The sequence below is a fragment of the Pongo pygmaeus genome, chromosome 1, assembly GCF_028885625.2.
Source record: "Pongo pygmaeus isolate AG05252 chromosome 1, NHGRI_mPonPyg2-v2.0_pri, whole genome shotgun sequence".
Taxonomy (NCBI): domain Eukaryota; kingdom Metazoa; phylum Chordata; class Mammalia; order Primates; family Hominidae; genus Pongo; species Pongo pygmaeus.
In genome coordinates this window covers 119,302,264-119,363,211 of record NC_072373.2, presented here as the reverse complement: position 1 = coordinate 119,363,211, position 60,948 = coordinate 119,302,264, and the positions used below count along the sequence as shown (strand labels likewise).

Sequence of the window (60,948 nt, the reverse complement as noted above, 5' to 3'; positions counted from 1 at the left end):
TAAAAATGACATTTCTTTTTTTTTTTAAGTCAGAAAACCAGTTTTCTTTTTTCTTTTGCTTTAGTCAGAAAGCCATAAAAACCATATTTAAATAGGATCAACTACTGTTTTTTAACATAACTGGGATTTGAACCGAGATTAATTTGGTTCCAAAGCTTATGCTAGGCCTTGGAGAATACAAAGATGAATGAAACCCCATTCATCTTGTTGATCTTGCAGACTAATGGAAAGGGTTGACATGTGAGTTCATTTAGTACTCTGTTAAAAGTTAGATAGGATTCCAGATGAGAATGACAATGCTGGGGAAGATTTTTCCAAAGGATGTAGCCTTTGAGTGAGTCAGATAGTGAAAAGTGAAATGGTGCCTGGTAGAGAAGGCATACATAGGCAGTGACAGGGTATGGAGCTAAAACCAGTCTTCTAGAGTTTTTCTCTGTGAGGAATTAATAGACATTTTAAAGCAGAGAAGAATGGAAGAGTGGAATAACGATGATGGTAATAGTTTAAGAAGCATTTTGGACCAGGAGTGGAGGCTCACGCCTGTAATCCCACCACTTCGGGAGGCCGAAGCGGGTGGATCACTTGAGGTCAGGAGTTTGAGACCAGTCTGGCCAAGATGGTGAAACCCTGTCTCTATTAAAAATAACAAAAATTAGCAGGGCATGGTGGCCGATGCCGGTGATCCCAGCTGCTTGGGAGGCTGAGGCAGGAGAATAGCTTGAACCCTGGAGGCGGAGTTTGCAGTGAGCCGAGATCATACCACTGCACTCCAGCCTGGGCAACAGAGTGAGACCCTGTCTCAAAAAAAAAAAAAAAAAAAAAAAAGGCATTCAGAAGGAGATGCTAAGGGAGGTTGGTGGTATAAGAAACATCTTTTAATTTAAACATATTTCCCATTAAGACCACCTATTCAACTTTCATGTAAATCTTGTAGTTGTAAAGAGACGTTTCAATATTTAGTGTGAATATTTTGTTAATTAGATGTAGCAGAAAAATAACGCTTTGATGGGCAAAATTGCTGTTCAGATGATCTTGAAATAAAGAAGTTTTTAAAGCAATTTTTATATACTTTTTATTATTTAGCAATACATATTTATCATAGCAATTTAAGAACCTAAGTAATACAAAGAAAGTAAGGATTACCTTTTATTAAGAACCTAAGTAATACAAAGAAAGTAAGGATTACCTTTAATCAATAAACAAACTTTTAGAGGGAGCATATACCATTCCAGTCACTAAGTAAGGTTTTAATATTCAGATTCCAGAATTCTGATCAATCAATGGCTATGTTTCACACTTCTTTAAATTAAGAAAAATTTTCTATCTTTACATATTTTAGTGACTGAATTACCGTGGCGTAATTGAGAGTTTGGATTTATTATGGTACATTCCAGTTTCTATTTAATACATAAGGTACCTGATTAAAATTTTAGCCTATTTGATTAAATACTAACAATACAGGTTGCTATTACTCTTGTCTTACTACCAATTAGACATTTCTCAGAATGCTAAAACAAGAAAGAACCTTAAAAACTTATCCGGTTGGCCACGCCCAGTGGCTTATGCCTGTAATCCGAGCACTTTGGAGGACAAGGCAGGTGGATCACCAGGTCAGGAGATGGAGACCATCCTGGCTAACATGGTGAAACCCCGTCTCTACTAAAAATACAGAAAATTAGCTGGGTGTGGTGGCGTGTGCCTGTAGTCCCAGCTACTTGGGAGGCTGAGGCAGGAGAATCGCTTGAACCCAGGAGGCGGAGATTGCAGTGAGCCAAGATTGCGCCACTGCACTCCAGCCTGGGCGAAAGAGCGAGACTCCGTCTCAAAAAAAAAAAAAAAATTGTTTTCCTTCTCATGTTACAAATGTAGATGCGTTTCTTTCAAGCCTTTGTTTCCAGTGACATATTAGTTTAGATTTTCTTTCATTAAGCTCTCACTTGATTGCAGCCTTCTTTCATGTCAGACTGTTTTTCCATCTTTCAGCCAATGGTACAAAAAAAAAGGAAACTGAAGAGAGGAGATAGCATATGCCAGAGAAGTAGAAAGAGCCATTGTATGTCTGGGTATAATCATATAACCAGCCTGGAAGGAAGGAATGATTTCTGTTAGGGAAGGAAATTTTGCCATTAGTAATTCTCAGCCACGAATAGCTCCTCAAAGCAAGGAGTCTCCTGTATTGTGACCCATTTGAACTTAGTGAAGCTTCTTAGCTGCCCTATTTTTCACTGATGAAGTTGAATCAGCTCCACCTGAATTAGGGACTTACACCATCTCCAATCTTACTGTGGAAGTTGGAGAAAATTAGGAACACATACCATTTTATTTTACCATGAATTTTATTAGAAGACCACTATTATGAAGAAAATAATCATAAATTATTGTTTTCCAAAGAAAAAAAGAAAAGTGATAATAATGAGTTTTCTTTTTTTTCCTTTACTAAAGAAAGACTTGAGTACTTACTATATTCCTGTTAATATTGCTGGGTGTTGAGGACACAGTAGTGAGCCAAAACAGATACAGTCCCTGCCCTCACAGAACTTTAGCGGGGAGATAGGTACCAACCACATAAATAAATAATATTGTGATAAGTGCTATGAAGGGAAGGTGCGGGGGGCTGTGAGAATATATGCGAAGGAACTGACTGCTTGATCACGTGGGTTAAACAATGACAAGTTCCCCCCTGAAATCTAAATGCTTTTTTTTTTTTTTTTTTTTTTTTTTTTTTTGAGACAGAGCCTTGCTTTGTCACCCAGGTTGGAGTGGTGCAGTGGCACGATCTCTGCTTTGCTTACTGCAACCTCCACCTCCTGGGTTCAAGCAGTTCTCCTGCCTCAGCCTCCCAAGTAGCTGGGATTACAGGTGCCCGCCACCACACCTGGCTAATTTTTGTATTTTTAGTAGAGACGGAGTTTCGCCATGTTGGCCAGGATGGTCTTGAACTCCTGGCCTCCAGTGATCCGCCCACCTCGGCCTCCCAAAGTGCTGGGATTATAAGCGTGAGCCACTGCACCTGGTCCTAAGTGCTTTTTAAAAGCATAAGTTGGAGGGTCCTCAAAGCCTTTTGGCTAATGGCACATACTAAAACTTAAGCGAAACACTTTTTTTTTTTTTTTTTTAAACTAAGTAGGTGATAGCAAAGAATATTTATGCTAAGGCACATCATTGCAAAAGTCAACACTGAAAAAGGCAAATAATGTCCTTAGTATTATCATGACAATAATTTTGGCCTCCTGGACTTCCTAAAGGGTCTCAGGGATCTCTGGGGGTCTGTTGACCTCACTTTGAGAAGTTCTTTTCTAAAGTATAGTATGTATATTATATCTGATCATTTATTCAGGAAATTTCAGTGCTGTATGGCAGCACAGGTCTGGGTTTCAGGGATATACCCCTGAACAAAATAGATGAAAATATCTGCCCTCATGGAGCTTACATTGTGTCTTTGATTTTTCCCTTCTTAGATCATGATGCCTCACTGGATATGTAGAGTATACCCTCCCCAACTTTTTTCTTCTGGTCTGCTTGTCTCATCTCCTCTTTGTTCTCTTATGGACAAAGAGGAGATGAGACAAGCAGACCAGAAAAAAATTGACTTAATTTATTTTTGTTTTATAGCTCTGTGTTTCCTATTGTTAATGTAAAAAATAAGTGAATAGAATGTTTTATAGCCTCTTACGTTCAACTAACTTTAAGTTGCTTTCTACTTACTGACTCCTGTTTGATCAGTGACCTCTATTAAATGTTTCTTGGAGTTACTAGAGTGAAAACAACTAGGACAAGTCTTTGTGTTATGTTGATTGTTATTGACCTATAGATCTCTAAGAAATAGGTGACTAGTTTCTGAACTCTTGTAGACATTTCTAGAAAGGAAGGAGTATAGAAGGTAGCAGTCCTTACCCTCCCAGTCCCTTGTCATTCTTGCCTTAGTCCCGCCAACACAGCAAATGTATTAGAGTGTATGTGTCTGTGTATGTATATGTGTATATATAAAACTGTGAATTATAAAATAGTGGTCTCGGAAGTAACACCCTGGGGAAAGACTAGGAATTCTTGGACAAAAAGGTAGACAGTGCTACTAAAATCTCAGGTAGGCACAGCTAAAAATAGTAAAAATGGATTGAAGAGAGAAACTGTTTATAAGCCTTTTCTTTCTTTCTTTTCTTTTCTTTTTTTAAAATTTCTTGTAGAGACTGGGTGTAAGTTACCCACACTAGTCTCAAATTCTTGGCCTCAAGTCATCCTCCTGCATTGGCCTCCCAAAGTGCTAGGATTACAGGTGTGAGCCATCATGCCGACCAAGCCTTTCATTTTACACACACACACACACTCTCTCTCTCTCTCTCTCTCTCTCCCCCTCTCTCTCTCTCTCTCTCTGTCTCACTCACTCACTTTTTTTTTTGTTTTTTGAGACGGAGCCTCGCTCTGTCACCCAGGCTGGAGTGAGTTGCGCAATCTCGGCTCACTACAACCTCTGACTCCCAGGTTCAAGTGATGCTCTTGCCTCAGCCTCCTGAGTTGCTGGGATTATAGGCGCCTACCACCACACCCGGCTAATTTTTTTGTATTTTTAGTAGAGACGGGGTTTCGCCATGTTGGCCACGTTGGTCTCAAACTCCTGATCTCAGGTGATCCGCCTGCCTCAGCCTTCTAAAGTGCTGGGATTTCACTCACTCTTAGAATGCTGTTTCTGAAACATTAAGTATTAAAATATAGTCATGTGGCACATAACAGGACAAACCTCATGAGGTTATGATATGCATTTTTACTGTATCTATGTTTAGATACATGAGTACTTTGAGTATCTTTCTATGTTTAGATACGGTTGCCTACAGTACTCAGCACAGTAACATGCTGTATAGATTTGTAGCCTAGGAGCAATAGGCTCTACCATATAGCCTAGGTGTGTGTAGGTATACTGTTCATATGACAACAAAATCATCTAACAACACATTTCTCAGAATGTATCCCGTTAAGTAACTCATGACTATATTTAATATATTTTCTTACTAGGGCAGGGAATTGTTTAGCATGTTTTATAATTATTTCTATGTATTTCCATGCAAAATTAGGTGAAATAAAACCTAGATGAAATAATTGTTGTAAATCTGTTTCTCCCGGTCTATTTGATCATTGAGATGTTTGTATTTTTTAGATTCTAAATTAAGATCCAATTGCCATTCAATAGGATAATAGTATACAGTTGAGTATTTAGTTTTAGGATGCTGTTTATACTAGCAAATATGAGGTAAAATGTAGGATGCAGAAATATACATGTGACTGATTATTTTATGAAAGTATTAGTTGTTATAATCAAGCTTATATTTAAGTGGCTACTAGGTAAGTTAAATTTTAAAGCTTCATTGGTATTGAAACATCTACTTTATTTGATTGGAATAACTAGCCATTCTCTACTGCTGAAAGTAAAAGGATTGGCCAGGCACAGTGGCTCATGCCTGTAATCCTAGCACTTTGGAAGGCCAAGGCAGGCAGATCACTTGAGCCCAAGAGTTCAAGGCCAGACTGGGCAATGTGGTGAGACCCTATCTCTACAAAAAAGAAGTAATAAATTAGCTGGGTGTTGGCCAGGTGTGATGGCTCATGCCTATAATCTTAGCACTTTGGGAGGCCAAGGTAGAAGGATCACTTGAGCTTAGGAGTTCAAGACCAGCCTGGGCAACACAGTCAGACCTTGTCCCTATTCTATCAAAAATTAAAATTAAATTTAGAAAAATATTGGAAAAGAATAAAGAAAAAGTTAAAGAAAAAAAAAGCCAGGTGTCATGGCACATGCCTGTAGTCCCAGCTACTCAGGAGGCTGAGTTGGGAGGATCACTTGAGCCCAGGAGGTTGAGGCTACAGTGAGCTGTGATTGTGTCACTGCCCTCCAGCCTGGGCAACAGAGGGACAGCCTGTCTCAAAAATTAAAAAAAAAAAAAAATTTATATAGATATATATATGTATATACATATATAGAGAGAGAATGAGTGTCCGATTTTATTAGATCTCTGTATTTTTTTGGTAACAGTATGAAAAATCTGTTCAGATGCACTTCGGACCCTGAACGGTTTGATGCTTCTAAGTAAATTTTTTTTTTTTTTTTTTTTTTTTGAGAGGAGTCTCACTCTGTTGCCCAGGCTGGAGTGCAGTGGCACAATCTCCACTCACTCCCAGCTCCGCCTCCCGCATTCACACCATTCTCCTGCCTCAGCCTCCCGAGTAGCTGGGACCACAGGCGTCCGCCACCGCGCCCGCTAATTTTTTGTATTTTTAGTAGAGACAGGGTTTCACCATGTTAGCCAGGATGGTCTTGATCTCCTGACCTCATGATCCGCCCGCCTCGGCCTCCCAAAGTGCTGGGATTACAGGCGTGAGCCACTGCGCCCAGCCAAGTAAATATTTTTAAAAGAAAGTATTGTTGATAGTTCAGAAGCCACTGTATTCTCACCATTTTAAATGGAAGCACACACATAAGTTGACATTCAAAAGACTAGATTCCTTTGTGGTCATAGCATAAGCATTGTGAACGTCAGAGAAAGACAAGATTACATACCAGTTATAATCTAGGATAATGTGCATGTATCTGAATGTTCACTCTATGCCTGGTATTATTGTATGTAGCCAGCACTCTGAGGAATAAACTGGCAGCTGATGCAGAATTATTAAGCTGAAGACCTCTGTAAGCATTTCCTTGGTGTCTACAGGCTACCTGGGTCAGATATACCTGAGATGCATGTTAATAATGCAGATTCATTGGATTCTGTCAAGCATAACTCCATCCTGGGTGGCACTCAGTTGATTCTTATGCCCAGTAAAATTATTATTTAACAATAATAATTATTGTATTTGAAGTTACTAGTCCAGACTCTTTTCTTATATCTATGGCTATACGACTTGTTTTAGGCAGAAATGTCTAATAATGTTTCCTGTGATAATTTAAAACAAATAGGAAGATTGGGCTGACATTCTTTAAACACTTGTGCAAACCAGTTTTTTTACAGTCAGTTAAAAAGGAGTAAGAATAATCATTCAAGTTAGATATTTAATATAGGATTCTGAATTCATTTTTTAAGTGTTAATATTTTAAAACTATTCCATATCATTTTATGTGTTAGGCCATACATGTTTCAAAAGGAATTTAGCATCCTGTCTAAAAAGTATTCATACCTCCAGACATCTCAGAACTTGATTGTTAAGCTAAGTTATGAATCTTTTTTTTTTTTTTTTTTTTTTTTTTTTGAGATGGAGTCTCACCCTGTTGCCCAGGCTGGAATGCAGTGGTGCGATCTTGGCTCACTGCAACCTCCGCCTCCTGGGTTCAAGCGATTCTCCCGCCCCAACCTCCCAAGTAGCTGGGATTACAGGCGCACACCACTAAGCCCAGCTAATTTTTGTATTTTTAGTAGAGACAGGGTTTCACTATGTTGGTCAGGCTGGTCTTGAACTCTTGACCTCGTGATCCACCCGCCTTGGCCTCCCAAAGTGCTGGGATTACAGGCATGAGCCACCGCGCCCAGCCATGAATCATTTTTATTAGGATTACTATGTAAGTTTACTATTGGTCATCTTATTGAAACGTAACATGGCCGGGTGCAGTGGCTCACACCTGTAATCCCAGCACTTTGGGAGGCCGAGGTGGGCGGATTGCTTGAGCTCAGTAGTTCGAGACCAGACTGGGCAACATGGTGAATCCCATCTCTACTAAAAATAGAAAAAATTAGCCAGGCATGGTGACATACACCTGTAGTCCCAGCTACTCAGGAGGCTGAGGTGGGAGAATCACTTGAACCTGGATAAGTGAGCCAAGATTGCACCACTGCACTCTAGCCTGAGTGACAGAGGGAGACTCCATCTCAAAACAAAAAACAAACAAAAAACTTAGAAGGTCCTTAATTCCAAAGTTTCTTGGTGCTAGTTCTAAAGTGGTTGAAAATTCTGCAGGTGACTGGTCAGAGCTGAATCAGAACTCCTGTGGTTGGGTTGTAGCATAGTGGCAAATTTCCAAGGTGTGCAAAGACAATTTTCCTCTCATCCCTGGGGCCACTGGAGCTACCAGCTGGCTATTGGCAATCTTGTTCTTTTACTTTGGGTGTATTGTGCAAATATTTTCTATATGTGCCATGATCGGAAAAATCTTGGGAAACTTGGCTTAGCAAATTTAAATTTCAGGGCCTTTTAAGATGGGAACTCAGTAAAGTTTCCTTGATAGAAATTTGCAATAAGATTTACTAGGAATGCTTCAAGTATTAGCTCTGTGCTGTAAGTTTTATTAAAAGGATTGTGGTGTCTATTAGGATGTGGAAGCTGGATTCTTTGGCCTTGCAAAGTGTGTTATATAAGGGAAGAACTCCTCTTCTTAAACCACAATAGAGAGCTATTTGGAATTTATTTTTGATGCTTTGTAGGTATTCATCAATCTTAGGAAAACTGAATCAAAGTAAAAATCTGTAAGGCTTTGTAGTTTATGGGGAAAATAATCACTAGATACATAAAATATTTACTTTTTTTTAGTCTTTTCTTTCCCCACAGAACGTATAGAGGACAGGGCTTTGCTCTGCCTTCTCACTTTCTCCCCACTCACCCCCAACCTCCAGAGTGTGTTTTCCAAGTAAAATTTTAGGCCATAGAGAAATTCGCAATTGATAGGCCAAGGTGACTGATAAAACTCTAGAGGTCAGGATTGGTAATAGTGGAGCGAGGACCAGATGGAATTTTTGTTTAATACTGTATCTGAAATTGAGGATGGGATAGATAGGAAGTGACCTATCATTGCATGAGGAGATGACTTTTCTGTGATAATGAGACAGAGATGAGCTTAGATGGATGAATATATATTTTAGCACTTACCTTTTTCCATAAAACACAAATAGACGTGGTGCAAAATTACCAGTCTCACTCCATGGTATTTCTGATGAGATCGGTAAATAATAGAGACATACTTCTTTAGGAGCTAGTTGACTTTAACGTATGCTGGAGTACAATTGACTTACAACCATTTGGCATTAGAAATGATTTTTCTAGGGCTTTGTCGGGGGAAAAACACTCGTGAAATACCTGCTTGACTTAAACTTCAACATATTTTAAAGTCATTTTATTATCCCACAGCTCAGAATGTCTTCAATTAAAGGTAAGAAAACAAGGTGATGGGCTACAGTGGCTTAATCAGGTGTTCAGTTAATGAAGTAGAAAAAAGATACAGATTCTAATAATTCACAGTTGTAGAGGTTCTAGACTGTTCTTAGTATGAAGTCCTGGCAGGGTATGTGGCAGAGTGAATACTGTTTCACGACCTGGTAAGTCATGTGAGGACTGTGAGTAACTTTTATCTTCTGTGTGTCCCACATGGCGTATAACAGTACTATGCTAGTGATTTGCTTGACAGTTATTGAATGAATGCTAAGTTTCAAATATTTATTTGATAGTTACTTGATTACCAAGTAATCAAATAATTACTTATAGTGTTTTAGGGAGTTTTCAGAAGATATTTGTGATTAATTTAAATAAATGATTATATATGTATATTAGCATACTGTATGCATTTGTCAGTTGGGAAAGGGGAATATGGAGAAGTGGGGAACTGCATTCAGTTTTTATTTTATAGGCAACTAATATGGTCCCTTGGTTTTATTTTAAAATGAAACTGAGCCTTGAGCATTTTGAGCTTTCACGTCAAATGCCTTGAATGGAAGAGTAGGAATTTCATTTAAGTAGCTTACATCTGCCCTATATGTTGGAGAATGTGATTAGATATACTTGCTTTTCTGCCCAAGGCACTATTTTTGTATTTATATTGCTTTTTGCAGGTTTACTTTTGTTAACAGGGGTCTGTGAGAAATAAGGCTTAAAATATCAATACTTCTCATTTTTCCACAGCCTTCCAAGGCTTCCATCTTTGTGCCGGTGTGTAGTTCTGGGTGCCATCTAACCCCAAAAGCAGCAGTTGGGTTTGGATGAGCTGTGTGACATTTGGCCTACACTTAGGTCTACTCACCACCCTGATCAGGGAACCTGGAACAATCCTAAAACTCACCTACTCTAATGCAGGCCATATTTTTTAATTAAAATTGAAATTGTCACTGAGTATTGGAATAAGAAGGGACTTTGGGGTGGAGTGGGTGGGCAGGGCATTGTCTTACAGAAGAGGTGTGGGGACCGGTAAGTTTTAACTTTCATCCTTTCAATCTCTCAGTTTCAGCAAAGATCTTATAAAGAATTTTGTTGCTACCATTATTTCTTAAATTCATGAAAGAAATGTAAGAAATTGAGGTGTGTAATTTTCTTGCCCATATTCTCTATATTAAAAAAAAATAAGAATATGGTTCTATGAATTTCTTGTGCTATTTTTGCTTTCCTTGAATTATTAAAATATGTTGCATAGAACTAATATTGTTTTCTTTTTTATTTTTATACAGGAAGGAGAGAAATATTGTTCATGTAATGTGTTACCTTTTTTTGTCTGTGTGATCTACAAGAGCATGGCTGAAATGTTACCATTTTTAACTAGTGTTTTGACTGAAGATTATTATGAAAAGTTTTACTTTTGTTAGATTCCTAATTAAAAATGCCTATACTCTTTTATAGGAGTTTCAACTTTTGCAATTTGGTAATAACAGATTTAGGTAAGTAAAAAATGAGAATCTCATACAGTTCTGAAGATCTAAGTTTGGTTGAGAATTTAATGCTTCATCACCAGTAAACCTTTTGATTCAATTAAAGACTCAGTTCTGCCTACACCTGCAAGAACTGAGTTGATCTGTACATCAACATTTCTGATGTTTCTTTGGTAGTTGCTGCTGGAGTCAGAAGTTAGGAACAAATCTAATGGCCTTTGTAATGTCCTCTGTCATTTCATGGAGGAATGACTTAGAGGAACAAAGCTTTCCTGTAATTTATTTCTTCAACAGATGGCTAATGGCACAGCATTGCAGTTAGAATCTTGTTTAAGATACTAGGAGCACGTCCTGGACTAAAAATTTCTACATAAGCTTTAGCAACAACCTTATAGCTTCCTTTGACTTTTTTGTAGAGCTTACAGAATGTATGGCTGCCTAAGTAATACTCTCTGAATTAATGGGTAAAAAATATATTATGAGTTTTTTATCCTCACGTTTGGTGCTAGGATATACTCGATTTGGGCTAACAAAAGCTTGTTAACTTTTTTTTATCTCATTGACAGAAGTATTTTATATCTCATATTTTACATTACATAGGTGTGTGTGTGTGTGTATGAAATAAAAGTTTGAAAATAAAGTGATATACTCTTTTTTAATCTGCTCTGTGGCAGTCTTGTCTTTTTTCATAAAAACAATGAGATCATGACCCAACAAATTTATTTCAGAACTCACATATATACCTGTAGCTTTTTCTTTTCAGGTAATGGTCTTCAGAAAACTTGACTTGTCTTCTCGAGTATTGAACTATTTAAACATTTTAAGAAGTCTACAAAGACATGTAGGACATTAAACATGTTATAGTTTTGTTGCTTGTCTTTTTCATTTGAGTAAGATATTCTATGCCCTTGTATTTGTTACTTCCTTGTACTTTTGGCCCAGTAGGCTTGAAAAATTCCAAGGCACTACTGGGACAGCCAATGAAGAAGGATCAAGATTGAAAAAATGCATCAGCAAACTGTGTTTGAGCTCTGTTTTCTGTATCTCACTGTCCTGGGTACTAGCCATAGAGTAGTTGTGCAAGGTACTTCTGGTATTTGGCCTCCTTTTACTAGTCCCTGTATAACAATTCTGGGCTTTACTTTATAATTCTAGCCTACTTTCCAGGTATGAAACGTAGGCTAAGTGTTAGATAGCATGGGAAGGGGTGTGTTCATAAATGCAAATAAGAGAGTTGGTTGCATATTTATGTAAATTTTTTCTTCAGAATAAGTATGCCTTAATTGAACCTCAGCTATTGACATATTCTTTGTTCCCAGTAATAATTTTTTTTTTTTTTGAGACAGGGTCTCACTCTGTCACCCAGGCTAGAGTGCAGTGGCATGATCAAGGCTCACTGCACTCATTCCTGGGCTCAAGCAATCCTCCTGCCTCAGCCTCCCGTGTAGCTGGGACTACAGGTATGCGCCATCACACCTGGCTGATTTTTAAAATTTTTTTGTAGAGATGGTGCTTCACTATCTTGTCCAGGCTGGTCTGGAACTCCTGGACTCACACAGTCCTCCTACCTTGGCCTCCCTAAGTACTGGGATTATAGGCGTGAGCTCCTATGCCAGACCCTCTCAGTAACAATTCTTGTTATCCTTAGTTTATAGTCTCCTTCTTTTAATATTTACTTTTTCCGAGTCTTTTTTTGAGATGAAGTCTCGCTCTGTTGCCGAGGCTGGAGTGAAGTGGTGCAAAGTGAAGTCGGCTTACTGCAACCTCTGTCCCCCGGGTTCAAGCAATTCTCCTGCCTCAGCCTCCCAAGTTAGCTGGGATTATAGGCATCTGCCACTACACTCGGCTAATTTTTGTATTTTTAGTAGAGACCGGGTTTCACCCTGGTGGCCAGGCTGGTCTCGAACTTCTGACCTCAGGTGATCCACCCACTTCGACCTCCTAAAGTGTTGGGATTACAGGCGTGAGCCACTGCACCTGGCCCCTTTCTCAGTCTTAAGAGGTATAAACTTAACATCATTGTGAAACTTAATTTTTAAAAAAATGAGAGTGGAACAAGATCAACTCCCTTCTGTCTTACTTCAGGACTAAAAGAAGCAAAAGTAAGTTTTAGGCTAAGTTCCTTTTTGTGGATGATTAGAAATGTCATAGTAATTTGTACATTGAAATACATTGAGAACCTGTGGTGTGTGAGAAACTGAAGTTTAGGTCTGTTCCCTAGAAATATTTCTGTGTGAGTATTCAAGTTTGTAATAGTATTAGATTAAATGTTCAGCAAGTACAGAATGTCCAATTAGGTAAAAAGTGAATGTAAAACTACAATTTGAATCTTAAAGTTAACTTACATATCAGAACTCCCCAAATGTTTACTGTACTTGTATATAATAATTTCCAATGGCCCCCAATATCCTCTCCATAGAGATGGGGCCTTTAGGCCAAGTATCCTCCCATCCTTGGTACGGACAATTTGAAGGGCCTCTTTTCAAAGAGAGATACTTAACAGATAACAGGCAACCTTGGACATCCATATGGCACATCAGAAGAACAAAAGTGTCAAGCCTATACCTTTCAAGCTCTATAAAAGTGACTCATGTTTAGATACAAGATGCTAGTTGTTCATTGTTTTTTTGTTTTGTTTTTTATTTTATAGAGACAAGGTCTGTCTGTTGCCTAGGCTGGTCTTGAACCCCTCCGCTCAAGTGATACCCCCACCTTGGCCTCCCAGAGTACTAGAATTACAGGCGTGAGCAATTGCTCCCAGCCTTTTTTTTTTTTTTTTTTTTTTAAGCATCATGGGTCTTTGAGGCTCTGAAAAAACTCTGGATTGTCTCCCCAGACAAGTAGACATAGATCCAGTGTCTGCCCTACAATTCCCAAGAATATAAGAATCTGCTTAAGGCACATCTTAAGATAATACAAGAATCGGAGCCTTCAGATCTTCCTGCATTGGTGGTGGAGTGAGTAGATATAGGAAAAGCAGAAATAATCTGTTTCTTTTAACCTGATACTGTCATTACATGTTACCATTAATCCTGGATCAGTTTTTCCCTTTTATTGCTATTGAAATTTGTTCAGAATGTGGTGAAGGTGTTACCTGCTATAGGTGGTCCAGAAAGGACAGCCATCCCAGCAAAGAAACTGGCAAGTCCCAAAAACCTGTTTACTGTAGAATTCCTACACAGATCAACCTGTAGGAATTAGAATTCAGTGTTAGCCATATTAAGGGTGAAATTCTATAGAGACCTATGCCTAAAAGGGACAAATACTATTTATATCATCTCAAGCTATGAACAGTGTGACTTCTGGGGTGAGTTGGTTGGCTTTTTGCCCCCAATATTGTGAAAGAGCTGAGGACTAATAGCGAACAGTAAATGCTAGGCAGGCAGTGTTTTCAGTTTATTAGTAAGAACACAAGTTTTTATTTTCATTTTAATTTTTTAGGTGGTTCATGGGTACTTTTTCTTCCCCAAACCTTGCTGCTTTTCTCTTATTAGGAAATGATATTTACAATATGAATTAATAGTGATAATCTTTTTTTTTTTTTTTTTTTTTGAGACAGGGTTTCACTCTGTCACCCAGAGTGGAGTGCAGTGGTGTGATCTTGGCTCACTGCAACCTCCACCTCCCAGGCTCAAGCGATCCTCCCAGCTACTTCCAAGTAGCTGGGACCACAGGTGCGTGCCACCACACTTGGCTAATTTTTTTATTTTTCGTAGAGACGGAGTTTCACCATGTTGCCCAGGCTGGTCTGCAACCTTGAGCTCAAGCGATCCACCCGCCTCTGCCTCCCAAAGTGCTGGGATTACAGGTGTGAGCCACCACGCCTGGCCAGACGGTGATATTCTCGAATCCCCTAAGGCTAAGTATCAACCATTGGTTTGTAAGTAATCAGATATCACAAGGAGTTAATTTCAGCTTTAGGAAGCTTGATTTTTGCCTGTGCTTCATATAATATCCTGTAGCACTTAACGCTAATATTGATAGAACAGAAGTTTTCTAGGAAATCTGTTCCAGCATGTTTAGGACCTGGTTCTAAGGAGAACCCATGAGATTCCCAGGGGTTCCCAGAACACTGAAGTGTTTGTATAAGTATTTTGGTTCCATCTGGGTCGAGGACTTTGAGTCAGTTTAGGGTAAAAATGGAAAGGAAGTATAAAACAATGGCCCTGTGAAAGTACACAGGACCAAGGCAGTAACTTCAAGAGAGAAACCACACTGGTCAGGAAATCCGTTTTTCTCTTGAAGTGTTCTCAGGGATCTTTTCTTTAAGATTGTGTCTTAAAAGGAGCCAAACAAGCTTCTGGAGCTGAAGGAGAGAAGTGAACACAAGCCTAATCTAGGAGACTGATAAGTAAAAAGGAATCCTGCTGATCCCTTTTTTGCTTTAATTTTATTCCTGTCCCATGTGGATAGTCCTCTCACCATCTCTCCCCCCTCACACACAAGATGAGTAACTGGACAGGATATAGCTGCAGAGTTTCTAAGGTCTTTGAAATGATTTTTTAAGTTACAAAATTAATACAAAATACGTATTTTGGGGAGATTGTTACTGATACTTGCTTTTACTAAATGGTTTAACAATGTTAATGAGTGTGTCTACTCACCAGTACAGGCAGTATCAATGCCAGGTAACCACCAGCAAAGATGGCAAAGCAGATGGTGTAGGTCATAAGTAGCGGAAATGTGGTGGCTAAAGGAGCAAGCAGGTTAGTGATGCCGCAGAGGATGAGGTAAGACTTGTGGTAATGATACTTCTTAATCCAGTTTTGATCAGCAACCCATCCAGAAATAATCTGACTGACCGTCTCAAGGATACCTGGAACAATATTGAAATCTTTTTACTTTCCTGGCCCCTTTGAAAAATGTGAATGCATACGGCATCATTTCCCAAGTAATATGATCTCATCCTGAGGCCAGGATATGTGAGGAAAAAAATGATTTCATTTGTGTACCAGTAAGCTCTATTATTTACTTACCTATTCCAAATACATTTAATAAAATAGCAAAAAAGTCTCCACTAGAGTTGTGTAGAAGACCCATGTAGTTAGTGTTTTTTTCTGATTGTGTTTGGAAAGCTTACATCACTACAGTGGTAATCCCTGGTTACAGAGGACCCTGGGCACAGAAGGCCATGGAGTCTCTTCGTCTAAGAGGTCCTACAAGTGAGAAAATGAAGTTTCTAAAAGACAAATAGACCTTCAGGTCAGTGTCTTGGGGAAGTCATATTGTAGAAGATTGGAGTATAAATAAGTCTCCTGTTAAAAAAGGAGATGTTGGGACTCATAATTGCATATGAAGTTTTAGGAATTAAGTCCTCCAAAGTTTATACTTAATTTGAAAATATGTAGGAAGTTTGGAAATGGGAGATTGTATTTTGGACCACTGCACCTGGCCAAATCCCTCTCTTCTAGATCAAGCATTCTGTCTTTAAACAGTTTTATGAGTAGTCAACTAAAATCGTTGTTTTTATTTATTTATTTATTTTTATTTTATGATTATTTTTTGAAACGGAGTCATACTCTGTTGTCCAGGCTGGAGTGCAGTGGCACATTCTCGGCTCACTGCAAGCTCCGCCTCCCGAGTTCACGCCATTCTGCTGCCTCAGCCTCCCGAATAGCTGCTACTACAGGCACCCGCCACCACGCCTGGCTAATTTTTTGTATTTTTAGTAGAGATAGGGTTTCACCGCGTTAGCCAGGGTGGTCTTGATCTCCTGGCCTCATGATCCACCTGCCTTGGCCTCCCAAAGTGCTGGGATTACAGGCGTGAGCCACCACGCCCGGTCAGTTGTTTTTATTTTTAATTTACATTTTAACTTATTTTAAATATCAGACAATCCATAAATGACTAGCCTTAAAAGTCATTTTTATCTGTTTTACTATGAGTTCAAGGGGAAAATTCCTTAGCTACAAATAATAAAACATTATTGAATGCTTACTACAGGCCAGGCACTATTCTAAACTCTACATGCATTGCTTTTTTCATCCTGACAATCTTATGAGGGTAGATACTATTATCCCTATATTACAGATGAGGAAATGAAGGCACCATGAAGCAAAGTAACTTGCTGAAGTTCCCACAGTTAAGAAATACAGAGCAGGAGGTTGAGCCAGGGAAGTCTTGCTCCAGAACCAATCCTTGAGCCACTGCACTGTGCTGTCTACCTGGGGTTTTCTGTTCCTTATAGTGGCTATTGCCACTGAGCATCAGCTTTTTGAAATTTCTGCATTTATCTAATAAATAATGTCTACTGTGTCAAACACTGTTATATGAAGATGAATAAGACTTGATTTAGGGTCCACTGTCTAGTAGGGGAGCCTGTGTGGAGTGACAGAGATCTCTTCTGGGGAAATGCCCAGGTGCCCCATCTAGCCTCAAAAATTTTACTTTCTCTGGCCCTTCTACAATTCCTCTTTCGTTTTTCTTTAGCTTTTTATTAAAATGTAATAAACTTGTAAAATTAAGTTGGTATTTCCTTTTGGGTAGGAGGCTGATGTAGGCTTTCTTACCTGCTACAGAAACAAGGTAAGAGGCATCCATGATGTCAATCCCCAGTGTTTTGGCTCTGGCTACCAGGTGAAAGGTAGGGATGAAGTATGCTAACTGACTGAGGAGAAAAGACCAAGTAAATATGTAGAAGAAAGGATTTCTAAAGAGAGAAATATCAAAGAGTTGTTTGCAGCTCCACGAAATAACCTTATCACTTTCTTCATCACTTTTTAATAACAGTCTGTTCCTGTTAGGCCCATTGTAGAACTCTTCACTTTGATTTTGTGAGACTATTAAATTTTTGCTAGGTAGTCCAGCCTTCTGCATAGTACTGTCCTTGATGGTAGACTCTTCTGTCTCATGGCAGTGTGTTTCTGTTGCACGTGCCTCTGGACCATGTGCAGACAAACTGCTGCCTTTATCTTTAATACCAGAATTGTTCTCACTTTTGATATGGATGGGTCTTAAGAGCATACTAGAAGGCACCAAATTCAATGCGATAGCTCCAAATAATATAAGGGCACCTAAATAGGAGGGAGAGATTGAGCAATTAAAAATAGCCTTTCAGTTCACAATACTGCTTTGTGTTCATAGGCTCAGAAGAGGCCCCACTGGCATAGCCCATTAATTCTTGAAAACATTACTTTGTCTCCGATTTGACTTATTAGTCATATACACTGCTGTATCCATGTAATAATGTAGTGCTTTGGAGATAGAAAACCAGAAAGCTGCACCAATAGATGGGATAAAAGGAGAGATGGTGGTTATTTGTGTTAAGGGGGGTAGAGGGGGCAAGTTTTTGGAAGGAGAGGAGAGTGTTTCAAATGCTAAAAAATTAAATAGAAAATTTAAATATCCTGAAGTGAGGGTACAGAAAAAATAGAGTAAGATGAAAGAAATCATTTGGAAACAGCCTTAGAAGAGGGGACAGCTGGCCAGGTGCTATGGCTCATGCCTGTAGTCCTAGCATTTTGGGAGGCTGAGGCAGGCAGATCACTTGAGCCCAGGAGTTCAGGACCAGCCTGGGCAACATGGTGAAAACCTGTCTCTACAAAAAATACAAATAAATTAACCTGACATGGTGGTGTGCACCTGTAGTCCCAGTTACTTGGGAGGCTGAGGTGGGAGGATCGCTTAGCCTGGGAGGTGGAGGTTGCAGAGAGCCGGTATCATGCCACAGCACTCCAGCCTGAATGACAAAGCGAGAGAGCCTGTCTCAAAAAAAAAGAAAAGAAGGGGGAGGGAGGAAGGCATGGATAGCCTTTCATCCCATGACATTTTTTAGATCTTCCTTAAAAGATGACAGATGCTAATCTTGCCTTTGGAGCTGAATAGTTGCTTGCATTCAGCATGTCCTGATCAAAGCTATGACTTGTATGGTGCTTCTAAAGATAGAATGGGCTATAGGTTCTGCTATCCTATCATGGATTTGTCAGCTGGTCCCATTCACCATGAGACTACTGAATAGTTAGGAAAGATTCAACGAAACTGCCATGTACATAGCAATAGGCATATGAATACACACATATACATATATTTTTTTCCTGTAGTTTAGGATTATTTTAATCCAGATGTCTTAGTTACAAAGAAAATTGTGAGATGAATCTTTTTTATTCATTTGTGAAAATTTATAGTTGACATTATATAAACTATTAAGGAACATACTCTTTTTACCAAAGTATTTTTTTTTTTCATCTATTTCAGTGAGTCTGATGGGGGAGGTGTTTTTTTAAATGCAGATTCTTGTCTTAAAGGGAAAATGGGAAAAGTGAGTGTTTTTGATGGGGCGGCGGTGGGGGGTGGGGGAAGGGGGAAGCCTTATTTCCCCAGAAGTATTGCTTTTACTGCAAGCTGTTTTCAGCTGCACGGAATGCCCTCCATCTCCTCAGACATTGAGCCCTATGGTGAATTCTGAGTTGCTTGTGTGAGCTGGCAAAGCCTGCAAGTATTTCAAGATCTCTTTTGCATATGTATTCTCCAGGGAAGAGAAGCATGTTTACTTTAGAAATTATGCTCATTTCCTCTCTTGCAATACCTTGTGAAATCGATTGCTCTGAAAGTCTTAACTTCCAGTTCTCAAAGGGAGAAAGCTGAACGCTAAATCTTGCACAGTTGATAGTAAATAAACTTAGAATGACGTACCTGTCCAGTCATACAGATCTATCAGGAATTTTGTAAAGGGTGCCAAAAGAAAAGTCAGTCCCATCCCAGAACGGGCAATAGCTGTAGAAAGAGCCAATCGTTTTTTGAAGTATTTGGTAGTTACCACAGCCGCCACTTGGTATAAGAAAGCAGAACCCAAACCTAAAAGAAAAACATAATAGTTTAGAATCACTCTCACATTAAGTGGCTTGGTACCAGAAAAGATAATCTCCTGGATCCAAATAATACAACTAGGCCTTTTGGACCCAGGAACAGTAGAAGGGAAGAGTCCTGTTCCATCTTCTATCTTCTATGGATGGATGCATATATATACACACACACACACACACATTTTGAGACAGGGTCTCACTTTGTCACCCAGACTGGAGTGCAGTGGTGCAATCTCGGCTCACTACAGCCTCAGCTTCCTAGGCTCAAGCAATCCTCCCGCCTCAGCCTCCCAAATAGCTGGGACTACAGGCATGTGCCACCACTGGCCTGGCTAATTTTTGTATTTTTAGTAGAGACGGGGTTTCACCATGTTGCCCAGGCTGGTTTCGAACTCTTGGACTCAAGCGATCCACCCACTTTGGCCTCCCAAAGTGCTAGGATTACAAGTGTGAGCCACCACTCCTGGCCTTCTGTGGTCACATAATTACAATGGACTCACCAGGTAGAAGTCCCATAGTCACACAAAGAAAAGGAATACTTGTGGCCCAGCTGCTGATCAGATATCCACCAGTAACAAGGAAAGCCCCAAGAATGGAGGTAGTTTTCTCTCCAAGTATGTCACAAATAATAGCAACCAGGGGACCTTAAGAGAACAAAGAAAAGCAATTATTAGGTAAATAATGATCTGGCATCCCTTATCCTCTGATGGCGATTTAAATGAATGACAAGGAAAGCAAGAGGACTGTTTACTTTGAAGTATTATGTATTCTTCAGAAAAGATTTTCGTATCGGGTTTCTTAATATCACTAGTCCCACACTATTTTAGTTTTTGGAAGGGGAGTTTAAAAGGAAATGTTGATTGTAAATAAGGTTTGGAGGGGAGGTGTTTTGAAATGCATTATAGAACCTCCACAAAAAGATTGCGTCTAGTGGTCAATGACTAGAATAAGGTTGAATCACTTATCTGCTCTTCCACCCTGTTACAGCTCCAAATAAAAGGAGGAGAAATTGGTTCTATAATTTGTTTTGAGGCTGGACGCCATGGCTCTTTAATCCCATACTTTGGGAGGCCAAGGTGGGCAGATCACCTGAGGTCTGGAGTTTGAGACCAGCCTGGCCAACATGGTGAGACCCCATCTCTACTAAAAATACAAAAATTAGCCAGGCATGGTGGTGGGCGCCTGTAATCCCAGCTACTTGGGACGCTGAGGCAGGAGAGTCACTTGAACCTGGGAGGCAGAGGTTGCAGTGAGCCGAGATTGCACCACTGCACTCCAACCTGGGCAAGAGAGTGAGACTGTGTCTCAAAAAATAAATACATAAATAAAATTGTTTTGAATATACTTAGATAACTAGAACTTCATGGCCTAACTTCCAGGTTGAGGGCCTTACTCATTGAACCTATATTAAGGCATTAACAGACTGGAAAGGCAATGCATGAAATACTGAATCATGGCATTTAATAATTCTTCAGCTTTCTTTCTTTGAATGCTGATTCTCCCAACTATGTTACTAAGTCAAGTGGCAGCTAAATATTGCAATTCCTTACTTTCTCAGCGTTACATATCAGTAAATGAACCTTAATTTTAGAAACGCTTCAGTCTTGAATAGGAATCTTGGAATTGCACTTTGTGGTTCTCCTTAGACAGCAAGCTTATTGCCAGCCTTATACCTGCACAAAAACGAAGAGATGACATGATGGATCCAATCCAACCAATTTGCTCTGAGGTGCCTTCAAACTCTTCTTGAAAGACCACAAAGAAAATTGCAAAAGTCTTGGTCATCCCCATCACAAACACATTCACCTAAATCAAAGCAGACCAGAGTCCAACTCAGGTGATAAGTGAGCCATTACAGAGGCAATTATGGCTACTAGAAGTTATGATTCCCTCAGCTTACTACTATTTACTAGTTTGCCTTATTGGTTGAGCATCATTATACATCTTATATTTTATGGGGGAAGTCATTCCTTTTAAAGTAGCTAAGCATTTTAAATGGAAACATCTCATTTAATCCTCATTTCTTGGCTTTGGAATAGGCATGCCAATGTTGTATACCAAATAATTTATACCAAATAAACCACCTAATGGGTTCACCTTGCCTGCTGCCTAGATACAGCTGATTTATCAAGACAGGAATTGCAATAGAAAAAGTTATTCCCACAGAGCCCATTGTGCAAGAGACTGGAGTTTATTAGGCCAATCAGTTTCCCCGAGCTTTAGGGGATCAGAGTTTTTAAGGATAATTTGGTGGGTGGGGGGCCAGTGAGTTGGGAGTGCTGATTGGTTGGGTCAGAGATGAAATTCTATCAAAACTGCCCTTTTGCGCAGAGTCACTTCTGGTGGAAGGGTGGAGGGGGACCCACGACCAGATGAGCCAGTTTATTAATCTGGGTGGTGCCAGCTGATCCATCAAGTGCAGGGTCTGCAAATTATCTCAAGCACTGATCTTAGGTTTCACAATAGTGATGTTATTCCCCGAGCAATTTGGGGAGGGTCAGTCTTGTAGCCTCCACCTGTATGACTCCTAAACCATAATTTCTAATCTTATGGTGGCTAATGTGTTAGTCCTACAAAGGCAATCTAGTCCCCAGGCAGGAAGGAGGTTTTTTTTTTTTTTGGGAAGGGCTGTTAAAAGGAGGTTTTTTTTGTTTTTTGTTTTTTTTGTTTTTTTTTTTTTTGGAAAGGGTTGTTAGTTTCTCTTTCAAAGTTAAGCTATCAACTAAGTTTCCCCCAAAGTTAGTTAGTTCAGCCTACGCATGGGAATGAACAAGGACAGCTTGGAAGTTAGAAGCAAGATGGAGTTGGTTAGGTCAGATCTCTGTCACTGTAATAATTTTCTCAGTTATAACTTTGCAACAGCAGTTCCAAGATCAGGAAATTGAAGTTTAGAGAGGTAAAAAGTTGCTTAAAATAGGGGTACTGGAACTGAGATTTGAACCCAGATTAGACTGACTCTAGACCCGGCACTCTTTTACTGCCCTCAGTAGCATCTGTTAAAGACAGCTAATTCCAGTTACCTTTGTGGGAGAAAAGTGTTTGTCCAAAAGAGGAATAATTATTCCTGTCAGTTCTTAAATTAGTTTTGATTTAACTCTGCTGCTGAGCTGAGTACCTTCCTTGATATTTAAATAGGTTGACCATAAAATGTATCATCCAAATTGAGACACTCAAGAGTGAAAAGGGGTGCTTAATTTTGGATTAACTGGAATGTGTGGCCGTCTTAAGGTTGGGACAGGTGCCCCATCCTTTTCTTTCTGCCCCACCTAATCTTCCTTACCTGTACTCCACTAGAACTGCTGCTTTGGAGATGAGGTTTTCTTTCTGTAGAGTATTAACTTTTATTTGGCAGAATTCTAGTTAGCCGGGGGGCTGTTAAGTGCTATTCCTTCTTTCCGTTTTTAAGTAACAGTCATGCTTTATCCCACAGGGGTCTAGAGGGAAACCTAGCCAGGGTTTGCATTCACTCTTTAAGCCCAGGTGTACTCTCTGTCTCCAGGGGTTTCCTGGCTTCCCCTTTTCCTTTCCTTGTTTCAGTAGCATTGGCTTTTCAAGGCCACTTCTGCTTTCAACCTGGCCGTGCATTGCTTATGAACCACAAAACCAGCTGGGCATGGAGGCTCCTGCCTATAATCCTAGTACTTTGGGAGGCCGAGGTGGGTGGATCACTTGAGCCCAGGAGTTCAAGACCAGCCTGGGCAACATGGCAAAACCCCATCTCTACAAAAAGTAGAAAAAATTAGCTGGGCATAGTGGTATAACACCTGTAGTCCCAGCTACCTGGGAGAGTGAGGTGGGAGGATCACCTGAACCTGGGAGGTCGAGGGTACAGTGAGTTGCGATCACACTACTGCACTCCAGCCTGGGCGACAGTGAGACCTTGTCTCAAAATTAATAATAATAAAAGAACCACAAAGCCTTAGGTTCCCCTTCATTAATTCCACTTTCTCGGCCCACCTGTTACAGTTCTATACTCATCTCACTTAATACCTGCTCCCTGGACAATCATTCACTCTCAAGGTTTTAATTACCACCTGCATACTTATGGTGGTGTAGCTGAATAGGGTTCTGCAATCAGTTTGCCTTAACTTGCATCCAGGCTGTGCTTCCTACTGGGGTGTGACCTTGGGCAAACCTCTTCGCACGTCACATGGGTTAAGCTTCCTCTTTTATGATGGGGGAGGTGGCGTTGGGGATGAAAATATTACCTAGCTCATAAGACTGTGAAGATTAATTGAGAAAATTCTGATAAAGTGCTTAATATTTGGCACTTAGCACTCAAACAATTAACTGTGGTTTCCATTCTGCTTTCACGAGAGCTTCAGACTCCTAATTGTCTACCATATCTTTATAACTTCTGGTCAACTTGTCCAAACATAAACTCACATTTCCCTTATCCTATGCCTACTCTTTTCAGTTTTTTCTATTGGTACCATTCACCCATTCATTTGAGTGACAGATGTGCTTTCTCTTAGACACCTCCCTCCCTCAGCCCCGGCTTTTAAATAGTGGTCAAGACCTGCCCCCTTTTCACCCCATCACTACCGGCGATGCTCAGAAATTGCAAAAGTGGTAGTGGTGAAGAAGAAGTCTCTTAATATACTTTTTCCCATTCTGATTTGATAAAAGGAACAAAACTTATTTGGAATGAACAGTGCTATAAACGCCAGGACTATATATTCAGAAGTTAAAAAGACATTTTATCAGGCCCCCATTTAGGCAATTTATAACCATAATTTTCCTCTAAGGCACTTCTGTCAGGCTAGAAATTAGGTTAGAAAATATACACAGGTCTCAAATTACTTAGACTTTCTTCTCTCAGTTCATAATAATGTGATGATTGTGTCCTCTCATGAGCAAGGAATAATACAGTGCATCATTCTGTAAAATAAACTTCCTTTTGTTCTATGGACGTGGGTTCTGTGCTGGTGTTTACAGGATGTTGACCTCTATATTCTTAGCTACCTAAATTTAGCTAGCTACTGGTCCCCCAGTTCAGAGCTTTTCATCTCTGGTCTGTCCTTGGTGTCTGCGTGTAGCAGCAGTGAATGGTTAGGACTTGTTTCTAATAACTGGGTCCATGTCCACTGTGTATCAACAAGACCAAGGGCAGAGCCTTTGCATCTACCATGCTTCCCATCCCTTAACTTGAAGTCTTCCAACTTTGTTTCAGTTTTGACTCAAAGATATTAAAAATCTCTCCCAAGGTCTAGGTTTTTCCTTAGTTAATTTAGCAGACTACATAAATCTGCATTATTCTACATAATCCCATGTCTTAGACCAAGCTTGGTGGGTTTCAGTTCTGTTACCAGAGTCCACATCATACATTGTAAATGGCTCACTCCAAAATAAAGCAAAAACCCTAGAACTTCTCCAGTCCCCTCATTTTCTTTTTGTCTTTAAGAGCAGTTAAGTGGGTTGAACCTGGCAGGAACACCCCACCTCCAATAAGAGCTTTCTCACTAGATCATTTTAATTATTGTCTTGGGAAAGGAGTTGGATCAGCCTCAGTGACTTATTTTCAATACAGGCACCAGGCTTTGCCAGAGTTAGTTTTATCTAATAACAACTTCTTACCCTGCGTCCCTTTCTAGTATCACCCTAGCTCCTCCTGACCTTCACAGGCAAGCTTCTGTAAAAAATAGTCTATTAGGTATCTCCACTTTCTGTCATTCCGCTACTCCACTGAAAACTAAAGTTCACTACCTTTGGCCCCCACTGCTCCACTGTACTAGCTCTTATCAAGGTTATTAGGACTTCTTTGTTGCTAAGCCAATAGACTCTTGTTATTTCTCTCCCATTTGACCTCTCAGTAGCATCTGCTCATCACATTTCTCTGAAATGCAAGTCTATCACATCCCTGCTTAATTTTTCTCATTAGCTTCTCAGCCTCAAGAGCCATTCTCATCTCTTCAGTTTCATCAACTATCCCCTTCATCCTTATTTGTTTATTCATAAATGTGTGCAGCTATCAATTCATCCATCCATCTATCCATCTACCAACAGTATTTTACTGAGTACCTACTATGTTCCAGGCTGTATACTGGCACTGGGCTTACAGTAATGAGCATATACTCATGAGCAATGCAGACATAGACCCTGCCCCCACAGAACATTCAGTCTAGTAAAACAGACTGAATACAGAAAACAGTCATACAAACATATAAAGTGTGGTAAGTTGGTTAGAATGAATCTCTCTCTCTCTTTTTTTTTAAGTAGGAAGCTCCCAAAGTACATTGTTATTTTTCACTTACTAGGAGCTCATCTGTTATAGAAAAGAACAGTTGTAAGTCATACAGAAACAAAAGCACAGTCATTCAAGTATCCACATTACAACTGTGGGGGATTAGCTCCTGAATTTATTGTTAACATTTTGAGGATCCAGTGCATTTTTTGTGCTTAGTAAGCAGTACCACACCCTAAAAGTGGGACAGTGTTTATTAATCTGGTTATTAGATGGCTTTTCCTATCAGCAACTAAATTGATCAAAAACCATTCTATCCTCAGAGGATAATGTAGAAAAAGTCAGGGTGGTTACTGGGGAGAAAGGCAGGAGAATTAGAGAGTCTCACCAACAGTGCCCATTCTGCAAAGCCTATGATTTAGGGAGGTGGCCCAGCCACAGGAAGGGCTCTCAGACTTAGGGCATCCTTTAGTTTCCCTATTAGTAACATTTCTGGGGGGAAAATGAGATTCCACATTGTTTAGTACTGAAGCTAATGTTTAGCAAGTACTACTATTATGTGTTAGGAGTTTTGTATTACATAAATCCTGGCTGGGGACCTCTGCCCCTATCTTCTCTAGCACTAGGGAGGAGGCCTGATGTTTCCCACCATCCTATTTGTAGAGTTCTTGGTTATCTGTATGTGAACTATAGGATTAGAAGGCACCAGGACCTGTGCTACCCTTCCCAGTGAGCTGCTTACTGCAGGGTGAGTAGGGGGGAAGTGTCGGCAAGAAAAGGGTGTTTTTTTGAGTGCATCTCCAAGTTAATAGAACTCTGGAAACACTTTAGAATTGTGCAGCTGGTGCCACTCTGGAGAGCTGTGTGGGGCATAGCTGGGGTTCACCGACATTCTGGAATGGGCATGCTGATGATGCAGATCACCACTGTCACACCTCAACCCCTGGGAGGGTGAGGGAAAGAAGTTAATTTAAAAAATGGAATGCCTTGTCTAGTTGCTTATGGGTAAAGGAGAAAAATCAGGCTCCCCCTTCAAAATCCATGTCCTCCCTTTCCAAACACATCGGAAATATAGATAGCATAAACTATAGTTAGTGGGGATGGATTGAGAAGTAGACAGCAGGCCAAACAGAGGAAACGTCCCCACCCCTTATCAGTGGAAGAGGCTGTGCCGGCAGTGTTCTACCTATGCTGGGCTGAACTGGGGAGATCACCCCCAGAGCACTTTTTAGCACCTCCCAGTGCTACTTTTGGGATGGTTAAAAGTATGATTGTCCCCAAACCCTAACTGCCATGCAGCCAGTACAGAACTGCTGATTGTGACTGAGCATTCTCAGGTTTAAGAGGTGGTAGATGGGAAGAGTAGATGACTGGATTCAGGAACACTTCTGTTTGTTTTGAGAGAGTCTCTCATGGTTGCCTAGGCTGTGGTGCAGTGGCACGATCTTGGCTCACTTCAATCTCCGCCTCCTGATTTCAAGCAATTCTCCTGCCTCAGCCTCCCAAGTAGCTGGGACTACAGGTGCATGCCACTGCACTCAGCTAATTTTTGTATTTTCGTAGTGATCAGGTTTCACCATGTTAGCTAGGCTGGTCTTGAACTCCTGACTTCAAGTGATCCACCCACCTAGGCCTCCCAAAGTGCTGGGATTATAGGCGTGAGCCCCCACACCCAGCCCAGGAACATTTCTGCTTTTGCTCTAGGGGCATTTTCAGCTTTCTCCTGGGTTCGGCATGGGCCTCTGACGTTAGCAGTTTTTGGCAGCTCCTGGCCTTGTTCCTGCCCGCCCCTCCACTCAGATGCCACAGATTTCCTAAGTGATCTTATCTGTAGGCAGCTCTGAGCCTTTCTCCAGAAAGCCTGCTTTTAGGCAATAGGAAAGGGGGAAAAAAGCGAATTCTTACCAGGAAAAAATGAATCACAATCATCCATCCCCATCCTCCATCCAGGGTTTTAGTGTAAGGTTGGACCATCCCCTCCCTCTTCAGCATGATGCCTCTTCTATTTTAAATGCAGAAGATCCCTGTGATAAATCCAAGACAGTTGATTCAGTGGACCAGAAACTAATCTAAACTTTTAAACTTTTTATCTGAAAGGGAACGTTCATGCATTGTTGGTGGGAATGCAAATTAGTTCAGCCGCTGTGCAAAGCAGTTTGGAGATTTCTGAAAGAACTACAAATTGAACTACCATTTGACCCAGTAATCCCATTCCTGGGTATATACCCAAAGGAAGATAAATTGTTCTACCAAAAAGCCACATGCACTTTTATGTTCACTGCAGCATTATTCACAATAGCAAAGACATGGAATCAACCTACGTGTTCATCAACAGTGGGTTGGATAAAGAAAATGTGATACGTAGACATCATGGAATACTACACAGCCACCATAAAAAAGAACAAAATCATATCCTTTGCAGCAATATGGATGCAGCTGGAGACCATTATCTTGAGCAAATTGATGCAGAAACAACCAAATACTGCATGTTCTCACTTATAAGTGGGAGCTAAACATTGGGTACATATGGACATAAAGAGGGGAACCACAGACACTGGGGACTACAAGATAGGGAGGGAGGAGGGTTGAAAAACTCCCTATTGGGTGCTATGCTCATTACCAGGGTGAGGGGTTCAATTATACTCCAAATCTCAGCATCACACAATATACCTTTGTAACAAACCTACACATGTACCCCCTGAATCTAAAATAAAAGTTGAAATTTAAAACAAAACAGCAAAAAAACCTTTTTCCCTATGATATAAAACCACTCGTAATTTTTTTTTAAACCCCTCAGTTACAGATGAAGTCTGCCTGATGCAACAAAGGACTTAGTTACCTGGAAAGCCTGACCTCAGTGACTGTGGGGTGGCCAATCCTAGAACTGTACTCAGTGTCCCTCCCCCCAGGTCTGCAAGCCAGTTTCTTGGAGAAGCTGTGCATTACCCTGCTGGTCCTCTGGGTGAACTCTTAAGAGAAATAGAAAGGGAAGGGGAGCCTTGAGTTTAGGAATTCTCCTTAGAAAACACTTGCTAAATGTAAATATTTTTGGAGCTAAACAGACATGACAACGAAATGCGATACCCGCTTATTGAATATATCCTAGATCAGAAAAAAAAGTTGTAAAAGTTTGTGGGGACAATTGGGGAAATTTGAATATGAACTGTATACTACAGAATACTGTACCAAGGTTAACCTCTTGGATATGATGGTGATCTTGTGGTTCTACAAGAGAATATTCTTAGGAGATACATGCTAAAGTATTCAGGAGTAACCTGACACTATGCTACCTTCTCCCAATCGGTTCCGTAAAATAAACAAGTATATATAAAGAATGATAGCAAAAAGAAAATGTAAATGTTCTGAGGAAGGGGGAACAGTACTCATTATTTCCCGTGTCGGGTTGAAGGCTGACTGTTTCTAACTGGAAAGGAAAGTCAGCTGGCAGGGTGTGCGGAATGGCCATCTGGTGGGCAGGCTGGGTGGGGAGAGATGCCAGTCATCGTTAGAAAACCAACACAGCACACAGTCCCATTCCCATCTTACCTTTGATGTGGTGTTCAGCAAGGAAATCCTCCACAGATGGGGCAATTAAGGAAGAAAAATAAATTACACCATTTTCTGGAATGTTACTCTTTTTCTAAGGCATTTCATTTTGCTGCACTGTGAAAACAAGTGCGCTAAGGAGGGCTCAGACGATTTAGGTCCTCCTGCTAGTGGACTTTACTTCCTGAGGGGAGGAGGAAAGACTGTGATTTGATGTCATCTCAGGCCCTCCCTCCACCCACAGTAACTCAGAAGGTAGAATTTTTTGCCGCAGGCTCAAAAGCAAGCATGAAGTAAACTAAGTGGAAAGTCCTTTTGGCGACTATGCTCAGGGCAGGGGGATGGGGCTCCAGAGCTCTCATACACTTGTCTTCAAAGTTCCTCAGGGAACTTCTCATGACATGCTTATTTTACAGGAGAATATAAAACTCTGGGCCACAAACAGTAATCTTCAGTAAGCTCAACCCATTCGTGTGGCCTTTTGTATATTGACTAAAGATTCTGGTTACTAATTTGGGGTTTCAGACCCCATTTTAATTGCATTTTTGAGATCTGATTACCTCAGCCACCTCCTGCAAAAGACGTATGCTTGTAGTAATTTTAATGAGATTGTTTTTTATTATATTTTGGAAATGGTTAAGGTTGAGACCCCTAGAAAATTACTGGGATAATTCAACTTTCTCTTCCCATTTCCTCCCTCTACTCTACCCTCCACATAAAACAAAACAAACAAGTCAAATGGGAAATTGTCTTTCGTCTCCCACACCAATATTCCAGATTTTAAACCAGAGTATATTTTAGACGAAAGGATGTGTTTTTAGTTTTATCTGGAAAATCTGCACATATTTATGCATGTTTCTTTTTAAGAAGCAAGAGACTTCTTAAAATCAAACTCTATAATACTTTTTGATTGAAGTGCTTGCAGAAGGGCGGCTTAGTGGTTTGGGAGGTGCCCTGTGAGTGTAACCATGGAAGGATTATGCAGTTACATGATGCTGGTGGCAAGGATCAAATAAACATTCAGCAGAAGGAGCAAACCCAAAGAGAGAAGGCAAATAAATGCTTTTCAGAGAGCTGTTTGTAATTATGAATACACTCTAGACAACTTTTTTTTTTTTTTTTTTTTTTTTTTTTGAGACAGAGTCTCACTGTCGCCCAGGCTGGAGTGCAGTGGTGCAGTTTCGGTTCACTGCAACCTCTGCCTCCCATGTTCAAGTGATTCTCCTGCCTCAGTCTCCCAAGTAGCTGGGACTACAGGCACACACCACCACGCCCAGCTAATTTTTTGTATTTTAGTAGAGACGGGGTTTCACCGTGTTGCCCGGGCTGGTCTCAAACTCCTGAGCTCAGGCAATCTGCCTGCCTTAGCCTCCCAAAGTGCTGGGATTACAGACATAAGCCACCGTGGCCAGCCTGAAAACATTTTTTAGTAAACAAGACTGATTTATTTATTTTTTTGGTGGCACGCTTGTTTCTCTTTTAAAGCAGGGCTATCTGTGATTTCTTTTTTTCTTGAGACAGGGTCTGCTCTATTGCCCAGGCTGGAGTCAGTGGCATAATCATGGCTTACTGCAGCCTTGACCTCCCCAGCTCAAGCAATCCTCCTACCTCAGCCTCCTGAGTAGCTGGGATTACAGGCATGTGCCACCATGCTCAGCTAATTAAATTTTTTTTTTTTTTTTTTTTTTTTTTTTAGAGATGGGGGTTTCACTCTGTTGCCCAGGCTGTTTGCAATCTCCTGGGATCAAGCGATCCTCCCATCTTGACCTCCCAAAGTATTAGGATTACAGGTATAAACCACTGTAATGGGCCAGCTATCTATAATTCTGATCACAGGATGAAATGATGCTAGGCTATATATAGATTTTTCTTACACACACACACAGAGGAATATATATATATATATACACATATATACATATAGGAACATATACAACTGGGAACTTAGATTTCAGGAGGGTTCCTACCATTCCTTAAATGATAATAGTGAATCATTGTGCCTAACCTATGTAAACAATACATATATGTGTGTATATATATATTCCTGTTCATCTTTGTCTTATAATAGGCTTTATATTGATAGAGAACTCTGATGCTAATGCCTGGGGTCAGATTTGAAATGCAGCAGAACAGGAAGTCATTCATAGAGGCCAAGAACGCAGCAAAGTAATCAGAGATGAACTCCTTCAAACATATGTTTCATAGAGGCACATGAACAGAAATGCAGGCTTGGTGATAATCTCAATTTTGTCATTTTTTAAGCCCGTAGACTCTGGGCAATTTACTCTCTTTGAGTCTGTTTCTAAAACTCTAAAGTGTAGCTAATATTTTGCAAGGTTGTTGTGAGGATTAACAATATATAATGTAAGATGACTGCATGTTGGACCTACTATTGGTACTTGGTTCATGAAAAATAATTTTTGTTAGTCAAATGAGGCCTAATAGCAAGAAGAAAGAATTCTTAAGCCACCTTTGGGATATTAGTTAACATTTTGGCATCTGTACCCAATTGCCTTAATAAAGCTTGTAGGGTCTGTAATGAAACATAAACAATTCCCTCAACTTCTAACCTTTTAACTCTTGGCCCTAAAGCTATTCAGCAAGAATCCAGCATGATTTGGCAATCACCACTATTACCCTCATCCCACTGTCAAACATAGCCAGCCCAGGAATAATTTTTAACACTTATGGATTTAGACTTTAATAAGCTTTACCAACTAGAATTAAGATACTTTATTTTTAGTTGACTCTCTCCTTGTCCTCATTCAATCCTTGTGCAGAAAAGAGTTAACATCGCTGGCCTGAGATTCCTATTCTTTGAAAGGCCTGTTTACATGGTTGGCCTCTGGCTGGAAACTGGGAACTTGGATTTCAGAAGGGTTCCTACCATTCCTTAAATGATAATAGTGAATCATTGTGCCTAAACTATGTAAACAATACAATTTTTATGCTGAACATTTGCTTTCTTTCCGGGAGCCTGGGATTTTGATATGTGCTAGGCAGAGAGGGTACTTTGGTGACCAGCCCCCTTGGGCACTGAGTCTCTACTAAGCTTTCTGGATTGGCAACATTTCACACATGTTGTTACAACTCATTGCTGGAGGAATTAACTGCATCCTGTGTATCTTCACTGACAGAAGGATTCTTGCAAGCTTCTGCCTGGTTTCTTCTGGACTTTGCCCCATCCTCCTTTTGCCTTTGTTGAGTCAGCTTTGTATCCTTTCACTTTAATAAACCATGTAAATACAACAACTAAATGCTCAGTCCTGTGAGTCATCCTAGTGAATTATCAAACCTGAGGGGTTGAATGAGTCTGGGTTCTCGAGAAAGAATAGAATATTCTCCAGAGCAAGAACCCGTGATGGGGGAGGAGATATTGAGGTTGATTTACTATGAGAATTGACTCACATGATTATGGAGACTGAAAAGCCTGCACTCTGGTCAGCAAGCGGGACACTCAAGAGAGTTGATGGTGTAGTTCCAGTCTGAGTCCAGAAGCCTGAAAACCAGAAGTGCTGATGGTGTAAGTTTTAGTCTGAGAGGGCCTGAGAACCAGGAGAGCCATTTGTGTAAGTTCCATTCTGAGTTTGAGTCCAAAGGAGAAGACTGATGTCCCGACTCCAAGACAGTCAGGCAGTGAGAAATTCTTTCTTAGCCTTTTATTCTATTCAGGCCTTTAATGGATTGCATGAGTTCCACCCACATTGGGGAGGGCAGTCTTCTTCAGTCTGCTGATTCAAATGCTGATCTCATCCAGAAACACCTTCACAGTTACACCCCAAAATAATATCTAGCCAAATACCTGAGCATCCCATAGCCCGGCCAAGCTGACACATAAAATTAACTATTATAGAAGTGTCCTGGGACTCCCTCATACAAGCATACTTCAGTTTTGGCTCTGTACAGACTAGAAAATGAGACTTTTCCAGCCTCAAGCTCTTTCTAGCACGTCTTATGCTTCATTGATAAATTGGATACATTATATCCTACCTCAAAGGGTGCTGTGAAGAATAAATGAGAATGTATGTTCATTTATTTCATTCAATAAAAACAGTTGCTTCCTGTGTGCCAGACGGAGGGGGATATGTGGTAGACACAGGGTGGCATGGGATGTGGCCCAAGGGGTTAGCAGGGGCTAAATCATGCAGGGTTGGGAGGTCACGGTTAGAACTTAATTTTTTTTTTTTTTTTTTTTGAGACAGGGTCTCGCTCAGTCACAGCCCAGGCTGGAGCGCAATGGCACAATCTCATCTCACTGCAACCTCCGCCTCCTGGGTTCAAGTGATTCTTGTGCCTCATCCTCCTGAGTAGCTGGGATTATGTGCACCACCACACCCAGCTGATTTTTTTGGATTTTTAGTAGAAATGGGGTTTCACCATATTGGCCAGGCTGGTCTTCAACTCCTGACCTCAAGTGATCTGCCCATCTCGGCCTCCCAGAGTGCTAGGATTACAGGCGTGAACCACTGTGCCCAGCCATAACTTTTTAATTCTAAATGCAATGGGAGGTTGTTCGTGGTGGCTCACACCTGTAATCCCGGTGTGGCCGGAATTGGTGTGTTCTTGGTCTCACTGACTTCAAGAATGAAGCCGCGGACCCTCGCCATGAGTGTTACAGTTCTTAAAGGTGGCGTGTCTGGAGTTTGTTCCTTCTGATGTTCAGATGTGTTCGGAGTTTCTTCCTTCTGGTGGGTTCGTGGTCTCGCTGGCTCAGGAGTGAAGCTGCAGACCTTCGCCGTGTTACAGCTCATAAAGACAGTGTAGACCCAGAGAGTGAGCAGTAGCAAGATTTATTGCAAAGAGTGAAAGAACAACGCTTCCACAGTGTGGAAAGGGACCAGAGCAGTCTGCCACTCACTGCTGGCTCAGGCAGCCCACTTTTACTCTATTATCTGGTCTCACCCACATCTGCTGATTGGTCCATTTTACAGACAGCTGATTGGTCTGTTTTACAGAGAGGTGATTGGTCAGTTTTGACAGGGTGCTGATTGGTGCGTTTACAATCCCTTAGCTAGACACAAAAGTTCTCCACATCCCCCCTAGATTAGCTAGATAGAGAGTGTCCATTGGTGTATTTATAAACCCTGAGCTAGACACAGAGTGCTGATTGGTGCATTTACAAACCTTGAGCTAGACACAGAGTGCCCATTGGTGCATTCACAATCCCTTAGCTAGACATAAAGATTCTCCAAGTCCCCACCAGATTAGCTAGATACAGAGTGCCAATTGGTGCCCACAAACCCTGAGCTAGACACAAGGTGCTGATTGGTGTGTTCATAAACCTTGAGCTAGACACAGAGTGCTGATTGGTGCACTCACAATCCCTTAGCTGGACACAAAGGTTCTCCAAGTCCCCACTAGACTCAGAAGGCCAGCTGGCCTCACCCAGTGGATCTCACACTGGGGCCGCAGGTGGAGCTGCCCGCCAGTCCCGTGCAGTACGTGCACTCCTCAGCCCTTGGGCTGTGGATGGGACCGGGCGCCATGGAGTAGGGGGCGGCGCTCATCGGGGAGGTTCAGGCCGTGCAGGAGCCCATGGCCGGCGGTGGGGGGAGACTCAGACATGGCGGGCTGCAGGTTCCCAGCCCTGCCCCGCGGGGAGGCAGCTAAGGCCTGGTGAGAAATCGAGCACAGCGCCAGTGGGCCAGCACTGCTGGGGGACCCCGCACACCCTCCGCAGCTGCTCGCCTAGGTGCTAAGCCCCGCACTGCCCGGCCGGCGGGCCGCTCCTAGTGCGGGGCCGCCAAGCCCACGCCCACCTGGAACTCTAGCTGGCCCGCAAGCGCCGAGCACAGCTCCGATTCCCACCCGTGCCTCTCCCCTCAAGCCGAGGGGGCCGGCTCCAGCCTCGGCCAGCCCCAGAGAAGGGCTCCCACGGTGCAGCGGCGGGCTGAAGGGCTCCTCAAGCACTGCCAGAATGGGCGCTGAGGCCGAGGAGGCACCCAGAGCGAGCGAGGGCTGCGAGGGCTGCCAGCACGCTGTCACCTCTCACGGGCACTTTGAGAGGCCAAGGTGGGTGGATCAGTTGAGGCCAGGAGTTTGAAACCAACCTGGCCAACATGGTGAAACCCTGTCTCTATGCAAAAATTAGCCAGGTGTTGTGGTTGCATGCCTGTAATCCCAGCTACTTGGGACGCTGAGGCACAAGAAGCGCTTCAACCTGGGAGGAAGAGGGTTGCAGAGAGCCAAGATGGTGCCACTACGCCCCAGCCTGGGTGACGGAGTGACACTCTGTTTCAAATAAATAGATAAATAAATAAATAAATAAAATGTAAATGCAATGAGAGGCTCCTTAGGGGAGGTTTAGCATTGTGCATGGTAAACAGCAAGCACTCAATACATGCTTGCTATTAAGGATCACCACCAAGATGCCCTGTCAACATCTAAAATCAAACCCAGTCATCTTTTCGCTGTTATTGAGTTCACTGCTTTTTTTCTAAGGCACCCAGTTCTATCACCTAGACTAGAAAATTCAATCATCTTTAATTCTTCATTCTCCTTTATTCCCTTTCTGCCAAATTTTTTTATTTTATTTTATTTTTTTTTGAGATCGCGTTTTGCTTTTGTTGCCCAGGCTGGAGTGCAATGGTGCGATCTCGCTGCAACCTCCCCCTCCTGGGTTCAAGCGATTCTCCTGCCTCAGCCTCCCAAGTAGCTGGGATTACAGGCATGCGCCACCATGCCCAGCTAATTTTGTATTTTTAGTAGAGATGGGGTTTCTCCATGTTGGTCAGACTGGTCTTGAATTCCCGACCTCAGGTGATCCACCCACCTCAGCCTCCCAAAATGCTGGGATTACAGGCATGAGCCACCGCGCCTGGCCTAATTTGCTTTTTTTGTCTCTTACATTTGATCCTGAGCTAATGATCTTGTGGGGCCTATTTCTTCTCTAAAATGGGGATAATACCTTGTAAGATTGAGGATCAAATGAGGTAAATAAATGTAAATTGCTTAGCATGTGGCAAAAACTCACTAAAGTCGCTGTTATTACTTTGGGCTAGGAACTGGAGATACATAGATGAACAAAAGGAAGCTCACCTTGAAAAAAATGAGCTCTTTCTTTTGTTTTTCTTTGAGATGGAGTCTCACTCTGTCACCCAGGCTGGAGTGCAGTGGTGCAATCTTGGCTCACTACAACCTCCGCCTCCCGGGCTCAAGTGATTCTCCTGCCTCAGCCTCTCAAAGTAGCTGGGATTGTAGGTGCTTGCCACCACACCCAGCTGATTTTTATATTTTTGGTAGAGATGGGGTTTCACCATGTTGACCAGGCTGGTCTTGAACTCCTGACCTCAGGTGATCCATCCGCCTCGGCCTCTCAAAGTGCTGGGATTATAGGTGCGAGCTATGGCACCTGGCCACTACAAATTAATCTTAAAGCTCCACCTTTACTCTCACCTGCTCAAAATCCAATCTGCTAATAAGATAAAGCCTAGATTTCTTAAAAAGCAGATATTCAGGTTCCTTGATTGCCCTTTCAGCTTTTTCACCTCCTACCTCACAGACCAAACTAAGGCATTTGCTATTACATGTTCCTTTTGGTTTATCCACTCTTTACACTGCCATTTCCTCTTCCTGGAAACCCCATATTCCTTTTACTGCAAACATCCATTCAGTCTTTGGAGGCTCAGTTCATACTACAAAACTCTTTTGTGGGGCCAGGCATGGTTGCTCACACCTGTTAATTCCAGCACTTTGGGAGGCCGAGGCGGGAGGATTGCTTGAGGTCAGGAGTTCAAGACCAGCCTGGGCAACATGGCAAAACCCTGTCTCTACTAAAAGTACAAAAATTAGCCAGACATGGTGGTGTGCGCCTGTAGCCCCAGCTACTCGGGAGGCTGAGGCACAAGAATTGCTTGCACCTGGGAAAGCAGAGGTTGCAGTGAGTCAAGATTGTGTCACTGCACTCCAGCCTGGGCGATAGAGCAGGACCGTCTCAAAAACAAAAAAATAAAGAAAACCTCTTGTACTAGTTATATACTCATCTATTCAGCAATTATTCAGTGCCTACGCTGTTCTAGGAACTATTCTAGGTGCTTAAGATATATATGTAAATAAGACAAAGGGGCTGGGTGCGGTGGCTCACGCCTGAAATCCTAGCACTTGGGAGGCTGAGGCAGGTGGATTGTTTGAGGCCAAGAGTTTGAGACCAGCTGGCCCAACATGGCAAAACACTGTCTCTACTAAAAATACAAAAATTAGCTGGGCGTGGTGGCGTGTACCTGTAGTCCCAGCTACTTGGGAGGCTGAGGCACAACAATCACTTGAACCCGGGAGGCGGAGGTTGCAGTGAGCTGAGATTGTGCCACTGCACTTCAGCCTGGGTCACAGAGTGAGACTGTCTCAAAAAAAAAAAGAAAAAAAAAAAGACAAAGCTTGTGCCCTCAAAGTGTGTACATTATTGGGGAAATCAGACATAAAACAACATGTATGTCAGGTATTAATAAGTATGGTGAAGACCATACATATATATCCCATCTATTAAAGTACAAGCTCAAGGGCTGGAGCTATGTCTTACTAAAAATCTTTGCTGTTCTCACATGGCACCTTATATTTGTAGATGCTTAATATTTTTGGATAAATAATATCCTGGAGGTTTTTATACTGTCAAATGTTAAATTGCTAGAGCAACAGAACTACATTCAAGTTCAACAAATCAGTCTTTTGTGCCTGCTTGTGCACAATTCCATTGTTGAGAACTATAAAGGTTGAAGTGAACCTTTTTTTTTTTTGAGACAGTGGCTTGCTCTCTCACCCAGGCTAGGGTGCAGTGGCACATCATCAACGTCAACCTTCTGGGCTCAAGTGATCCTCCTGCCTCAGCCTCCCAAGTAGCTGGGACTACAGGCCCATGCCACCATGCCTGGTTAATTAAAAAAAACTTTTTTTGTAGAGATGGGGTCACACTATGTTGCCCAGGCTGGTCTCGGCTTAAGCCATCCTCCTGCCTTGACCTCCCAAAGTATTGGGATTACAGGCATGAGTCACTGTGCCCAGCTAGACCTGTACTTTTCGAATGTAAAAATTTATTTTCTAGCCAACATGTCCTATTTGGTGGTCTGGGTGTTAAGAGTACAGACTCAGTGGGCGCGGTGGCTCACGCCTATAATCCCAGCACTTTGGGAGGCTGAGGTGGGCGGATCATGAGTTCAGGAGATTGAGACCATCCTGGCTAACACAGTGAAACTCCATCTCTACTAAAAGACAAAAAATTAGCCGCGTGTGGTGGCGGGCGCCTGTAGTCCCAGCTGCTAGGGAGGCTAAGGCAGGAGAATGGCATGAACCCAGGAGGCGGAGCTTGCAGTGAGCTGAGATCGTGCCTCTGCACTCCAGCCTGGGCAACAGAGCGAAACTCCGTCTCAAAAAAAAAAAAAAAAGAGTACAGACTCTGAATTGGAGTCCTGAGTCCAAATGATGACTCTGGTAATTTCATAGCCTTAGTTACACAAACCTAAGATAGGGTAAGTAAGAGTACCTACTGTATAGGGTTGTTAAGGATAATTATATGAATTCCTGACATATAGTATACTTGATCCTTGAACAACACGGGTCCACTTACACATGAATTTTCTTTCACCTCTGCCACCCCTGAGACAGTGAGACAAACCCTCCTTTTCAGCCTACTCAATGTGAAGATGACAAATATAAAGACCTTTATAATGATCCACTTCTACTTAATGAATATTGAATATATTTTATCTTCCTTATAGTTTTAATAACATTTTCTCTAGCTTACTTTACTGTAAGAATATAGTATATAATACATAAAACAGCCGGGTGCGGTGGCTCATTGCCTGTAATCCCAGCACTTTGGGAGGCCGAGGCAGGTGGATCACGAGGTCAGGAGATCGAGACGATCCTGGCCAACATGGCGAAACCCCGTCTCTACTAAAAATACAAAAATCAGCCAGGTGTGGTGTCGTGCGCCTGTAGTCCCAGCTACTCTGGAGGCTGAGGCAGGAGAATCGCCTGAACCCGGGAGGCGGAGCTTGCAGTGAGCCAAGATCGCACCGCTGCACTCCAGCCTGGCGACAGAGCAGGACTCTGTCTACTGAAAAAAAACCAAAAAACAAAAAAAACAAAAACGTAAAACACAGAAAACTAGTGTTACTGTTGAAGTCAGTAGGCTACTGAGGGGTCAAAAGTTATATGTAGATTTCTGACTGCACAGGGGTGGGATCCATGAACGTACCCGTGAGAATATAGGTATTTCAGGAAGCTTCTTAAACAAAAATAATTTAGAACAAAGACCTTTTAAAAAAATTACAATTTGATAACTGAACAAAAAGAACATTTGGTTAATTTTAAAGAATCTAGAAAAGATCCATTTTCCTCCAAACAGATTTATTGAATATAGCAAAATTCTATATACAAAGTAACCTGGACCTGCTGCTTCAAAACATGATCCTTTCTTACTAATACCTTGATAGTCGGTCCATAGAGCATTAGAAATCAATTGACTCTTAAATAAATAGAAAAGTGCTCAATGCACATTAAATGAATGGCCTAACTACTGGAACTTTAGTAGTTCTATAAGGTAATCAACATAGGTAGGATCCAGTTCCTATGACAGGCTGCTGAAGAACAGATATGAGGCATCAAGAGGCCATTTTGTGCACTGCCACTGTGATGCCATCATGTTTCTGGATCATAATGTTCCTGAAATGCAAGGAAGAAAATATTCAGTAAAACGTTATCAGTGGGGCTTCACTGTAAGATTAAAGATGTTGTTTGGTTTAGGATACAATATATAAAATAATGTAATTGTTTCTATGTATAAAAGCAATATTTAAACATAACAAAACATTTGGGAAATACATAAACATATAGCATATGAACATGAAATGAATCCTTAATCCTACTAAACACAGACAACCACTGTTAATATTTCGCTGGTTCTTTGTTTCGGTTTTTTTAGGCACTGTCTTGCTATGTTGCCCAGGCTGGCCTCAAACTCCTGGGCTCAAGCAATCCTCCTGCTTCAGCCACCTCAGCAGCTGGAACTACAAAAAAAAGGCTTTCCTGGTCCTTGTTTTCTTTGCATGTATATGATACAATCATGTGCTACATAACAATGCTTCAGTCAACAGTGGACCCTACATATGATGGTGGTCCCGTAAGATTATAATGGAACTGAAAAATTCCTATTGCCTAGTGACCTTTTAACCGTCCCAGCATCACACAGCACAACACACTACTCACATGTTTGTGGTAATGCTGGTGTAAACAAATTGTGCTGCCAGTCATAAAAAGTATAGCACATACAATTACGTACAGTACATAACACTTGATAATAATAAATGACTATGCTATGGTTTATGTATTTACTATACTTCTTTTTTTTGAGACGGAGTCTTGCTCTGTTGCCCAGGCTGGAGTGTAGTGGCATGATCTCAGCTCACTGCAACCTCTGCCTCCCGGGTTCAAGCAATTCTCCTGCCTCAGCCTCCTGAGTAGCTAGGATTACAGGTGCCTGCCACCATGCCTAATTTTCATATTTTTAGTAGAGACAGGGTTTCACCATGTTGGTTAGGCTGGTCTCACACTCCTTACCTCAAGTGATCTGCCTGCCTTGACCTCCCAAAGTGCTGGGATTACAAGTGTGAGCCACCGTGCCGGGCCTACTTTTTATCATTATATTTTAGAGTATACTACTCCTACTTATTAAGACAAGGTTAACTATAAAACAGCCTCAGACAGGTCCTTTAGGAGGTATTCCAGAAGGTATCATCATTACAGGAGATGACAACTCCATGCATGTTACTGCCCTGGATGACCTTCCAGTGGGAGAAGATGTGGAGGTAGAAGACAGTGATATTGATGATCCTGACCCTGTGCAGGCCTAGGCTAATGTGTGTTTCTTCTTTGCTTTTAACAAAAAAGTCTAAAAAGTAAAAAAAAAAAAAAAAAAAAAAAAGTTTAAAAAAAGAATTTTTGTACAGCTGTATAATTGTTTTAAGTGTTATTATAAAGGTCAAAAAGTTTTATTGACTCACTCAGAGCAACTTCCAGTCTTGTAAGCTCCATTCATGGTAAGTGCCCTATTCAGATATACCTTTTAAAAAATTTCTCTATACCATACTTTTACTGTATCTTCTCTATGTTTAGATACATAAATACCACTGTTATAACTGCCTACATTATTTAGGCTACAAATCTTTGTAGTCTAAGAGCAATACAGCCTAGGTGTGTAATAGGGTATACCACCTAGGTTTAAGTACACTCTATGATGTTCATACAACAAAATTGCCTGACGCATTTCTCAGAACATATCCCCATTGTTAAGCAATGCATGACTGTATGTTTTTTCTTTTTACAAGGCTGTGATAGTAGCAGTTGTGTATATATACTTTTTTTCGCATATTATTCTGAGGACCATCACTTGGAATATCTTTAGTAATTTTATTACTTTAGAAGTAATTTTTGGCTGGGTGCAGTGACTCATTCCTGTAATCCCAGCACTTTGGGAGGCTGAGGCAGGCAAATTACTGGAGCCCAGGAGTTCGAGACCAGCCTGGGAAACATGGTGAAACCTCATCTCTACAAAAAAATACAAAAATTAGCTGGGTGTGGTAGTGCACACCTGTAGTCTCAGCTACAACTCGGGAGGCTGAGTTGGGTGAATCGCTTGAGCCCGGTGGGGTTGCGGTCACAGTGACCCATGATCACACCACTGTACACCAGCCTGGTGCCAGAGCAACACCCTGCCTCAAAAAGAAAAAAAAAAAAAAGTAATTTTTATTCTCTGATTAGTTTTCCTTTGTGCTATTACTTCCTTTTTGTTGGTAAACTGATAGCTTCTGCCAATTCTTATTCTTCATTTAAATAGCATTGTGGCCTGAGAGCACATTAGCTTTAGGGATCAACTTGTCTGTTCCTGTGGTCCAAAAGATTAAGAACTTTTCCCAAAGTAGTCTGAATAAGGAATCACTGATGAACACAGGGCCGGCCCCCACCAATTTTACCAGGAATTTTTCTGAACAAAAAGGAAAGGATCTGCTGAAATCTACTCACCCATTATCTGATTCTAGACACACCACAGGAATATCAGTGGGGTCAGAGGTTAGCTTAGCTGCTTGCTGGGCTAGAACAGATATCACTCCAGCATGCTCATCTGACAGGGTCCCACGGCCTGGAAAATAGAGATGATATATGTCACCTGATTGCTCATAGAGTATTTCTGCTAGAATACGCTAGCTGGCTGTTTTAAAATGTCAACAGAATTGTCTTTTTATTAATGTTTGTATTAGTCTGTATATATTATAGTAACTAAATCTCGGGTACAAAAGTACCTATAAATTCTAGGTACGAAAATTAATTACTAAGTGTACTTTACAATATATTTCTGTATATAAAGGCAACACAAAGTTAACTGTACCTGAAACCAAATCAGGTAATAGACATGCCACTATGGCAGAGCATATGGATGTACTATTACTATACAAAACATTTTGACCAGGTCCGATGCCGACGTTTGGGCCTTGAAGGTTTCTTGAAGGAACTCATTTAGTTTTAGATTTCCATACCTGAATTTCAGTCTTTCCATTAGTGAGACTGGCAAATGCTTCCAAAAATTTACCCTTTTCCTCCCAAATGACTGATCTGCATGTTAAACATAACTGAGTTACACAGATTACCTCTTTCAGTTACCCTTCCAGCAAAAATTCAGAGCTTTAAACATTTCTGCATTAGGAGCAACAAGTCTTGGGTTTACTAGTTGTCACTAATTAACTGAATGCTTTACTTATTTACCTTTCCAAACTTATTTCCTCATCTGTAATTGCTACCATTTATTAAGTATTATGTCTCAGTTCTATGTTAAGCATTTTATACATATTATATAACCTTAAAATATCGTGATTAGGCCGGGTGTAGTGGCTCATTCCTGTAATCCCAGAACTTTGGGAGGCGGAGGTGGGTGGATCACCTAAGATAAGGAGTTCGAGACCAGCCTGGCCAACATGGTGAAACCCTGTATCTACTAAAAATACAAAAATTATCTGGGCGTGGTGGCAGGCGCCTATAATCCCAGCTACTCAGGAGGCTGAGGCAGGAGAATTGCTTGAACCTGGGAAGCAGAGGTTGCAGTGAGCCAAGATCGTGCCACTGCACTCTAGCCTGGGCGACAGAGCAAGACTTCGCCTCAAAAAAAAAAAAAAAATGGATTAAGAGGCCTCAGGGCCAGACAAAAATCCTAGCTTAACGACTTACTAGCTGTATGACCTCAGGCAAGTTATTTAACCTCTGTGTCTCAGTTTCTTTTTTTATTTTTTGAGACAGGGTCTCACTCTTGTCGTCCAGGCTGGAGTGCAATGGTGCAATCTCGGCTCACTGCAACCTCTGCCTCCCAGGTTCAAGCGATTCTCCTGCCTCAGCCTCCCGAGTAGCTGGGATTACTAGCAGTTGCTACCATGCCTGGCTAATTTTTTTTGCATTTTTAGTAGAGATGTGGTTTCGCCATGTTGGCCAGGCTAGTCTCGAACTCCTGACCTCAGGTGATCCACCCGCCTCCGCCTCCCAAAGGGCTGGGATTACAGGGGTGAGCCACCGCATCTGGCCTCTTTTTTTAAATTTTAAAAACACACATATATATATGTTTGTTTATTTTAAAAATAGAGATGGCGGGGGGGGGGGTCTCACTGTGTTGCACAGGCTGGTCTTGAACTCCTGGGCTCAAGTCATCTGCCCGCCTTGGCCTCCCAAAGTGCTGGGATTACAGGTGTGAGACACTGCACCTGGCCCCTCAATTTCTTTTTCTACTTCACTGGGTTGTTATGAGGAATAAAAGAGTATATGTAAAGCACTTACAATGGTGCTTGGCACATAACAGCTCAATAAATATAATTCTATGATTATTACCATTATTAAATAACAACCCAGTGAAGAAAATGAAGCCCTAAAAGGTAGTTTTTTGGTCCACGTTCACACTACTAACAAATGAACGAGCAAGGGGTTGAGACCAGGTATGTCCAACACTGAAATCTCATTTTACTGCCTATTCACTTCTTGTTTAGTATAGTTGAGCTTCAAAATTGTACACCACCCACCTTGCCGGGTTGTTGTGAAAATTAAAGATAATGTATTTAGAGCCTAGCAGTCTCAGCATATGGCATACATTCAATAAATGGTTAACAGCTGTCATTATCTGAAGTCCTTTCTAGACTCAGTTTAAAATGATTCAAATATTATTTTTAGTAGAGACAACTATTTATTGCTATAGGACTGCCAGGAACATCTTCCTTCATAAATACCAACTGAAAGGTTTCAATTTTCTGATACTGTTATTTGGAGATAATCTCTACTCTCAAACTCAGAAAGAACTGGTAAGGTAACAGGAAATAAAAGCTAGAAAATAATAGCACGCTAGGCTCCAAGTCAACATCAGATGCTATGCAATTCATCAAATAGTTGGTATGAGAGATACTTACAACCCAGATTAAGTCCTTGTGAATCTGTGCACAGGACTCCAACAATGGAAGGATTCTTCATTCTAATTCCAGGAACACAAGAGAGTTGAAGTACATAATGGGAGAAAAAGGATTTAAATAAGTACAAACATACAGGTGTTCTATGTACCAGGCATTGTTTAAGTGCTTTAAATCAATGTTTCTCAACCTTTTTTCATTGTCGCACCCTAAGAAAAAAATTAAGTTCTAGGGCCGGACGCGATGGCTCATGCCTGTAATCCCAGCACTTTGGGAGGCCGAGGTGGGCGGATCACCTGAGCTCGGGAGTTCGAGACCAGCCTGACCAACATGGAGAAACCCCGTCTCTACTAAAAATACAAAATTAGCCGGGCGTGGTGGCGCATGACTGTAATCCCAGCTACTCGGGAGGCTGAGGCAAGAGAATCGCTTGAACCCGGGAGGCGGAGATTGCAGTGAGCCGAGATCACGCCATTGCACTCCAGCCTGGGAGACAAGAGCGAAACTCCGTCTCAAAAAAAAAAAAAAAGAAAAAAAGAAAAAAAAATTAAGTTCTAATTAATTAATTGAAATAAACCAGTTTCTGATGAGAGAAAAAAATGTGCTAAGTACTGCTGAGTTTTGGAGGGCCACAAACACTGCGTGAAAAACATCTAGAATGTTTTCACTCTTGTTAAAAACGCATGTTTTAGTACTAACTCATTTAAAACAACTGTTGAAAAACTTAAGTTACCTCCTGGAGGGTAAGTGGAAGCTGAGGGACATCGGTGGGAGGCAGCTGTCTCTCTGTACCTTTTATACTTTTCAAGTTTTGAATTTTACATAGATACCGCTTGTTCGAAAAATTTAAAGAATGATTTTTATCTACTTAAGCACCAAGTAACTGACAGGTTACACACAGGAGATACGTGTTTGTTTACACTGCAGGGCTCGACTCTGCACAACTGGCACAATCTTCCCAAAAGTCAACCCGTTTCCTAAAACTTCCGCAGAACCACCCTGACCGTAAAGACGATTTCAACAACGAGATAGGCAGTTTTGGCCCGTGGCCTGGGCCCGGGAGACTCGTTCAAGAGGGAATGTGCGCTGCCCCGCAGAATTTTAATTCCGGGTCACCCGCCCCACCCTGCGGCCTTGGGTAGGGCTCAACCCCCTCATCCCGTGTCCCGGGGGTCGCGCGACGTCCCCGAGACGCCCTGCCCGGTACTCGCAGCTCGCGCCTTTCGTTCCGCTCAAGTTCCTCCGCCGCGAACTCAGGACAGGCCGAAGAGGCGCGCACTACTCACGTGTCTTCCAAGTGCTGCTCCAAGGTCGCCTCCATCCCACCCACCGACCACCCCGGCTCAGAACCCAGCGGCACGACACGTCCTTCTCCACCACAGGCCTCAGTCACTTGACGCGAGCGGGGCGTGGACCGTAACGGCGCCTCCAAAGGGACAAAATTGATCACGGTGCAACGTCCGCGTTCTTTACTGGAAAACATTACTGCGCTGCCGCCGCACAGAGCCTGGCGAAGGCTTGGGCTGCCCGCGCGGTGACCGTCGAGGTGACCCGCACCTGGCTCCATGGCGGAACCGGCCGGCATGGATTATTCCCCTCTCGGGAGAGAGGTCTGCAGCCGGGCCTCAGTGCTTCAGTTCGTGGCCTGGCATTTTGTGTCAGTGTTTTTTAACCTTTGGACCTTAGTTCAACCGACTCCGAGACCTAGGGGACAGATCTTAAGTTTTACAATAACCCAGGGGTCAGACAGGGTCTGATCTAGCCTGTGGGGCAAGTACGGGGAAGACACGGGACCTCTGGGAGGGGGTCAATAGACTTGTAGGGGGACAGACGCACACAGGGACTAAAGGACGAGATGGAGCAAGGTTCAACTCCCTAGCTGAGTGTTGGCAGTGTCGGGATTTTAACGAAGATATTGGTGCTTATTATGGTGAGGGGACTCAGGACAGTTTAGGGGAAGAGAGTGGCATCTGAGTCCTAACTTGTAAGGAAGACTGGGTAGGACTACTTGAAAATAACTTTTAAAAATTAATTATAAAGCTGGTAAAAATAGGAAAACATCTATGGCCCCACTGTCCAAAGATGACTTTTAACTTCTTGGAGAATATCCTTTCAGATAGTTGTCTTTGCAAATGTATACTTTTAATGTTTTTTCGTTTGCCTTTTTAAAATAATTTTTTTGGGGGACAGGGTCTTTCTCTGTCACCCAGGCTGTAGTGCAGTAGAACGATTATTAGTTCATTGCAACCCCGACGTCCTGGGTTCAAGCTATCCTCACCTCTCAGCCTCTAGACTGGCTATGACCACAGCCTCGAGCCATCATGCCTGGCTAATTTTTGCATTTTTTGTAGAGATGGGGGTCTCACAGTGTTGTCCAGGCTGGTCTTAAACTCCTTGCTTCAATAGATCCTCACACTCCAGCCTCCCAAAATGTGATTACAGGCTGAGTCACCACGCCCAGCATGGTTTGTTTTTTTTTTTTTGTAAGCAAAATTGACGTACATACTGGAGGTACAATTCTGTAGCTGGCCTTCTTTACAGAGTTTAGAATAAATGTCTTTCCATGTCAAGTTTTCATTTACATCCTTTGTAATAGTTGCAAAATATTCCATTTTATAGCTGTATCTTAATTGTGGATTAAGGTTGGAGTGCAGTGGCACTATCATGGCTTAGTCCAGCCTCAGCCTTCTAGGTTCAAGTAATCTTCCCACCTCAGCCTCCCAAGAAGCTAGGACTACAGGGACCCACCACCACACCTAGCTAATTAAAAAAAAAAATTGTAGAGATGGAGTCTCAGTGTGTAGCCCAGTCTCAAGTGACCCTCCCTCCTTGGCCTCCCAAAGAGATTGCTGAGATTGCTGGTGAGCCACTATACTTGGACTTTTTTTTTTTTTTTTGCTTTTGTTTGTTTTTTGTTTTTTGTTTTAGCTATTACAGTGCTGGTTGAATATCCTCATAGCTAAATATTTGTGCAGTTTTAAAATTTCCTTATAAGTTACTAGAAATGGAATGACTGGGTTAAAGGAGATGGTCATTTTTTAAGACTCTTGATACATACTTACAAATTGCCTCCCGAAAAAGTGGTGCTAATTTACATTCAAATTGGTAAGACTCACCCCCTCTGTGGATCATTCCTTGCGCTAAGTTTTTTCCGACTCTCTCACCTCCAGCTTTTTACTCACAGCCTACCTTCCAATCTGGGGCCCAGCTCCCAGATCAGAAGATACCAGACTTTGGTATTGAACCAGAGTCCAATACCCTGCACTGGCATTCAGAGTCCCTTTTTATTCCGCAGCTGTCATAGTGAAGCTTGCAGCTTCCTTGAAATTCCAGTTTATTTATTTTTTTATTTTTTTGAGACGGAGTCTTGCTCTATCGCCCAGGCTGGAGTGCAGTGGCGCCATCTCAGCTCACTGCAACCTCTGCCTCCTGGTTCAAGCGATTCTTCTGCCTCAGCCTCCCGAGTAGCTGGGATTACATGCATGCACCACCACACGTGGCTAATTTTTGTACTTTTAGTAGAGATGGGGTTTCACCATGTTGGCCAGGCTGGTCTCAAACTCCTGACCTCAAGTGATCCGCCCACCTCGGATATAGTCTAGTGGCCACATTAAAAAAAAGTAAAACAGCCGGGCGCGGTGGCTCACGCCTGTAATCCCAGCACTTTGGGAGGCTGAGGCGAGTGGATCACGAGGTCAGGAGATTGAGACCATCCTGGCTAACGGTGAAACCCCGTCTCCACTAAAAATACAAAAAATTCTCTGGGCGTGGTGGTGGGTGCCTGTAGTCCCAGCTACTCAGGAGGCTGAGGCAGGAGAATGGCGTGAGCCCGGGAGGTGGAGCTTGCAGTGAGCGGAGATCGCGCCACTGCTCTCCAGCCTGGGCAACAGAGCGAGACTCCCTCTCAAAAAAAAAAAAAAAAAAAAAAAGTAAAACAGGGCAGGATGCAGTGGCTCACGCCTGTAATCCTAGCACTTTGGGAGGCCGAGGTGGGCGGATCACTTGAGGTCAGGAGTTTGAGACCAGCCTGGCCAACATGGCGAAACCCCATCTCTACTAAAAATACAAAAATTAGCTGGGTGTGATGGTGCGTACCTGTAGTCCCAGCTACTCAGGAGGCTGAGGCAGGAGGATCGTTTGAACTCAGGAGGTGGAGGTTGCAGTGAGCCGAGATTGAGCCACAGCGCTCCAGGCTGTGCAACAGTGTGAGACTCTGTCTCAAAAAAAAGTAAAACGGATGAAATTAATTTTAATAACATTTTATTTATTCAAACAATATATTCAAAATATTATTATTTCAACTTGTGATTGATAAAATACTAATGAGATATTTTACATTTTTTCTCCAGTACTGTCTTCAAAATCCAGGGTATATTTTTCAGTTAGCAGCACATTTCAATTCAGATCAGCAGCATTTCAAGTGCTCAGTAGCCACCTGTGGCTAGTGGCCACAGTATTGGCCCGTGTAGCCCCAGGATATCTCAAATTATCTTAAAGCTAGATCAGTGATTAAAGGATTCTCAGGCCAGGCATGGTAGTTTTCAGGCCTGGTATGGTGGTTTACGCCTGTAATCCCCGCACTTTGGGAGGCCTAGGTGGGCGGATGGCTTGAGCCCGGGAGTTTGAGACCAGCCTAGCCAACATGGGGAGACCCTGTCTTTACAAAAGCACAAAAATTAGCTGGGCATGGTGATGCGCAACTGTGGTCTCAAGTACGTTGTGTGAGGTGGGAGGATCACTTGAGCCCGGGAGGTCGAGGCTGCAGTGAGCTGAGATTGCACAACTGCACTCCAGCCTGGGTGACAGAATGAGACCCTGTCTCAAAAAAAAAAAAAAAGGATTCTCAGAAAGGCTGGCGATTACTTTTTAAGCTATAAGGAAGGCCTTTGAAGGGAAATCAAATAGGAAGAGGATGATAGCTGGCTCACATGTCCTTGCCACATGGGAGGTGAGAGAGCAGGCTACTCCTTACCACCCCCTCTTTCTCTGCCCTGCTGCTGTCTTGCCCCTGTGCAAGTAGGCAATGGGAGAGGAATAGCATATATAAATTGGGCAAGTGCTAGGGGCTGGAGTGATGGTTGGAGAAAGTATCTGACCCTTAATTGTTTTCCACTTTCTTTAGCTTGTGGGGTATTTAAAAATTCTTTGTTCTTAGTTTTGAGTGCCGGCAACCATTTCTGGGGTGATAGGAAAAGTTCCATGACATCCGTATTAGAGCATTTGTTTCATTATATTGTAATTTGTTATGTTTACTTTTGAAAAAGTTCATTCTTTTCTCTTTTTAATTCTTATTCTTTTTTTTTCTTTTCTTTTTTAGGCAGGGTCTTACTCTATCACCCAGGCTGGAGTGCAGTGGCACAATCTTGGCTCACTGCAACCTCTGCCTCCTGAGCTCGTGATTCAGCCTCTTGAGTAGCTGGGACTACAGGTGTACACTACCATGTATGGCTAATTTTTTTTGTATTTTTTGTAGAGATGGGGTTTTGCCATGTTGCCAGGCTGGTCTCGAACTCCTGCAGTTTGCTCTCCTTGGCCTCACAAAATGCTGGGATTACAGGCATGAGCTACAGCACCCAGCCCTTATGTTTACTTTTCGTAGACAGGAAGAGTGTCTTCATCTCTGCATCCCTAGTGCAACAGAGCATGATAAAAATTCAATAAATATTTATTGCAGAGTCTTGATGTCTTTTGGGAAAGGAACTCTATGGTTACCTTTACTCTAAGGTAAAGAAATTTAGGTCCTGAACTTTAACCACCTTCTCCTCTTCTTTCTTCCCTCTTTCATAAATGAGCTCTTGGAAAATTAAAATGCCAGGAGGGTCCAGCAGAGAATACCCAAGCCCACATGTCCTGATGGGAAGTGGGGAATAAGTAGAGAGGGAAACACAGACTCTGTGTGCCATCTCACTGCTGCTGGCCCAGGGGACCCTAACTCCTTTTGTTGACTCATCAGAAGTAGAATCCTCCTGAGGGTCTGTTTAAGAAGCACAGCTCTGGTAGAAAGGCTAGCTTTCCTCTGGGTACGGAGGGCTCTGCTACCCCAGGGCTATCCACACTGGCCTGTGAATCACTCTCAAATGCTTAGGGTCACAGGCTTTCAGTGGAATGAGCCCTTGTGCCACCAGGGGGCACCAAGGCCACAGAAAACCCTATTCAGAAGGTTCTGGGGTGAGGGAAAGGAATCCACGGGTTTGTGGAGCTGGCAGAGCATGGGTGAGGACAGCATTATGCTAGGTTGGTGGCCTTGAAGTCAGATGTAAATTGGGATCCTGGCCTGGCCACTGACTATCCGTGGGAACTTTGAACCTCAGGGGGCTCACTGGTGATGTGGGGGTACCATTATCTTCCTCATCAGGTTGTGGGGAGGATTATATGAGATACTTATGTAAGAGGGGCTGGTGCATTGTGGAAGTCAATAAATAAGTTTTGTTAAATCTGAGTAAGAAGACCCGTTTGTTTCCTCAAATTGCTTATAATCTAGGTGAGGACACATCTGAGAGAATAACTAATAGTTCAGTGAAGGTAAGAGCCAAATGATTGGCACAGACCTCAAGTGGTCTGGCATTTACAGGAGTGGGGGATTGTGAAACAGGAATTAAAAGAAATTTAAAAATGTGTAAGCAAAAACTCAGTTGTATTTTAAAAAAAACCAATTCCCCCTGAGAAAGAGAAAGAGGTGGAGTCCTTTAAAAATTATCTACCTGTTTTTCTGTCTGTGGCTAGTGAGCCTTATCTCTCCCTTTCCCAGGCATGGTGAAGACCCTGTTTCTCTAGCTGTGCAGCTGCAAGGTCACTAGACAGATAAACTCAAGCCATAAAACATGTTTTTCCTTGAAAAGTAAGACATAATGCAATGCATGTCTCAAATGAATAACTGTTTCTCGCTTCTGTAATATGCTTCCCCTCGCACAGATCTCCCCCTGCCCCACGAAATGCTTTAAAGGTAACTTAACTCTTTGTTTGGGACTCAGTCCTTTGGATGTTAATCTGACTGGCTTGGCGCACCTAAATGATAAATAACATATGTCCTCCTCAACCCTTCAGTCTCTCTGATTCCTAAATTATCCCGCTGCGATTGCAGGGCTAGATTTACCGACCTGCTCTATAAAGCTATGTTAAATGAGATCAGTATATTTTATTCTTTTTATTAGACTTTTCTATAGCACAAAAATGATAAAATACAGCAAGAAAAAAAGTCAACTGAAATTCTAGTCCTAACCCTAATACGAATGTGAAGGAGCTGGGCTAGAATGGAATAGGGTAGAATTTGCATAAGGTGGAAATGGGGACAGGCCTGTCACAAGGATCACTAGAGTCTTGCGGGCAAAAGCGTCTTACTGCATTCATGCTGCAGCACAGGACCCAGATGCAGAACAGGTTGGGGACACAGCCCTGCCTTCTAATAGTGAACACCATCTGAGAGCTGAGGCGTAGATTCAAAGCCTAACTCCTAATAGTGATTGGTAGTAATATCATCAGCAGTTCATATACATGGAGTGACAACGGCGTGCCAGGCAATTCAAAGGGTCTCTTGGTCCTCACAGCATTTTTGAAGTAGCTAACATCACTATCCCCCTTTTACAGTTAAAAAACAACAACAACAACAAAAAAAAAAACCCACAAAACCCTGAGGCTCAGAAGATAAATATTTGCTGAAGATCACTGTGCTTGTAAGTGGTGGAGCCTGACTATTAACCTCCCCACGACACTGCTTCAATTTCTATCACTTCATCAATCACACAACCCGAGAACTGTGAGGGGATTTAGCAGGCCCAGTCCACATCTCTTATTGTACAGAGAAGAAATCTGAGGCTCAGAGAGGGGAAGGGACTAATTTGGACCTTTAACTTCTGATTCTTAACTTTCTTTCTGGTGTTCCAACTATACTGTACTACAAGAGGCTGTCTTAGAGCTTTAGTTAAACCAGCTTCAGAGATACTCATTGTTATGGGTTGAATTATGTCTCCCCAAAATTCATATGTCAAAGTTCTAACCCCCAGTACCTCAGAATGTGACTATATTTGGAGATAGGACCTTTACAGTGGTAATCAGGTGAAAATGAGGTCGTTAGGGTGGGCCTTGGTCCAGTATGGCTGGTGTCCTCATAAAAAGGGGAAATTTGGACACAGATGTATATAGAGGGAAGACAGTGTGAAGAGACATAAAGAACAGATAGTCATCTATAGCCAAGGCCTGGAACAGATCCTTCCCTAACAGCCCTCAGAAGGAAGCAACCTTGCTGACACCTTGATTTTGGACTGCTACCCTCCAGCACTATGAGACAATAAATTCATGTTGGTTAGGCCATCCAGTTTGTTATGGCAGCCCTAGGAAACCTTTGTGGATATATCTGCTCGTATACCCATAAAGTCTACAAGTCAAAAATATCACAGACTTTTGGCAGCCCTTCATTCAAGCACTGGTTGGGAGGGTCACCCTCCCCAAGGCAAAAGGATAGAGCAAATGATCTTTCCAGCTTGCTCCTAACCTTGATCTTTGGCCAAGATATTTTTCTTTCACTGGACATTGGCCAACATTGGTGTCATAACTTATTTGACTGTGACCTTCTTGAGTCTGTTTTATATCTCTGAGCTTGACCTATAGAAGAAGCTCAATAAATGTGGGTAGAGGGGATGAGTGGGAAAATCAGCTCACAGCCATTCCAGTTCAAGCCTCTCCAAGCAGAAGAGGCCCACCTGAAAGACCTCATTTTCACTTGATTACTCGATCTCCAAGCAATAGGTGGGGCAGGAAGCAGGGTATGTAAGGCCTGTCAGTGGATGGAAGTTGAAGTTGGACACCATCTCCTAAAGTTTAGAGCTGAGCCCAAATTCTGGAAAACACAAGCAAAATACATTTTATATGACTCAGGATGGGCTAAAGAAGTTCCAGTACAGGAAACTATTTTCCTGCTGCTTTATTAATTTTGCTGCAGAGGATAAATGAGATGCAGACTTTCATATCCAAGTCTTCATTAGATGCCCAGTTAATGCAGCCATGACAAATGGGAATGAAGCCCTTATGAATAAAAAAAAGATCAACCCAGTATAAAAAATCATAGACCAGAGAAATGAAAATTTAGAGGGGCTGATAAAATACCCTATCCTTAATTAGACTGTCGGCATACACATCAAATCAGCCTTAATGCCAAGATTTATTGGCCTTGGAATTGAGTAAATGAAATAAGTGCTTACAAATGAATGGAAAAGAAATTACCTGTATTAAAATGTATTTGTGATGCAGGCCTGTGCACTGAGGCTTTTAGTCAAACTCAGGCTTGCAGCTTCTTTTGCTCTGCATCCATTTCCACCCCATGTTCCCCAGTGGGTTTCAGAGACCCTCTTTGTGGGGTAACAATATGTACGATTGTCAACTACCTCTGCTGTTGTCCTGGAAAAATCCTTCTTGGACAGTAAAATATTTTTGTCTTTATTTCACCATCTCCAGATTAGAAGGGTGTTACTGATTCTTACCTCAGAGAAGAGAATGTCATGGAGACAAAATGACCTGCTTAGAGTTCTGCGCCCCCCAGCATGGAGAGCAGAGCGCAAAGATTTCCTCCAGACTCCCACATTCTCCCTTGGAATCCAAGAACTTGTCTACTATCACAACACTTTAGTACCCACTTGTAAGCCCGTGGACAAATCCTCTGAGGCCTTGATACCTCAGTTTTCCCCCACTATAAATGGGAAGATAAATTCACTAGAAACAGTACTTACCTTGCAGTGTCGTTATGAGAATTTCATGAGACAATGCAATATAAAGCTCCTAGCACAGTTCCCGGCACCATTGTAAGCACTGAACAAATGAAAACTGCTGTCATTAGGATCTCAAGAAATGACAGCTGAGGCAAATTTGGATTAGACTGCATTCAGCATTCTTAGCTGCAAGCAACAGAAGCTGACGCTGGTTTAAAGAACAGGAAAGGAAGTTAATTAAAATGACATTGGGTAGCTTGTGGAATTGGGAGGACTGGAGAGCTCAGTCTAAGTTCTATGACAAAGCTTCAAATCATACCTGAGGAAAATGCCCCTGCTGCTCCTGTTCCTGGCATGACCACACATACATAACCGCCAGCAGTGCGAGGGCCCCTCTGCAGGAGGAATGTAACCCTGCAATCACTGCTTCCCCTGAAGCCAGATGCCTCTGCTGCTGCCGTTCCCAGTGGTGATGGAGCCTGGATCACATACCTGGCTTTAGTTGTAAAGGAGGCTGGAGACAAAATGCTCTGCTCTCTGTAACTGTCTTGAAAGTGGCCCGCACATAGCAAAGCCATTCAAAAGCGGGTGAGCAGCATGAAAGCATCCAGAGGGATTCCTGCTTTGCATGAGGGAGAACTCTTGCTCCCAGAGTTTGAGACCAGCAGGGGCATTTTCCTCATGTGTGATTTGAAGCTTTGTCACTGAAGCTTAGACTGAGTAGGACACCTCTGAGTGTGAATGTCCTACCTGAATTCTCCCTCATGCAAAGCAAGAATCCCTCTGGAGGGATTGACATCACAGCCTCTTCCATAGTGTCTCCAAGCAACTTTATTGGGCAGCATTCCACTCCTTGGCAAAGGGGAGAGGTGCATTCTACCTTCTCTCCTGCATGAGCCTAGTCTAATATGGAATTTGGGAGTGTTGATCATTGTACTTCGTGCTCCTAGAGATAAGGGTCGTCATAAAGCATCTCAGAGTCTCACCGTAGATCCACAGTTCCATTTCTTTATGGATCCCTTACCCCTACTTTGCCAAATTCTATGCTGATAGCAATAATAATTCAGACAAGGCTTCCTTACTCAAGGAGTTTGTGCTCTATATAGTTAATAAGCTAGAGATAATGAAAGAAAAAAAAACCCCAACTTGAATTTTGGGTAAGAGAAACTTTTCAGACCAACGATCATTACCAATAACAGCTTCCATGCATGACCCTGCCCGGAGCTTGGGGCCTGCACTACTGTTTCCAGGAAACACATTCTTTTGAAAAAAATTTTTTTTTTTTTTTTCTTGTAGAGATGGGGTCTCACTCTGTTGCCCAGGCTGGTCTCAAACTCCTGGCTTCAAGGAATCCTCCTGCTTCGGCCTCCCAAACTTCTGGGATTACAGATATGAGCCACCATGGCTGACTGACGGGCACCAAATTCTAGGAGAGGACTTGAATAGGGTAGGCATCTGTCTCTCCCCATTCCTTTCAGAGACAGAGCTCTCCTGGGCAGGAGAAAGGGAGAGGGAGAGGGAGGAGGATGAATAGTGAAGCACCAAACCTCAGAATCAAGGCCTTTTTCTTTTCTTTTTCTTTTTTCTTTTCTTTTTTTTTTTGAGATGGAGTTTTGCTCTTGTTGCCCAATCTAGAGTGCAATGGTGCAATCTGGGCTCACCGCAACCTCAGCCTCCCATGTTCAAGCGATTCTTCTGCCTTAGCCTCCCGAGTAGCTGGGATTACAGGCATGCACCACCACACCCGGCCAACTTTTTTGTATTTTTAGTAGAGACAGGATTTCTCCATGTTGGTCAAGCTGGTCTCGAACTCCCGACCTCAGGTGATCTGCCTGCCTCAGCCTCCCAAAGTGTGGGGATTACAGGCGTGAGCCACCACGCCCGGCCAGAATCAAGGCCTTTTTAAAACTTCAGTGTCTTGTCTTTACCCTTCATGGTAAGGGTAAAGCCTAGAAAAGCATCTGGCTCATAGAAGGTGTTCAGTGAATGATTGTTTCATTAGTGAAGGAATTCCCTTTGGAAATCTCATAGGAAACTTACCCTCTCCAACCCTTCACCTGTGCATTATTCCAGCTCCTAAGGAGGCAGCAGAAACCCAGGTAATCACAATGGTCAACAGCAGCGAAGGCAGCACTTTCTGATTTTAAACTTGACTGCTATGGATGCCACCTCAGTTTAATATCTGTAAGTTTGGTCAGTATCTCATTCAAGAACATTGCATTTACTCTGGTACTTAAAGATGAAAAATCAACGTTTACAAAGCAGATCCATTGTTAACCTAAATAACAAACAAAGAGAGTCTCTATAAAAGAATAAAATATTTATTTGGGAATAGAGCATTGCATAGGAATATGCCTGCCTTAGTAATGCATGTATTCAGGGAGGCAAAGGAAGACAAAGGTTTTTAATGGAAAAAATGAGGAGGATTACATAATTGTTTTGAAATAATTATCCTTGGCTATAAAGATCAATAACAAGGATGATGCCAGTCCAAGGTTGGACAGGCAGTTGCTGGGCAGATGTCTTTGCAGAAGTCTTTTTTGTGTAAGGTTGTAATGGCCTTTGTAGGAGGTTGTGGGTTTTGCAGTCTTTTGTGATAGCTTTTGTTACCAGGCATACAAGCATGAGAATGCTGTCTTCAGGGCCTTCTCTGGCTCTATTTATCAGAGGTTTCTTGTTAGTGATTCCATTTTGATTCTGACAACTTTCACACATTCATACACATTATCTCATTTAATCTCACAGTCATTCCATGACTCTATCCCCATTTTGTGAATGAAGTAACTGAGGTCTGTAGAGGTCAACTAACTGGTCAAGGTCATAGAACTTGAAAATGTTCATTGTCTTGGGTCTCTAATACTGGGGCTGACCATTCTCCCAGGCAATGTTGAGTGAGTCAGCCCAGGTGAGTCGGCTCCTCTGCAACTGTGTCTCCTCAACTAGTTTGAACAACACAGGCCTGTGAGCCAGTCCATAAAGTGGCTAGTGGTTCCCTTCTCCCCATTTCCCCTTAGCAACAGGAGGACTTGTCTGTGTGCCTTCAGACACCACACAGTAAATCAACTGCCACATTAATTCTGGACCATCAGTATTTTGCCCCAGGAGAAAGTCAGAGGCAAGCACACTAATATCTCATTGATATTTTCAATTGCCAAAGGGGAAGTGAGATTAATCTAATCCCATCTGTCAAGGTGGAGAAGGGCTGATTCGAAAGCAGCATAGATTACTTTAAGGAGATGACAGTTTATCACTCTCTGGACAAGGGAATATGAAATGAGGACTAACCTCCTTTATGAGTTGGTAAAAACATTGATCAGCAAAGACAATATCTGGGGAAATGAATAGCAAGTTCTCTGGCCCTTTTTTCACTTTTCCTTTCCCCGAGACTTTATGTTATATATACACACTCACACAAACAGGACAGAATCCACCTCCTGCCCCTCAAGAAATAGTTAACATTTGTTGAGGATTAATTATTGCCAGGCTCTATACTCCGTGTTTTATATTTACTATCCAGAAGCCTTAATTGTTAAACGAGGTAAGTGTTATTAGAACCTTTGTACCATTGTGGAAACTGAGGTGTATAGAGGTTGACTTGCCCGAGGTTACCCAGCTAGTGAAGGATGAAATCAGATGCAGTCCAGCCAACCCTGGGCCTGCCGTCAGTCACACGCAGTACACGTAGATCAATCAGCCTGGAAAGCCACCTAGACAGCCCTGCTTCACTCCATCCTTGGTCAGCACCTAGGGAGCCCTGCTGATCCCAAAAGGATGTGCCTTTTACGGGTTGTAGAGGCTGAACCACAGCTGAGGGGCTGGAATGCCTGGGGGCCTCAGACAGGGTGTCTGGAGAGCTGAGGTTCAAGGAAGGGTGGAGGGGGTGCTGAAGCTGAAGGCCGTGGGTCTTGCCAGCAAGTGGGGCTCAGTGAGCCGAGGTGCCTCTCAGTTACTTGCGTGTGTGAATTTCCGGTGGAGGACAGTGATGGGCTCTGGGCCCTTGGAAACTGGGACATCCAGCATGTCCAGCCACAGTGCAGGCTGCCCTGGCTGCTGAGAGTCTCAGAAAATGCCACGGTCATGGGTTAGGAAGGCCTGGGGACCACAACAATGTGACTTCAAAAACCAAAGAAGGAATGTGCTCAGAATGCATGTGTCAGTGTTCAGTTCTGACTCCTTGCTTCAGCCAGGGGCAGAAGCACCTTCTACAGTAAAGAACCACAAAAGAGGGCTTTGCTGCCAGCCTCAGCCAGGGACACATGCGGCCAAAGCAAAGGTCACTCCAGGGCTGCAGATTTCAGCCTCTGTGGCCAGAAACAAGCTTCCCAATTAATAATACTCTGGATCTGACAGAGATGGCTGCTCTGTCTCAGGCGTGTTTGCCGTTGATCCCTGTGATTGATGCTAATAACATTAAGAGTCTGTCAGGGTGATATTTCATGAATGTCTCATGTGGTGGGATGATACAGTCAGGAAAATGCAATTCCCTAGCTCAGGCAGAATCGGAGATGACCCAAAGCGCTGATGGAAAGGCCCAGGCCCTTTCCAGCCTCTGGCAGGGTAGGAAAAGTGGGTGAGGTGGGGGCTTGGGAGGGGCTGGGCTGACCTGGAGCTGTAACAGGGATCTCTCATGAAGGGCTGTGAAGAGAAACAGTATGTGAGAGAGGCAAGAAGCTTTTCTCTGGGTTTCCTCATGTAGAATGATTCCATCTGTGTAAGCCATGAAGGAGTCCAGGGAATTTCACCCCAAAATGTTGAAACCACCTTTGCAAAGATTATGACAGTGACAGAAGCCTGGCATGGCTGACTCTACCTTGCTTCTAGCCTCACAGGCTGGCTGTTCTCTCATTCCTGGGCATAGGCAAAGCTAATCTTGGGAGGGATTTATGGTTTAGCTTTGAAGCCAGGATCATAATAGTCCCTCCCCTAAAACTGACCCCCTTCTTGTTCAGGGACTGAAACTGCCTTTGTAAGACTAATGAAAGGCCACAAAATTAGGATTATGGAAGGGGCCTGAATTATGATAAGATGTAGGCATAGCTTGCCTTTCTGTCATCGTTTATTGCACTGGCACTCAGAAGATTTGTAACTTCCCCAATTGGTCCCATAGATAACATCACTATCGTAGAACCTCAGATTGGTCTTTTGAGATCTTTTTCAGACTTTGGTATTCTGGTGACTGACTACACCCAGATCCCATGACTCATGACTCAGCTGGTCCTGTGGCTCTTACCCAGATCTGACTCAGCACCAGAGGACCGTTTTCCACACTCCTATCTATGATTTCATCCCCAACGAATCAGCACCACCCATTCCCTAGCCCCCTGCCCACCAAATTGATATCCATAAAAACCCTAACCTCTGAGTTCTCAGAGAAACTGATTGGAGTAATCAACTCCTGTCTTCTGTGTGGCTAGCCTTATGTTAATTAAACTCTTTCTTAGGGCAGCACTGCTGTCAGTGAATCAGCTCTATCTGTGCAGTGGGCAAGAAGGACCCACTGGGTGACCACAATATGGCACTTCGGTATGTTGGTTATTTTAAGTTAGAGGCCTTTGATGCTGGAAGAAACTTTACTCTGGTATCTCCTTATCTACCACAAGACTGGATCTGCCAAAGAGAACACAATTGCCTTCCATTCCCTTCCTGAAATCTCATTATCTATGGCAGAAAAGAAGACTGGGGAATGTAATACAAAGTATTACACAGTAATGTACCGTACTACACAGTATTTACACAAAACATATAACACAGAATGTACTACACAGTATTTTCACAAAACAATATCTGTCTCTCCAACTCATTCGAATTCTAAAGAGTCATTTACAGGTTAATTTGTGTCTTCTACGCCCATTCATTCTCCCTAACAATCATTTACTACTCCTCAAAAGAATTACCAACATTCTCCATCTCCAACTCCCCTATGAAGAAGGGTATATAAGTTTCTGTCTGGATCTCATTGGATGACTGTGTGATTGTGCTTCTGTGATCCCTACCCCACATGTTAAATGAATTTTGTATGCCTTTTTCTTTTATCAATCTGCCTTTTGTTAGGGTATTTTCAGTGGACCTTCAGAAGGCAAAGGGGGAGCTTTCCTTCTTTGACCCTACAGCTATTAGACTTGATTAAGACACACAATAATGAAAGTAAATAAGAAGAAAAACATTCATCCTGCTGTCTCCAGAGTTTGAAATGTCTGCCCCAAACTTCGATTTCTATCTACCAAAAATTCATGCATTAATCTAAGGCTGATCTCAAAAGTGAATTTTTTTTTTTTTTTTTTTTTGAGAAGGAGTCTCACTCTGTTGCCTAGGCTGGAGTGCAGTGGCACAATCTCGGCTCACTGCAACCTCTGCCTCCTGGGTTCAAGCGATTCTCCTGCCTCAGCCTCCCAAGTAGCTAGGACTACAGGCATGTACCACCAAGTCTGGCTAATTTTTATATTTTTAGTAGAGACGGGGTTTCACCGTATTGGCCAGGCTGGTCTCAAACTCCTGACCTCAAGTGATCCACCCACCTCTGCCTCCCAAAGTGCAGGGATTACAGGCGTGAGCCACCGTGCCTGGACATGAAAAGTTTTTTGAATTCCCCCATTAGAAATGATATTCACCCTGACTCCCATAACACTTTGTTCATTACTGTAAAAGCATAATGTTCAAACATTTACAATATACCTCCTTCAAATATAAAATGGA

At 42.3% G+C, this 60,948-nt stretch overlaps 2 protein-coding genes and 1 long non-coding RNA gene across 8 annotated transcripts; 1 reads left to right on the top strand and 2 right to left on the bottom strand.

Moving 5' to 3' along the window:
• Window positions 1–1,058: 1,058 nt before the first annotated feature.
• On the bottom strand, window positions 1,059–29,378 carry SLC16A4 (solute carrier family 16 member 4). 6 transcript variants are annotated; one of them, XM_054482848.2, is made up of 9 exons: window positions 29,136–29,378; window positions 27,495–27,613; window positions 21,079–21,211; window positions 19,906–20,049; window positions 19,236–19,397; window positions 17,114–17,617; window positions 15,209–15,420; window positions 13,699–13,792; window positions 1,059–2,082 (listed from the first exon to the last, which is right to left on the bottom strand). In XM_054482848.2, the coding sequence occupies exons 2-9, from the start codon at window positions 27,579–27,581 to the stop codon at window positions 1,955–1,957; spliced, it is 1,464 nt and encodes a 487-aa protein (XP_054338823.1). In that variant the 5' UTR covers window positions 27,582–27,613; window positions 29,136–29,378; the 3' UTR covers window positions 1,059–1,954. The 6 variants fall into 6 exon arrangements, with proteins under 6 accessions (XP_054338823.1, XP_054338857.1, XP_054338850.1 ...); XM_054482882.2 differs by lacking the exon at window positions 17,114–17,617 and having other exon boundaries at window positions 29,136–29,358; XM_054482875.2 differs by lacking the exon at window positions 21,079–21,211 and having other exon boundaries at window positions 29,136–29,355.
• A 10,081-nt stretch (window positions 29,379–39,459) lies between these two features.
• LAMTOR5 (late endosomal/lysosomal adaptor, MAPK and MTOR activator 5) lies at window positions 39,460–46,184 on the bottom strand. Its single transcript, XM_054452487.2, has 4 exons — window positions 45,844–46,184; window positions 44,561–44,622; window positions 42,147–42,264; window positions 39,460–39,791 (listed from the first exon to the last, which is right to left on the bottom strand). The coding sequence occupies exons 1-4, from the start codon at window positions 46,140–46,142 to the stop codon at window positions 39,731–39,733; spliced, it is 540 nt and encodes a 179-aa protein (XP_054308462.1). The 5' UTR covers window positions 46,143–46,184; the 3' UTR covers window positions 39,460–39,730.
• Window positions 46,069–54,271, top strand: LOC129014974 (uncharacterized). The gene is made up of 3 exons (XR_008494485.1): window positions 46,069–46,214; window positions 50,161–50,281; window positions 54,005–54,271. It is a non-coding gene; the product is annotated as an uncharacterized LOC129014974 (long non-coding RNA).
• Window positions 54,272–60,948: the final 6,677 nt, after the last annotated feature.

Coding starts and splice junctions, on each gene's coding strand:
- SLC16A4 (XM_054482848.2), bottom strand. CDS start 27,581: ATGCTGAAGAGGGAGGGGATGGTCCAACCTTACACTAAAACCCTGGAT. Junction 15,421..17,113: donor TTACCTTGTTTCTGTAGCAG/GTAAGAAAGCCT, acceptor ATATTGTTCCAG/GTATCCTTGAGACGGTCAGT. Junction 2,083..13,698: donor TTCTGGACCACCTATAGCAG/GTAACACCTTCA, acceptor CCTTCCTTCCAG/GCTGGTTATATGATTATACC.
- LAMTOR5 (XM_054452487.2), bottom strand. CDS start 46,142: ATGCCGGCCGGTTCCGCCATGGAGCCAGGTGCGGGTCACCTCGACGGT. Junction 42,265..44,560: donor ACAAGGACTTAATCTGGGTT/GTAAGTATCTCT, acceptor TCTATTTTCCAG/GCCGTGGGACCCTGTCAGAT. Junction 39,792..42,146: donor TGTCTAGAATCAGATAATGG/GTGAGTAGATTT, acceptor CTTGCATTTCAG/GAACATTATGATCCAGAAAC.